The sequence below is a fragment of the Cibotium barometz genome, chromosome 46, assembly GCF_041138505.1.
Source record: "Cibotium barometz isolate CiBa-2024 chromosome 46, ASM4113850v1, whole genome shotgun sequence".
Classification (NCBI taxonomy): Eukaryota; Viridiplantae; Streptophyta; class Polypodiopsida; order Cyatheales; family Cibotiaceae; genus Cibotium; species Cibotium barometz.
In genome coordinates, this window is record NC_141091.1 from 31518135 (window position 1) to 31590223 (window position 72089).

At 41.3% G+C, this 72089-nt stretch overlaps 1 pseudogene; it reads left to right on the forward strand.

Moving 5' to 3' along the window:
- Positions 1-28314: 28314 nt before the first annotated feature.
- On the forward strand, positions 28315-28972 carry LOC147612125 (translationally-controlled tumor protein homolog; annotated as a pseudogene).
- Positions 28973-72089: the final 43117 nt, after the last annotated feature.

The following is a 72089-nucleotide window of genomic DNA, read 5'->3' on the forward strand; positions in this document are numbered from 1 at the left end:
AAGCCGCAATGAAGATGACGTCGAACATGCCATTGAAGATGTTGTGATCGATGATCAAGAAATAAGAGATGATCGTGATAATGAGGATGAGCATGCCATTTCTCATGATCATGAGAATGACCCTACCATTGAGGATGATGGTGATGTTGATGAGGATGATCAGGACATCGATACCATTATCAATGGAGTACAGAATATCGATAGTGGAATAAATTTAATCGTAGCCTTACCAATTGATCAAATGGATATTGATGTTGATCGTTTGGCAAGGATGGATCTTATTGAAGATGAGATCGAACCCTAACCAATCCGTCACTGTATGTTCTAAATTGATGACATTTCCATCATCTCATATGCAATATGATTTATTTTTGAATATATTTCATTGTTGTAAATGCATGTAGTGGGATTGTGTAATGATGTATACTGTAATGTACTATGAGATGGTTTAAGGAAAATAGTTTTTAATTTTGTAAAGGAATTCAGTTTTTTTTCAGTTTTTCTCTGCCATGCGTGTATTAATCCGTGTATAGTAGCGTGTATTTATCCGTGTATAATAGCGAGTATTATCCCGTGAATATTATCGTGTATAGATGCGTGTATTACTGCGTGTATATAGACGCGTTTATACACGCGTTGATTAATGCAAACATACACGCGAATTTAAATGCAAAAATACACGCGCCCGATTCTATTCAAATACAAGCGCGACCATACACGCGTTCGTAATTTATCGCGTGTATGAAACGCGTGTATGGCAGCATTGTCTTGTAGTGTTCCCATGTTATCCACAAGGCTAAATGTTTCATCATAATCCAAACCACGTGTCTGTGCATATCCCTTCGCATGACCATCCATTCTTTGTGCCTTTATATTGATCCATCTGACTTACATTTCACTTTATACACCCATTTGCAACCAATGACATTATTTCCACTTGGTAATGCAACCAAGTCCCATGTATCATTGTGTACCAAGGCATACATTTCTTCGGCCATTACTTTCTCCCATACATGCTTTCCAATAGCTTCTCCAAAACATGATGGTTCCACATGCTTTATCATTGATGTCATGTATGCATAATGTATTGCATACCCATTATGTCAATCTCTCCATTGGATACCCAATCCTTTGTGACCTTCTCAAAATCTGTGGATCACTTTGTACACCCTGTGCTCTAGCATGTGGAGGAACATATCTCTCTTACCTTACACCTAGAGTATGTAATTCTGAGATACCAAGTTCTTCTTCTAAGCTTTCCGAGCTAGATGACTCATAACCTATTATGCCAATTCCTTCAACCTTCTTTTTTTCTTTGTCAACAATACCTCCAATTGTGCTCACACTACCAGGTCTCAACCTTCCTGACCATGGACTTACATTATTAGTTCCACTTGATGTTTTACCTGGCCCACATAATGAAGTAGTGCTCTCTTTTGGCAAGTTCATATGCACATCAGCATCTGTGTCATCCACCATAACATCATCTTTGCTTTTATACCAACTTGACAACTCATGAGACACCACATCTCTAGAAATGAGAACCTTTTTAGTTTCTAGATTGTAACATTTATAAGCCTTTCTATCTTATGCGTAACCAATGAATATGCACTTCTCAGTCTTTGGGTCCAATTTCCTTCTCTTCTCATCTGGCACATGTACATAGGCAATACATCCACAAACTTTGAGATGTCCAATATTTGGCATAAAACATAACATTCTCATCTCAGGGAGTACTCTCATGTATTACAGCTCTGTAGAAGTCTTATTCAAAATGTACACCATTGTGGCACATGCTTCTTCCCATGAATACAAAGGCATACTCTTATCATTCATCAATGCTCTTGCTACTTCACCTATCTCACAATTCTTTCTCTCAATAACTCCATTTTGCTAAGGAGTATACCTACATGTAAGCTACCTTCTAATATCATGGTCTCTCAAGAATGCATCAAATGCATGTGAAATGTACTCACCGCCACCATTTGTCCTCAAACATTTGATCCAATGGCCATATTTCTTTTCCACAAGTGCTTTGAATTCTTTGAACTTGCCCAAGTGCTTTGAACTTGCCCAAGTGCTTTGAATTCTTTGAACTTGCCCAAGGCTTCACTCTTGTCTTTCAGAAAATAAATCCATGTCATCTTGGTGAAATCATAAATAAATGTTATGTAATACTTTCTCCCATCTATTGATTGGGTTTGCGTGGGACCCCATATATCACTACGCACAACCTCAAGTGGACTTATACTCTTTTGACTATCCCTAGGAAATGGTAACCTTGCTTATTTTCCAAATTGGTATGCATCACAAACATGTGTACTCCCATCATATTTGAATCTAGGTATACCACCAACAATGCCTCAAACCACTCTCCATGACATGTCATGTGGTTTGATGCACTTGAATCCATATACCACGTGTTATCACTCTCTTTGCAAGATGTCATAGTACCCATCACATGCTTCATGGAAAATAAATGATCTATATGTCCATTGCTAGATGATGTCATAGTACCCATCACATGCTTCATGGAAAATAAATGATCTATATGTCCTTCATTGCTAGATGATGCATAGTTTCCATGTGGTACTCTACCACCACGAACATCATTTTTATTTTTGTAGCAAAATCTAGCCATATGTCCAAGTTTACCACAATAATAACACTCAATGCCATGCATATTTTGCTGCTGTGGGTGCCAACAAGACCTCTACCACACGAGATCCAAACCTCCCTCTAGCAGGAGGGAGACAACCTCTACCACCACACATGCACCAAATGATGGTTGTGAATCCTACCGTTGTGGTGGCCTATCATGCCAACCACGCTCACCTGTACATCCTCTCAAACTAGATCTCCCCCTACCTCTATCAATGAGTGTATAATTCTTAGTTCCTTGTATGCTCACACTTGTACTAGATGAAGCACCAAATCCAGGTTTCATCGCCTCCGGGTTGTTGCAAGATCAGGGTGTCCAATTTTGTCTAGTTCATGCTGGACTGGGATAATGCTAGGAGAGTAAATTTGGGGGGGCAAGGTACTTCAAATGAGATCAATAAACTTAAAGAAAATACACATGCACTCAAATTAACCCAATATAACTTAAATTAATATAAATTAGTCAAGATTAATAAAAAAATATGATGAAATGATTTAAAAAATGATCTTTTCATACTTAGAGTGATCTAAATTTTTTTCCATAGATGCACTATTACAAGTACACTAGTCCCTATAGGTTTTAGATGATTTACATCAAAAATGTAATTTTACTAAATAGATTATTAATATTTACATCCTTCTGATAGCTGGTAGTTATTGTCGGTAGTACCAAAAGTTGCATATATTATAACACTTTAAAGACCTTACAATATTTAAAGAAATTAGACAAATAGCTTAAAATTTTCTCAAAAAATAAAGTTAAGCTCTATATTATGTGAAGATATAAGGTCCAAAGTGGAAATCTCATATGAGTTTATATGTAAAAGATATTAGCATCTTATGGACTCAGTCCAAATTTGGGACACGGTGTATACATTGACTTTGTACCTAAGAAAATGAGGACTTTTGACTATCTAATGCTTAATCAAATAATGCAACTATATCCCCAACTTTGCATGTGATGTTCTAACAAAAGAACTTGACAAGAAATTCCTTCTTTAGCTAGGAGAGATTAGCCACTAAAGGTAAACAAATGCCTATTTTTTATTGTTTACAGGGTGCCTAAGTGGACAAAACTGGGGCACCTTGATCTTGCAACCACCCCTCCACAGTAAGTATAAAGAGATCAACTCATCAAAATCTGGGGAGCTCTAACCCTAATAGAGGTTTTAAATGCTTTGTTGTCCTTGCCCAAATCATTTAATGTAATGGTAACCAAATCATCATCTTTCATGGGAGCACTAATAGATGAAAGTGCATCAACACATCCTTTAATCTCTTGCACATGATGATTTATTTATGCTCTTGTTGCATCAAGTCACACTATCTATCTTTTTCTTCCATTGCATCTTCTTTGGTTGTGTAGTTATATCATACAGCTTCACCAATGTATCCCATGCATCCTTGGGATTATGTGGGTCCTGAATATGGCATAACATGGTATTTGTCACTTAAGTTGAGAAATAATGTAACACTTTGAAATCCCTCTCTATCCAATTCCTATGTGTTGTAAGTTGGGCTGGTGTTACATTCACTGGGGGAACCCTTGGTTGGCTCTGTCACCAAAGAAAGTTTGTCATGCAGTACTTCCAAATCCAAAAGTTGTCTATTATTAAGTCTTTTCCCAACAAGATTGTCAATCATTTTTCTATGCACAATAGTATTGCAAATAATCAACTCAAACACACCTACATACACGTACTTCATCACCAATGTTGTCCGCACATTCCACAATTTTTATGGGCGATAGAATCCAAGACTTAAAACCACTATTTGTATAAGGTAAAAATAACTTGGCGCCACTCACAAAATCTGAGAAACACATCCAAAATAGTCCTCCACTTTTCAAAACACTCCAATGAAACTCACACTTTGCATACAAGTTCACCCAAGTAGTATTTGAGCTTGACTATATATGAACAGTCCACTATATGCCCAGTTATGACAGGATTTGCCGAGCCTTCAAATTATTCAAATGGTTATGAATTGATCCAAATATATGTGGTACATATGCAACTACAAACATGCCAACAAGCTCCATATAGCATATCAAGCCCATCCGAGATGTGCACATACCATAAACATTAAAAATGTTGCTGTCTGTTTTATTTGAACAGGGCTATACACCTGATAATCCTCTTCTATTTTCTTCAAATATGGTCCAAATATTGGTTGCAGGAACTCATTAGCTCCATAACTCCATCACCCTATAAAAGGAATTTAACCAATTTTGAGTAATGTGAGAGTAATTGCTTAATTAGTGATGCCTTGTTTCACTAATTACAATATACAACCCTATTAATCTTACTTAATCTAGCTCCTTTTTTATGTTTCTAGCTCCTAGATTCTCTAGGAAGATTCTCCACACTCACATACACATGTTTGCAAAAATTTGTACTGCATTTGGTCGTATAGCTCAAATGAGCTGCTCAAATGAGCTCCAAGATAATGAAAAATGTCAAAAAATTGTTATGGCACAGCTCCTATGGGATTTTGGGTGCTTATTAATCATCAATGATTACATGAAAGCCATAGAAATTGACCTATGAATTCTCCCAACACATCAATGCTTTCAATTTTTGCAATAACCACCTCCAATGACTGCGATTTTGAGTATATTTTCCCTAGTTTTTGAGCAGTTCCAAAATAGTGAATAATCTTCTCCAACACTTCAGAGATTTGCTTTACATCAATGCTAATGCAAGATTCCAGGTTTCTCATACATCCAACATTGCCACATACATTTTCTCCTTTAAGATTTGTAAATACATGAGCACCTTTTGTTTCACAGCTTCAATGGCAACCTCAATCTATTTCTTGCTTCAGCAACCACCTCTTTGCTCAAATCTCATGAAATCACTTGCAATCCACTCAAGAGTGCTTATCTTTGCTTACCCGTGGTCCTTAGCTTTCATACCTGTTGAGTAGATGTATGCTGGACAGCTTCTTCTTTGCTCCAAGCTCCAATGGCTTTCTTCTTCATAGATTCTTTTCCCTCTTCTTCACTCACTCACAAAACCCTAATAGAGGGCACCAGGCTCTGATGCCATGAAAAGGGAGACGAAATAGACTCCAGGGTTGAGAGAAAAACCCTAATTAGCTCTCATTATCTCAAACCATTAACACATACATGATAGAGAAGCTCCATAGCTTTCCGGTTCTAGTAATGTATTCATAAATTGTTTCTCCCTTCTCTTACTTGAGGTTATGAATCTATATAATAGGTCTCCATCTAGCTCCACTCAGTGAGAGTCCCACCATGAATGCGTTTCAAGGCCATGTTAAATGCTTACCTTCTCAAGTGGAGATCAAAAAACTAATGGCATGCTTTGTCTTCAAGGAAACGTCTGAATGAATAGATCTTGGTGGGATCATCATCATTCCCATAGCCTCACAAATTTGATCAAACTTCTTTAGGTAGTGAATGGGACCTCTAGTTCCATAAAATTTGGTCATCATCCTTGATATGTGGATTGGATTAGTTTTACCCAAATTTGTGTCTCTAGGTTGCCTCCCTTCCCATTTCAAATGCCATGCTATGCATGTCTTCAGTCTTGAGATTTTTTTCTTTCTATAACACCCCTTCCCATTTCAGATGCCATCCTAATAATATCTTTGGCATATTCACGTAGCAAGAACATAAAGGAGTGGTTGTACAAAACATTCTATTTAAAGGATTAGGATCTTTTACCCCATGGGGTTGGTGGATTATATAGTTTCTAATGGTACTTATGCTAGGCTAGCCTGGATTTGAGGTTGTAGAGTCATTGTGGTTGACGACACATTACATGAATACCCTTGTTGATCGCTTTGGTTTGAGATAGTCCTAGACATTGGCTCTTTACCCTTCCCTATGTTTCATGTTCTTTTTCCAAATAGATGAGCTCTAGAACTTATTTTCATGGTGAATAAGTTTCTATAGCAAGCTCATTTTGAGAAGGTGAGACCCTTGCTTGTATTTTGTGTGCTTGTTATTGGGTGTTTCGAGAAATACTTATCCGTAATGTTATAGTAAAAGAGAGACGTCCAGATTATCATAATTCTTGCTATGAGTTGCTTGGTCATGGTTAGCTTAGGATAAACCTAGCCCAAGGTATCAACATTAAATTATGGCACATCTGACATGGTTGACCACTTCGTAAGGGATCAAATCTTGAGGTTCTTGGTCCTTCTCCCACTCCTTGATTAAATCGTCTCCCTTCACTAGATCTTCACCTAAAAATAGGGTAGTTTCAATTCATTTTCATGAATTTCATGGTGCTCTTTATGGATCCAATTCGTGAATCTAGATCTTAGAGGACTGACGGCTCCTATTTCTATGTGCTCCATTGTTCCACTATTCACATTTACATTTCATTGGCTTATTTCTTCCCAAAGATCCTTACTTAAGGTGGATCTAAAGAAGTTTTGTCTTCTTAATAGAAAACGATCTGTTAAGTGTTGGTCATTTATTAGGACCAAAGGTTAGGTAGGTTTGAGGAAGTGTGGTCTTATGTTCTCTACATTTAGCTATATTATCAATTCCAACAATGAATCCAAACTGTAAAAGTCTTTCATGCTTGTGAAGTAAGCTTGAAACTAATTTCAGATGCATCTACTCTTCTCAAGATATTATTATTATTATGTATTTTTTGAATCTTTATTATTATTATTATTTTCTAGGATCATATTGCTTGGTTCACACTGCTAGACTCAGGTTTATTGACTCACATCTATTAACTTATGCCTTTAGACACTCATCTTTAAGTTGACACATGTTTACTCATATATGTTGACTTATGGAACTATAGGTTCACACCCTTTTTATATTAACTAGGCTAACGTAATTTTGTTTTTTTGAAATAGGTACGCTTGTGGGCACATAGTGCAATGTCCTTGCCTACTACCAATGTCTGGCAAGCCATCCACCTTCTGGTCCTTGGAAAGCTCGCCCCGCAACGCGTCCACATTCATGTGCCAGAGTGAAAATGCCACAAATGACCAAACTAAGTACCTATAAGAGAAGAGAGTGTATAAATCCCGTTGTTCACTCCGCCTTCCCAAACAACTTGGCTTATTCCTTTGTCCTGGATAGGAACTGAATGCTCATCAAACTCCACCCACATGCCATTCTTGCAAACCTCATGCACTGACAAAAGATGAAAGCCAAGATATGGGACATAAAGAACCCGAGAGTAATAATTCCCCCCTCTGCCATTGAGAATGATCTCCAACCTTCCCTCACTATGAATTGGGATAGTGGACTTGTCATCAATAAAGATGTGACTTTTTTGCCTCCAAAGGTCCTGTAACAACTCTCAGGAAGGCGTCATGTGCCTAGAAGCACCACTATCTAGAATCCACTCCCGAGACCACAGCTCCAAGAAGATGAAGCTTCAGTTTCCATAATCTCCAAGTGCACAAAAGTTGGAGTCTTCGCAGCAGCTGGAATTGAGAAATCTACACCTTTCTCGGTGCTCTGTCGAGGAAATTTCCTCGAGTAGTGACCCTTCTGGCCACAATGGTTATATAAGTCCACTCCGTCTCATTAGGGGGCATTTGAACTTAAAAAGGGCCCTGTAAGGATCCCTAATTTTAAGGAATTAAGACTAATTTTATTGAGGCTTAAGGAGACAAACCTCATAATGATGCCTACTTTTGGCCCTAAAAGTAGGGGATCTCTCTAGTTTTCCCTCTCTAGGATTCTCTTTCTAGCCACTAAAACTCGAAACATCATCAATCTTGTCCATATAGGGACCCCAAAAATATTTTTTATCACAATTCAAAATAATAACTTTCAATCACATTTAATGCACTTTCATTGTGTTTCTGAAGTTCCCTATAAATTTCATATCAACAGTCATTAAAAGACAATCTCGTTTAATACACTTTCATTCTGTTTTTGAACTTCCCACAAATTCTAAATCAAGTCATTAAAAGACAAGGAAAACTTATGTTTTTTTATTTAAAAGTTTAATTTAAATTTAAATTTTTCAATAGGCTAGCAATTTAAAATTTATATTTTTTAGCAAACCCACCTAAAAACCATTTTCTTCATTGATTACTATCACATCTCCTCTCTGTCCAACGACTCAACAACTAAAAGATTCTCTCTCTCTCTCTCTCTCTCTCTCTCTCTCTCTCCCAAGCCCTTCTCTCATTGCAGTAGGTCTCTCTTTCAAGCTTCTCTTTAGGATCCAAGCTATCTACCATCTTCCATTGTGTCTACTATGGCACTCACAGAAATAACAAACACCTCAAATTCATCACCTGTGATGAGGAAGGTAGAATTGCATATTCGCATCTTGAATGAATATGCACCTATCAAAAAAGAACGTCTAAACGCACATGAGAAGCAAGAAAGAAGACAGCAGGGTCATTGGGTTGATGTGGGTATTTATATCCTAATGATCCTTCTTCAAATTTCTCTCCACCTTTCACCAGTCATTCATTCATTTTTTTGGAGAGGGTGAGAATGGGCTCCTTGGATACTGCAAACGCTTAAGTATATGTGATGCATGGAAGGTTCAATTTCTAAACTCACAAATTCATAGCTTGCAAGTCACTTTGAGTAGTGTGCAACAGGCTCTCGAAATTGCACAAAATAATATTTTATAGCTACAGAGAGAGGGCAAAGAGAAAGATGACCACATCCTCAAGCTATAGGATACAATCTCGCGTATGAAGAGCACACCCATGAGAGCCAGAGAGCGAAAGAGGACAATGAACAACATTCAGACACTTGCAATTTTGGTGGTGGTGCTCTCAAGCGAAGAATTCATGCAGCAAGGTTTGTTTGATTTTTGGTTATAAGTTATTCTTATTAGAGTGTATCTATTGTTTGATTTTTTTCATTAATTGTTAATTCATTATATAATATTGCTGCTATAAGTAATCTTTGTTAGTTGAGGACCTTTCTTAAAGATGCATGTGGTGATAATGGTCCTCAAGATATTGGAGATATGTTACATAGCTGTGTGAGAAAACATGACATTCTTTCCATAGTTCGAGATCCAAGCTACAAGAAGGTACAACATATACTTGCAAATGAGATAATTAAAGATATAACTAACATTTTAGGCATTGAGGAATGCATGCAATGAAGTGGGCATAAGCACAAAAGGATACCAGGCTCTCCATCAATTACTGCAAAGATACACTTCGCAAACAAGGCATCACACGAAATATTTTTCCTGCCCCAAGAAGATTAAGATTAGCAAAGAGGACATGCAATGAAGATGTGCAATGTAAGATTGGAGAGTACCACAGATCATAACTTTCTGAAGACGTTGTAGATCTTGAACTCATTGTAAGGAACCACAATACCTAATAATTGTAAGTAACTTTTATGTCTTGCAAAGTAGTTGAAAAGTCTATGAAAAATCAAAGCTTATTTAATTTTGTTTGTCATGCAAGGTGACAAAGTTAGCTTTGTGTTGAAAATGGATGATTGTCAGATTATGAAAGGAAAGAGGATAGAGCGAATGAGTATCACACTCATGAATGAGGCTATGGCATATGCAAAAAGTTTAGAGTTATCATCTTTTCTCAGTGAAGACACATTTGAGGGGAATACTGAGATCAACCAAACTCCTGATAGGGAGAGGATTTGCAAGATAGACCTTCCCTCATATAGTGTCCAATCTGAGAAAGAGGTATGGTGGCTTGGGGCATTTCAAGTACCAAAAGAGACACATGAAGTTCTCGCTTGGATGTTTGATAGGATACCCTAGATTACCACTGTCATCAAAGCACAAATTCAGGGAGAAAAACTTGAGGTAGAGGGCAAGGGCACTTATACAATTGGGGGGTGACCTCAAGACAATAAAGTGCTTGCTTGGGTATCCATAAGGTAGATTGGCATTTGGGGGGTGACCTGAAGACAATAAAGTGCTTGCTTGGGTATCCATAAGGTGCCAACACCCCAAATCCTTGTCTGTGTGGTGCATGATAATGGTGAGGGAAAACAAACAAAAGTCGGGAAAGAAGAGGATGCTTGAGAATCAAGATATTGAGCACGACCCCATGGACGATGTTGCTGGTAACTGGGTTGGAGGTGTCTTGTCTGCCAACATGCTAGCTGTGCCAAATAGGCATTTGAGAGACCTAGAATGGAATCCTATAATTCCATTTGACCTGAAGAATGTCCACTTTTGTACACTGCATGCATTCATGCTTGTGTTTGACGGTTTGCTCAAGTGTCACATAGATTATGCATTTACCATGGAAGGCAAAGAGTGACAAGAAGAAGCTTTTCATAAAGTAGAGCAACTACTCAACTCAATTGGGTGCCATGGTGGCAATGTGTAGATTATTGTTAACAAAAAGACCTCTGGAACACCATATTCGTGAGTTTGGGAATCTCCCAAGTCCCATTTTTGTAATACTAAAAAGGTGGGACCCGATTAACATGTCTATAAGTTTCTTGAGCAAAACATTATCATGTGACCTATCATTGGAAAGCACTTGAAAAGAGGGATCTATTAAGCTTTAAAGCGCACAATTTGGAGTAATAGTGTTCAAGTTATGGCAAATCCAAAGTTTTGACCATGTGTCCCAAACTTATGGGAAATTCCCATATTCCCCAATATGGTGTTTCTGGCATGAATCATGAGGTTGCACAACAAGTGTCCATGAGTGGAAATAAAGCAAGAAGTTTTTTGGAGAAGCCAGAAAATGCCAAGGACTCAACCAAGCCTTGGAACTTGTGGAAGGATTTATGCAAATGTACAACATTTGACTCCACCAATTCAAGCCTTGTAGTTCTACGTGAGAAGGTTTGGTCAGACTTCAATAAGATGGTGAAACTTTTGACCAAAAGTAGGACAACCACAAAGGAGCAACAAAAATTTCAAGACGAGCTTTCTAATTTTACGAAGTCCATGGTTGATACATGGGGCGAAACCAACACTACGCAGTACATGGTAAACATATTTGCTGTTTCCTACTGGATATTAAGAAACGAGTATGAATAACTACTAACTCTCTTAATTTTTTTGCAGCACATTCTTTATGCTCATGGTGCATACTTCATAAATGAGTATGGTTCTTTGGACATGTAGAGCACACAAGGAATAGAGAAATCTCACTATCAAGCTAGAGGAGTATATTTTAAAAACACCCGACATGGAGGAGGGAAGACTTGTACAAATTACCTTAAAGAGATGTTTAACTGGTTTTACAGATACACTTTTGGGCAAAAATTATCCATGGAAAGGGCCCGTATGAGTAATCTAAATAATGCCAAACATAGAAGATCACTAAAGTGGAAAGCTGGCATAGGGCCAGCACGTCATGCAGCACGAAGACGTATAAGAAGAATTTGGAAGTAGAAATAGCACTTTGAAATTGAAAGTATCTGGAATAAAGTTGAAAGACGTATAAGAAGAACTTGGAAGTAGAAATAGCACTTTGAAATTGAAAGTATCTGGAATAAAGTTGTTAACATTTTTTGTTGAGATATCGAGCTCTAGTGAGGCGGTGGACACTGATGACCCGCCTGGGGGATAGGCCCCACACTTACACCACTGGCATGGTTGGTGAGATCTTGGGTGATATGCGGCCAGTGGGATGACAGGCTGTGTGACAGCCACTCTAGAGACTGGCATAGTTATAGCGCCAGCTCATTTAGTCGGGTTCACACTATAGAGAACCCGTGTATGTATTTGGTTGAGTACCTTTCATATTGTGTGTACTCTTATTCTTGTATATGGTGTGTTGAGTGTTGAGTAGAGGAGAAGAATATTTTCAGCCTCTCACCTTGTGTGTTCTCTATTAGGGTTTGTGAGTGTGTGTGTGTGCTTGCAAGAGCTCAAGCTCTCTTCCCCCCTGCATCTTTTCATGGTATCAGAGCCTGGTTCGTGCTAAGGGCTGAGCTGCAAGCAAGAGAACCACAGGAAGCAGTACGAGGGTAAGAGCTTCAACTACTCTTCCCTATTGTGTTGGTGACTACACCCTTGTCGGGAGCTCTACGGGAGGCACCGGCAAACGATCTCCGATTGAGGAGCTTTCTTCGCGGGAGTGAAGCTACAGGGCAACTGTATAGTCCTTCGGACTGAAATTTCCGGGCCGAAAACGCGTTTCGGGCGCGTCTGGACCTCCGTTTTTCAGAAAGCAGGCGAATTCGAGCACTGCGGGTAAGTCATCGATTCTCTGCAGAACTCTGTTTAAAGAACTGCAGGAAGACAGATTGACTGTGCAGACACTGTGGGTGCTGCAAAGAGGTCTACAGTTGCCATTGGGTGTATGTATGCACATTGAAGTCACTGGTTGTGACAGTTGAGTACTACAGTACCGCTGTGCAGAAAATACTGCAGGTTGTGCAGAAAAAAAAACCAGAGTACAGTTTCTGGTAAAATTGTGTGTTTGGCAAGATGTCTAATGATGGCATAACACAGATTGTGGCTGAGAAGCTGGACAAGAATAACTTCCATGCTTGGAGGTTCAGGTTGACGAATTTCCTGATGGGAAAAGGTTATTGGGACTACATAGAAGGTGAGCATGAAGAGGCACCGGAGATACCGGATATAAATCCGACTGCTGCAGATGTGAAAGAGTTTAAAGACTGGAACCAGGGAGCCAGGAAGGTTATGTATTGGCTTTCCATTAGTATACAGGACACCATGATTGGGCACATTCAGGATGCCAAGTCCCCCAAGGAGGCGTGGGACACCTTGGTAAAGCTCTATGAAACAAATACCAAGGCACGTAAGATACAGTTGAAGAACGAACTTCATACTGTGGAAAAAAAGAGCATGTCTGTGAATGACTATGCGTTGAAGATAAAGGGTATTGTGGAATCCCTTGCATCTATTGGTGTGTCAGTAGATGATGATGACAAGGTGGAAGTCTGTCTACGTGGTCTCGGGCCACAATATAAGGCGTTCAAGACGTCTATTCAGACTCGGGAAAACATTCCCAACTTTACAGATTTGGTGTCTATGCTGATTATCGAAGAGAAGAACTTGGGTGAAGACCAACAGTCTTCACAAAGTAAAAACAGTTCAGAGCAACAGGCTTTCTACACGAGTTCAGGAAGAGGACGAGGTAGAGGAGGCCGTGGACGCGGTCAAGGAGGTGGCCGAACAGGTAATCAGAATTATGGCCAGCAGCAGCAGCAACAACAACAGTCCCAGAATCAACAACAACAACAACACGCAGGTGGAAGAGGCAAATTCAGAGGCAGGGGGAGTCAAAGAGGCCGTGGAAATTGGCAAAGGCAATACAATGATGCACGTGAATGCTACTATTGTGGTAAGCCAGGACATGTGCAGTTAGAATGTTATAAGAAGCAGGCTGACATGCAAAATGGGAAAGTGCAGCAAAACAACTATGCATCCTCAAGCAGAAATAATGAGGATAATGAAAGGTTGTTTGTTATGCAGCATGTTGTGAATGCCATGTCTGAAAATGTTGATGCAGCACAAAAGGATAATGTATGGTATGTGGATTCAGGCGCTTCGAACCACATGACGAGTCATGGAGAGTGGTTCAAGGAGATGAAAAACCCGGAAAGACCAGGTTTTGTGGAAACAGGGGATGACACTGCTCATCCAATTGCTCACGTTGGAGATGTTCCATTGTCTATGCAGGATGGCAAAGTGAAGTACCTTGCAGATGTACTTCATGTACCGAACATAACAAAGAATCTTGTTTCAGTTGGCCAGATGATTGAGCAGGGTTTGCAGGTTCGGTTTAACCCTGATGGATGTTATGTTGAAGATTTTAAAGACAAGTGCAGGTTGGTTGCAAAAGGCAACAGAGTGGGCAGAATGTTTACGTTGGATGTAGACATGCCTGAAATGAGTGCTGCAATGTTTCCAAATGGTTCAGGAGTTGTTGCAGACACAGACATATGGCATAAAAGGATTGGTCATGTGAATGTGCAGAGATTGAAGTCTATGCAGACAAAAGGAATTGTGACAGGGCTGCCAAAATTTAAAGTGGAAGGTATGCAGAAAATCTGTGAAGCATGCCAATTTGGGAAGCAAACAAAGCATGTGTTTCCACGTAACAGATATGTGAGCAGAAATGCACTAGATGTTGTGCATTCAGATGTATGGGGTCCTACGAAGACTGTGTCTATGGGAGGCTACAGGTACTATGTCACTTTCATTGATGACCACACAAGAAAAGTGTGGGTATATTTCATGAAGGAGAAGAGTGAGGTGTTCACTCACTTTCAGAATTTCAGGTTTTTGGTTGAAAAGCAAACAGGAAAATATGTAAAGTGCCTAAGGTCAGATGGAGGGGGAGAGTACTTCTCCAATGAGTTCTCTGAATTCTTGAAGAAGAATGGTATTCGGAGACAGTTTACCTGCAGATACACTCCGCAGCAAAATGGAGTTGCTGAGCGGAAAAACAGGCACATTGCAGAGATTGCGCGAGCATTGATGGAAGAGAAGAATATGCCGCATTGCTATTGGGCTGAGGCTGTCTCTACAGCAGTATACATCATGAACAGGACTCCAACTGCAGCCATACATGATGTAACTCCAGAGGAGAAGTTTACTGGCAGAAAACCAGATTTGTCTCATCTGAAAGTCTTTGGATGCATTGCATATGTGCATGTGCCAGATGAGCTGAGAACTAAGCTGGATCCAAAAGCAGAAAAATGTGTGTTTATTGGATATTCCCTTGAGCAAAAGGGATACAGGTGTTATAACCCTGCTACACGTGAGTTGAGGGTAAGCAGGGATGTTGTCTTTGATGAGATGAGCAGCTGGTATGCTGCTGGGAAAGAAGCTATTGGGGCTGATGTGAGTGGAAGTGTGGTTGCACAAAATGCAGGTCAGCAATCACAGTCTTTGAGTGGACCAGGAGAGTCCTCATCTAGTGGGTCTGTTGATAGACCATGGAGTGGCAGGCTGCGTCATAATACCAGTCCTGCAAATGTGATTACTACATCACGAAAAGGAAAAGAGAAAGTGGTTGAGCCCCTTGGTATGCCTGACATTTCTGCAGGGCATTCGCATGTTGATGGAGAGTCTAGTGGCTCAGATATGAGCCTTGATGAGGAGCTTGGGATCCCAGCTATGAGAACACCTGGTGTAAAGAAGGCTATGGAAGCCATGAATGAAAAGCTACGAAGATCAGGGAGAGTGAAGAACCCTGTGCAGAGATTTACATATGATGGTTATGTGGCACATCACTATGCATATATGGCAAAGGTTGTGCAGGTCGTTGAGCCCACATGCATTGATGAGGCTGTTGGAAATGTGAATTGGGAGAAAGCTATGGATGAGGAGATGGATGCACTATATGGAAATGAAACTTGGGATTTAGTGCAATTGCCTGAAGGCAAGAAAGCCATTGGATGCAAGTGGGTGTACAAAGTTAAACATAACAGTGATGGAAGCATAAACAGGTACAAGGCTAGATTAGTAGCCAAAGGATATGCGCAGACATATGGGATTGATTATGAGGAAACTTTCAGCCCAGTTGCCAAGATGGCAACGGTGAGAGTTGTGATAGCAGTGGCTGCATCAAAGCAATGGTCTTTACATCAGATGGATGTAAAGAATGCATTCTTGCATGGGGATTTGCAAGAAGAGGTGTATATGTTGCAGCCACCTGGTTATGAGGATGTGGGTCACCCCGAGCATGTTTGCAGGTTGAAGAAAGCCTTGTATGGCTTAAAGCAAGCACCAAGAGCATGGTCTGACAAGATTTCTGAATATCTTGTCACTATTGGCTTTCATGTAGCCAATGCAGATTTCTCATTGTATGTGAGACATGGTGATAGAGGGGTTGTGCTTGTTGTCATCTATGTAGATGACTTGATCATTACGGGGGACCATGATGCAGAGATCTTTGAAGTAAAGATCTTGCTTAGACAGAAGTTCGAGATGAAGGATCTGGGGGAGCTCAGATATTTCTTGGGCATTGAGGTGATTAGGTCACCACATGGCATTGGATTACTGCAGAGACAGTATGGCTTGGACATGTTGTCCAAGTATGGTATGACAGGCTGTAAGCCTATTTCTGTGCCATTGGATCAGAATGGCAAATTGAGTGCAGACTCAGGAGAGATCTTGGAGGATCCTACTATGTATAGGAGCATAGTAGGAAGTTTGATCTACATGACGATCACCAGACCAGATTTGAGCTATGCTGTTGGGTTGGTGAGTCAGTTTATGTAGGTTCCACGGAAACCGCATTTGGATGCAGTGAGACGCATACTGAGGTATGTCTACTTTGCATTGTGGACTATTCTATGAGACTGGGAAAGAGATATGTGTACATGGGTACACAGATGCTGATTGGGCTGGTAGTATCTCAGATAGAAGATCTACCAGTGGATTCATGTTTTCTTTGGGGAGTGCTGCTGTGACTTGGAGCAGCAAGAAGCAACCTACGGTTGCTCTATCGAGTACAGAGGCCGAGTACAGAGGAGCTGCTATGGCAGCATGTGAGGTAGCTTGGTTGAGGAAGCTACTTGGAGATTTGGGTCTATCAGTGGATAGACAAGTTGTCATTTTCTGTGACAACATTAGTAGTATACAGTTAGCCAGGAACCCAGTCTTTCATGCTCGTACAAAGCACATAGAGGTCCACTACCACTTCGTGAGAGAGAAGGTCTTGGCAGGAGACCTTGATCTTGTTTATGTCAGCACAGAGGATCAGGTAGCTGACATCTTCACCAAAGCATTGGGTACAGAGAAGCTCCGCAGATTCAGGGCTTCGCTTGGTGTACATGAGATGGAGTTGAGCTCGAGGGGGAGTGTTGAGATATCGAGCTCTAGTGAGGCGGTGGACACTGATGACCCGCCTGGGGGATAGGCCCCACACTTACACCACTGGCATGGTTGGTGAGATCTTGGGTGATATGCGGCCAGTGGGATGACAGGCTGTGTGACAGCCACTCTAGAGACTGGCATAGTTATAGCGCCAGCTCATTTAGTCGGGTTCACACTATAGAGAACCCGTGTATGTATTTGGTTGAGTACCTTTCATATTGTGTGTACTCTTATTCTTGTATATGGTGTGTTGAGTGTTGAGTAGAGGAGAAGAAGATTTTCAGCCTCTCACCTTGTGTGTTCTCTATTAGGGTTTGTGAGTGTGTGTGTGTGCTTGCAAGAGCTCAAGCTCTCTTCCCCCCTGCATCTTTTCATTTTTGACTTAGGAAGTAAACATTTAGAAGAAAGTTGTAAAGCTTTTTGACTTGAAAATAAAAAATAATTGCACCATTCCATTATATTGAAGATTTACAGTGAAAATATTTACAACGAGAAGAGCTAATTGCTCTTGAGTCTCTTCTCTTCTTGCTCCCCCTCTTTGGTAGGCATTTTCTCTCTATAACGCAAAAACCTCTTATGACTATCGCCCTTGAGTGACTTTACATCCTCCATTCCTGCACTTAGAACATAGCTTGAATAACATAGAAAATAACCTGCTCCAGAAGGCCAAAAACCAGGGCCGTATCTCCAAAGATATGGATGGCAACACACTTCTCTATAAGCATGACTTTATGTATATTATAAGGTCTAAATGCATACCTTGTATACCTAGATAGGGCTTTCATTGTAAGGAGTGGAATCTCTGCATCCGTGGAGGAGTACTTGCTATGATATATAACAAATATATTTTTGTCAATAGAAGAGACGTAGTGTGCAAGAGTGGCATCTTGCCCAACTCTTGCACGACTAGCACCACCTTGTCCAAGAAATCCATCGGCGTCGTCAAGCTCTATCTGCATTGACGACGAAGAACCAGAAGGGAACAAACTAAAGTAAAAAATAATTCAAACAGACTGAAGCAATAAGAATTAAACCAAACAAACTAAAGAAATAATTAACTCAGGTAACAGAAGCAATAATTTACCTTCTGGTTCTCATTCTTCTCCAACTTCGCTGCATCCCAAAGGTTGATGGAGCCCTCTTTATTTTCTTGGTCAAGGTCGGGAACAGGTTCTTTACCAAACTCAAAAATGCCCACATCCTGCTGAAGGGCTTGAAATTCTTCCTATGAAGGAAGAGAAGCTTCATTCTCCTTGGCTTTTTAAAAGCACAAGGACATTTCTTCTAGGGCCTCTAAGAAGTTTTCTATCACTTCTGTGTCCAATGCGAGAAACTCATCCTTATGCTCATTCTCTACATCAAGAAAATTGGACGCAGCTTCACAACTGTCTGCTATTATAGCAAGACAGTAATCCTCCCTAAAATTATAGAGTTTTTGAATGTGGGAGAGGAGGAGGTAATACTTCCCATTAATTAGGAAGGACGGTAGCCCAAGAATGACAAAATTGGATGTCAATCGCTCCCCATGGACGGATGACGTTCCTTCATCAATCATGGTGGAGGCCTTAAACTCTGCCACATCAAAATTTGTGCTGAGAAGTTCCTCCTCCTTCTTGGACACAAGGTCAAGGACCTCTTCTACAGACTGAGCACTTGAAATAAAGGACTGTTCTGATTTATCAGTCCTTCCTTTGAGCTCCTCTTTTGTGTAATCCTCCTTATCAGCATGAAGAAAGACATAGGCAACAAACCCAAAATGATATTCTAGCAACGTGCATTTCCTGCCATGCACTGGGCACATGTCAACACAAATTTTGATACATTGATCATTTGAGTAAGTGTCCCACCTCTTCAACATGATTGAATTCTGAGATGAGGTGACTGTGAGGCTTGACATGTGGACATACGTAATGGACCCATAAGAGACGGTCCCTCCGTCGACCAACTTGCAATAGTCTGTCCACTCTCCCTCTAGGGATGTCCTGGCCATGTCCTTGATAATCTCCTCCAGACTAAAAGGAACGTTAAACATAGGCTCTACATGGCAAAGGGATTTCTCCTGCCCAGCCCTCCTAAGCAGATCAAAAAGATGCTTTGTGGTGCTAGGCTTGTCCTTAATCTCCTCCAGCAAAATAAATCATCCACATCATCTGCAGCATTGTACAAAGAAGAACCCTTGAACTCCATCGCTTCTCCGATCCGGGTGGAATCCGTTCACCATGCGAAAGGGGAAAAAATGACGCAGGAATGCACCTATCGCACCGTGGACGCTATGGCCGTGGAAAAAGCTAACTAGCATTGTAGAAGGTATGGAAATTGAGAAATTTTCGAGCGCAAAGAAAAGCGAAAAAAAAACTTGCACCATCTTTATATAGGTCAAATAATAGGGCTGATGTCACATGATTGAGGATCGAACGCCACGTGTCGAAGCATTTACATCATCATCGATTCACAAATTGCCACGTGTAGGGCTGACGCAGTCAACGCATGATTGCATTTTTCTCTATTAAAATATGAATGTTTTCTTTTCCACGGTTTTTTTCATGATTTTTTTGAATTGCGTTTCTCCACACTTTTCTCATGCATCTCACTGAATCCATCCATCCGAGCCCTTGTTTCAAGCGCCTGTATGTTTTTCTCTCTCTTCCCATTTTCTTTCGCTGATTTCGTTCACGGTGCGATATGGTAGTTCTCCATGTTTTCGAATCGACATATCACTCCGTGGACGGTTGAGTGAATTTTATTGATAAGTTATCTCTTCCCCTTTTCTTTCGCTGATTTCGTTCACGGTGCGATATGGCTATTCTCCATGTGAAATGGAATCGACATATTGCTCCGTGGGGACGGTTGGCTGAATTTTATTGATAAGAGATTTCGTTCATGGTGCCATATATCTATTCTCCATGTTCTTGAATTGAAATATGGCTCCGTGTGGTGGACATTTAAAAATTTTATTGATAAGTTCTTGTTTCGTTCACCATGCGATATATCTATTCTCTATGTTTTCGAATTGAAATATCGCTCCGTGGATGGGTCTGAAAATTTTATTGATAAGTTCTTGTTTCGTTCACCATGCGAAAAGAACATTGGTCTAGATTTGGATTCCCCTTATCGTGCGGTGGATGGTGGTCATGTGACTTGGCTAATTACTCTGCCTTCTCTTTTCTAGTGCTGTAAGGGCGTGCACAAAACAGACCGTTAGAAGAGTTTCAGTGCCAGAGCCAAATCCACTGCCCAATCCAGCACAAAATCCAATTTTGGTTCCAGATATTCCAGAGAAAATTCCAAAGGATGTCTTAAGTGAACCTATGCTTCCTGATGTCAAACCCAAAACTAGCAGGAACATTTCAAAGGCCAGGGTCACTTTGCAGAGACAAAGAAAAATGTTTGCAGAGACAAAGAAAAATGTTTGCAAAGATAAGGAAGGCGCAGGCGGCTGTCAATCTCCTCATCCCCAAAGATCCTTTCTTGAGGATTGTCAGATCCATAAGCGACGGAATAAAGTGGAAAGGTTACTTTAAATGGACGAGTAGCGCCATCGCATGTCTTCAAGAGTCATGCGAGGACTTGCTTATAGACTTATTAAATGATAGTAACATTTGTGCTGCCCATGCCCGGAGGGTCACACTAAAATGGACAAGGACATGACATTAGTAATAAGTAGAGTTAGGTATAGGTATGATAAGTTCATGCGACCTCTACCATTTAGGGACAGGAAGGCAGTAGAAATCCTCTCCATTCCTCCTGCTTTGAAGAGGAACAGGACTTCTGACAAGGTGGTTATTGAAGAGGTGACAACACTAGGTCCACAAGGGCTTAAGAGGCTTGTAAAGGGGGCGGATCTCAAGGGAAAGGAGACATTGTTAGAAGAGAATGTCGATAGGGATGATTTGGCAAAAAACCTTCTAAAGTTGGAGGGAGAGAATAACGACAGAATTAAGGTGGTGCCTGGTAAGATTATATGCAATGTCTTGTACAACGCCGAGCAAGAGGAGTACTATCACTCCAACAGATGTTTATATGCTCGTTGAAAAGAATAGAGAGATCAGTGATAGTATTGTGCTTACTTGTTTAAGGTGTGTACTCTTCGCCTTTTTTTGAATGCTTTCTTATTTTGATTTCTTTTTCCCTTTCCTAATGTTTTTAATTCAATATGCATGGTAGTGTTGAAAGAGCTTTTTCCAGACCAGGCAAAGCAAGTATATATTTGTGATCCTTTGGTATCAACTATCCTGATTGACGCATCGAGGTCTGACGAGGACGTTGCTCCTTATTTCCAGGGAGTTAGTCTGGGTACCTGCTTTGTTGTGCTCCCATCTATAGAGAAGTATGTATTTTCTTTGGATTTCAAGCTGTTGATGGAATTTAAGTTATTAGTTGCATGTGTTAGGTTTCTTATATTTTTTGTTTACTTTCTCAATTTCAGAGGGCACTGGTCTGCTTGTTTAATAAATGTGGTGAAATGCCAGACAATTTTTACAAATAACCTTCTGGGAATGCACGAACAGTCTAAATTGTAAGTCATTATACTTTATATCATTTCCTTCTTGCTTCCTAATTGTTGATTGTAAGTCATTCTTTATATCGTTGACCGTAGAGCATGTAAGAGAACGATTGCATTGATTGAAACTCTATGTCTTGAATTGAAAAAGGATATAGAGTGAAAATTTCTCAACCAATCCGTTCCGATGCAAAAGGATTCGCACTCTTGTGGCTGACACGTAATCGCAAATTTCTGGAAGTTCTTCCTTTCCAAGTACACTAATTTTGACAGCTGTGTAAGCTTCTTGTGTCACTGTAATATAATTTCTCTATGTTCATTTCATGAGAGATCTCACATTATTCTAATTGACTTTTATGTTGTTTTTTGTAGTCTATTCGCTGAGACGAGTTCTGGCTGAGAAGTGTGCGGGCAAAGACAATAAACATAATTTCTCTATGTTCATTTCATGAGAGATCTCACATTATTCTAATTGACTTTTATGTTGTTTTTTGTAGTCTATTCGCTGAGACGAGTTCTGGCTGAGAAGTGTGCAGGCAAAGACAATAAACATTATCCTCAATAATGCAATTACGCCTGATGACCCTGACTCACCACTTCCACTAGTTGTTGCTGGCACTAGTGCATCAAAGAAGAGAAAAAAGATGTCGTTTCATTCCCCTATTAAGCATTTCATCTTTAAACAAGGAGTCCATGAGAAGGGAAGTAAGGGCAAGGCAAAGAGGAAGCTTCTATTTGCAGGCAAGGGCAAGGACAAGGCAGGCAAGGTGCTAACAAAGGAGACAAAGGAGGAGGCCAAGGTGCCGAAGGCTGAGTCAAAGGAGGAGGAGGCCAAGGCTGAGTTAAAGGAGGAGGCCAAGGCTGAGGCTATAGAGCTCGAAACCGTTTAGAGGCATTTTATATATGTCCAGAGACAACGTTGTAAAAGATTCTATACTTTTATTGAGCTCGGCTCATATTTGTATAAACATTCTATATTTTTATTGAGCCCTACTCATTATTGTATTTTGTGAGTATTGTGCTTTGCCATAATAAAATAGATTGTTGAGAATTTTTATTCTCATAACTTATCTTTGGTTAAAACTGAATTTTAATCAAAGATAAGTTATTGTGCTTTGCCATAATAAAATAGATTGTTGAGAATTTTTATTCTCATAACTTATCTTTGGTTAAAACTGAATTTTGAAGCAAACTGACGTTTGCTTCAAAATCATTATTGTTAAAATTACAGCAATGTAATCCTTTGTTTTGGTATAATGTTTTTCAATGTAATTAAAATTCTATGTCAATGGTCCTTTCAAGATCTTAGGAGAGGCCATCGTTCACGATGCCCTTCCTCGGCATACCCTGCAATTACCACAAACCAAGAGGCCATATTCAAAACAACTTAGTGCTTTTTCATCATGCCTTAATCATCATACCTTGTAATTATAGTATAAGAAAACTAACTATTCACCTGTCAGCTACAATTATATGCATAGGGTTCACTTCACAAGATTTTACTCAAAGACATATTTCTTTTTTTTAATGTAATGTAGTGAATAAAGTGACAATGTATTGGTTGCTATTATAAATGTTCAAATTGTCGATTTGGTTGTAGCCTTGAGTAGGGAGAGGGCAGTGCATCTACAATAGTAGCACCACCTCCACCATCGACCCCGAGTATGGTGATTATCATTGACTCGACCGTTCACTTGAAAATCAACCCAACAACTAGTGCAATTGAGTATGACATACGTGGGCGAGCTTTCATAGGACATTTGTGAGATCTTGTGTCTCTCTATCTCCCACAGATCCACATTAGGTGGACGTAAGTAAGTATACATTCTTCCAAAGTTTGTACCAACTGTGATATAAAAAATCCATTTTAACATGTTTTTGTAAATTTGTAATGCCAAAAACATGATGGAATTGCCAAGAAAAGAGTGATATCTCAGTTGGAGCACAAGTTTGGAGGTGGGTGGTTGCATGAGATCATTACTAGGGAGATGCATGAGCTCATACAACATAGGTGCCACAATGCGAGGTATGATACTTTTCCACAATTGATCCATTTTACAATGCATATACTTGTCCAAAAACCAACCCATAGCTTGAAACTTCAAATTTATGTGTAATTTAAGTGCACTAAGAACTAGGCACTAAAGATGGGAATTGAGCCTTCCCGGGAATCGAACCTAGATCCTTGGATGAGAGGATCGACACTGAGCTAGAAGGCTTAGTGTCAGTGTCAGTATTCGTATTATTTTATAGAATATTTAAACCAGTTCAAAACAAAGCTTGACATTGCTGCCTCGTCAAGGTCTCCCATTCCTAATCTCTTTGCAACCCATTCACAGATTGTAGGCATCGGGGCTTGCATCCTTGCTCTTCTCCTTGCATATTGTCTTGCACGGTTTTCTTCTTCGTACTCATTTACCCACTTTGCCATACATTCCATATTGTACATTAAAATTCTCTTTATCTATTCTCGAAGTGTACGAGGAAGCCTAATTTCTTTTCCTCCACCTGCTAGAACCTCTCCTGATACCTTTTCATCTTCTTCATATGTCTATGACCTTGGTGCATTTGGATCCATTACTACCATATACTCTGTTATGTAGAAGTGTTTGGTGTAAAAGCCATCCCTCTGCCATAGAACCCTCTAGCCGTTGTCGTGCTATGGCGCGTCTATGGTGTGAAACCATGCTTATGAGGCCATCAAATGCAAATCCAGATGCATGGGATTAAGTGTCTGTGTACATATGGGATGTATGGCGTGTGGAGGGTTTTGCTTTTGAGGGCGTCGCCAGGTGTATAGGGTGGACGGTATTGGCTTTGAGCTTGTTGCAGGCCTGTCGGGTGAGGTCAGATGATGGAGAAGATGTCAGCTGCTCGGCCATTTGAATTGTGTATGCGTTCACATGGACAATGGGCACTTGGAAGGCCGCATTGAAGGTATGTGGAAGGGAGGGCAATTAATAGGTGAAGGGGCCTTTATTGCCTTTAAATTAGTGGGTGTGAAAGAGTCATGTGGCCATCACTTAGACCTTAGAGAAGAAATAAATTTTCTTCAAAATAAAATAAACAAAATGAAGATAAATATGGCCAGCTATGTGAAGGGAAGAGTAGCCGCCAGCGCATTGTTCCAGAAGCTAGCGGATCGAGAAGGGTGGGCGCAGCTAGAGGAAAGAAAAAGACGACCGTGTTGAGAGGCGGCTTGGGAACTCACGGGGAGCAGAGGCGTGGAGAGACGCCGCTCTGGTGATCAGGAGCCACAGGCGTGCAGAGAAGGGAGCCAGTGGGTTGACGGGGTGACCGGAAGGCGCAAAGAGCATGGGATTGTCCTTGTGTTGCTGAGCTACGAGAGGGCCCATGTGGAAAGGCCTTCTCAGATGCCTTGGCATGGGAAAGCTAATGTAGAAGAAGATAATGCTGAGCCTGCAAAAGATGAAGTTTCCAAGCACTAATAAGCCGGGTATCATCCTGTATGTTTCATCCTCTGGCTGGTTACAGAAAACTGGGAGTGTAGGTTGCGGCCTTGTAAAAACGACGCCTCTCTGGTGATCGTGCAGAGGTGCAGCTGCAAGATAAGCTGGGGAGCGCTGCCTGTGTGGATCCCGCTGGGAGCCGACGGGGAAGAGAGCCCAGCTGGTGTTGTGTGTGGTGGCCAGCTGTAGCTACAGGAGCACAAAGATGTGAAGGGACTGCAGTGCGAAGAGCTGGAGGTTCTGTGACGTGTGCAGCCACAGTCAGCGCAGCTTGGGTTTGAAGGAAACTAGCCACGTGTAGAAGCTGAAGAGGGTTGGCGTGTGAGAGCCGCTCAGGTGCAGCTCTGGGGAGAGCCCTAAGCCGATCGAGAGTGTGATCAATACAGAGGTGCCATGGAGTGTGCAGCAGAAGACAGGTGTAGGTCATCGCAGCCAGCTGCCCAAGGGCCTCTTTGTACAGTTAAAAGCTCACAGAAAAGCTGTCACTGCAGTACGCTGGTCTCCCACTCACGGCTCGCTTCTAGCATCTTCTGGGATGGATTGTGTTGCTCATGTTTGGAAAACATGGATTGAGGGACTGGGCATGGTGCTGCTCACTCGTTCTCTTCTCATACTACTGCTATTAAGGATGTTCAATGGTTCCCAGATGGTGCCTGTGTTTTGCCTTGAAGGCTCAATATTGTGAATATGATGTGATGGTTCATAAAGCTGAGGTCCTATGTTATGCCAATGCTGGCCGTGAATCTTGGATGTATATACCTATGAGATGTTTTCCTGGGGTTTGATGTGTTGAGTTTTATGAATCAAGCTATGTTAATGCCAGTTTTTGGCTTGGGTCATGAGGCTTGCGTTTGCTTTGACTACCCATGTATGGTTGAGTCTTTAATTTATGATGGTTCTAGCTTTTGGTGGTGAAGCCCCTTGAAGTTCAACCACTTACTCTCACAGCCGGAAGCCTCGCGCTTTCCCAGCGACACCGCCCACGTCACGACAGCTTTGGTGAACCCGACGTGAAACCGCTGGGGTGAGAGTACGTAGAGATGGCTAGCAAAATGGAGCATTTATATGCAGAGATGAAAGAGCTTGAAGAGCGGTTCAGGAAGATTGAAGAAGAAAAGCGAAATCAGGAAGCAGTGGAAATTGCGGTACAATTGGTATATGACAGGGTCAATATATTTGATGGTTACGATCCAGAAAGCTATCTAAGGTGTTACGAGACAGAGATGAAGAATCAAGGGGTTCCTGAAAACATGATGATTGCATCTTTTGCATACCTTGTAAGTCCTGATTTAAAAGATGAAGTGCTGGAACTAGCAGAGTATCACTCCAAACGATGGAGTGATTTTGCAGATGCACTTGTTTATGCGAGTTCCAGGTATAATGTGAGCTGTGATAGTGTTCCAGCAACAACAATCCGAGCCAATTTAGAAGCGGTTGTCGATGCATGTCTTATGGAGGACAATCAACTGCTATTCAAGGCTGATACAGAGATTGTGGAGGCTGTTTATGCTAAATTAGGACTGCAAAAAGCCATTAGTGAGCAACAAGGCCTTCACAGTGCCAAAAGAGATGCTTTGCTACAGCCTCATAAAGATGCAATGGGTGAACTCTGCAAGTATAATCTGTCTTCCTTGTTTGAGGGTGCAGACATACAGGATCCTATGATCATACCAAATGATGTGTGTATGCCTATGCTTGAGGAGACACTTGATTCAGAGAGCTTCAGGACAGGTGCTCAAGACCCAATACACGAGGAAGAAGACATCGCAAATAGCTTCCTCTTGGGCTGTGAAGCAATGATTGCAGAGTTTGAAGATCTAAGACAAGAAGAAGATGCTATCATTACTGCATTCTTATCTGGTTATGATGCTTATAAGCAGGATGATGTACATGAATATGCAGACGGGCCACAAGTATGTGTGATTGATTTAGAGGGGGTGAGTGATATGGGTGATTTCAACAGTGATGTTGCTTCTGAAGCTGGTTGCCAAGGTTCTTTGGATTTGGGTTATTCTGGAATGCTAACAGGGTGTTCCAACAATAAACAGGGTGATGCTATGTCATCAGTGTCAGGGTTACCTTGCAACCACATTTGTGAGCAACAATCTCGAGCTTGGAAGCCTGTTTATGATGATGATTTGGAGAGGGAAATTGAATCTGTCTTTTTGGAACATGCAGGGTTCAATGACATACAGATTCAAGGGTACTTGGGTGAGGGACCCATAATTCTAAGCCCATCTGCAGATAGGTATCAAGAAATACTGGGAGATAACATGCATGATATGCAAAGTGTGGTCACAGAGCCTCATGAGGCTGCATATGAGCAACCAAATGGATATAGCTATGGGGGAATGAATGTTCATGATAATCAACATGTGGGATTGCAAGATGATAATGGCTTCAATGCGATTGATCCTGGATTGGATGCTATCCTAGATGATGCATTGGATGATTTCATGGTATATAATAGATCCCCATCAGCTTTGGGCTCTTCTATGCTTGATGCTAGTCAACTGTTGGTTGCAAGTGAGGATGTGCAGGAGGGAAGACTCTCTGCACAGCTGCAGATATACACAAGAAAGCCGCCTCGTAGGTGAGAAGACTGGGGGCGTTGCAGATAACCAGCGGGAGTGGACGAGCCGCCTGGGTCGACAAGGTGATGAGCTGCAACTGGATATAGAGGGCAGTGTGTGAAGAAGGGGACTTCGAGAACATTGTCAAGCTGGCGCAGCTGCATGATAGAGCCTTAGGAAGAGCTGCTGGGGGCTCTGATTGATTGGCGTAGGAGAGGGCCTGGGTAAGAGTGAAAAGCTGGGGGTGCGCCAAATCCAAGAGTGGGAGGCGTTCCGAGAAGATTGAAGGGAGACAGAGGACAGGAGGTCTTGTTTCAGAGGAGGTTCCCGGCTACTGTAATCGGTGTGCCGTTCTGTGTAGCGGTCGGGTCGACTGGCGGCGGATGGCCACCATGCTGGTTTACCAGGATCTTCTGTCAGCGTTCTCGACTGTTCCGTATGCTTCGTTTCGCAGAGTGCAGCGCGTTTGATGTTGTCAATCAAAGAGCTTATTTGATAGATTTTTCAAGATTGAATAGGGCAGTTGTCATTGGGCTGCATCGCGAGCAAGTCTCCAGGCTGGAAGTTGCGGATTTCGTTGGTCGAAATAGCAGTGGATGAGATTAGAAAATAAAACAAGGAGAGTGTGGCAGCTGGGGATTTTGTCATGGTGGATTCTCTTTTATGACTCTGGGTATTAGTCGCATCATGAAAACTGCTGCTGCTGCTGTCAGTATAGTATGTAGGAGATGAGAACTCCTGTCTGACTCTTTCCCTTACAAGGAGCTTTTGAATGGGATCATTTCAGAAATAGATGGAAAGTGGGTTGTGAAAGGTGCAGTTGACGTTGATATTGGAGCTAACCCCTTTGCGGAAGGTGGAGAAGATGATGAAGGTGTGAGTGACGAAGCCATTAAGGTGGTGGACATTGTTGATACTTTCAGGCTCCAAGAACAACCGTCTTTCGATAATGAAGGATGATGCGTCTTTGGTTCTCGCCTACTACAAGGATGGGGCAACTGATCCTACCTTTCTCTACTTGCTGACTCCTTGAAAGAGATGAAATGTTGAAGGGAGCTGCTGCAGTTTTGGATCCATTTGCATCTTGTGGGTTTTGATTTTTTCTTGGATTTTGGAATCATATGATGGTTGGTTTGGTCATGTATATGAGGTGTCTATGTTGGCCTTGATTTTATAGTTTTGTTGGATGTTGAGCCTCTGATGCTCCATGATGGCCATGTGTATCTTTCATGTGAATACCATGAGGTGATGTCCCTTGAAGAGCTAACTGTTTTGTTTCCTTGCGGGATTTTGGATGTAACTCTCACAGCCAGACACCCAGTGTGTTCCCAGCGACACTGCCCACGTCATGACACCGTGCCTTTTGAAGGACCAACTATTTCATAACTTTCATAAACGACTCAAAAAAGAACATCCAACGAGAACTTACAACACTAGCTCGTGACATCTCATCGATTAAATGAATAAGACAATGAACCTAAATATCAAAAATACCCCTTGGTAGTTCCTTCTTCGAAGAATTCTCTCTTCTCTCATCCTTGGCAAAGCAACAGGATCAATTTCCTTTTGAGCCATATACCTATGTCATCTTTTCCAATTAGAAAATATATTAATTAGCATGACAAGTTTAAATGTTGTTTGAATTGTATTTCATACCAAGCAAGTGCTCCTAGTCAATAAATGATGTTACAGATAGCTAGATTTAAGAAGTTTTGGACCACAAGAGGTAAAACATGTTGACAAAACAATTTACAAAAGCTAAGCAATATGTATGTTAAGCAGCCTTGAACCACTAGAGGTAAAACATGCTGACAAAACAACTTACAAAAGTTAAGCAATATGTATGTTAAGCAGCCTTGAACCACTAGAGGTAAAACATGCTGACAAAACAACTTACAAAAATTAAGCAATAGGTATGATACTAAGAATGAACTTTATTATATGTTTTATACATGTAACATGTTATGCCAATCATGAGTCTTTAGGCCTTCTAACTTCTTTTCTTGTGAGTTAAAAAGGAGACGAAAAGATGTTCCATATACAGTCAGCGCTCGGAATTGTTTGATGCGATCCAACACCAAGCTTAGCCTTTTGTATTTTGCTGACGCCATAAATATGGTTTGATTTTTACCTCTTGAAGATCATTTTTGAGAGAAATTGTGTCCTTTGCAATTGTGAGGTGTCTCTAAAGAGAATCTGCCACATTTTTTAGGATGTGCATAGGATTTAGCAAGTGTACAAGTTTTAAATTTGCCCAGTGTTCTAATTGGTAGAAAATAGTTTTTCCAGATTTCTTTCCAATTGGCTATTCTCTTGGATTTAGTTCCCTTTGTTGTGCAAAGGACTCCCATTTAATGCCCCAATCAAGTGGTGTCAGTCATGGCTGTGGTCATCAATTCTCTATCTTATTGTCAAACTTGTGTCTTTGCATTGTTCTAAATGGGTGATCCATAGGTAAAAATCTTCTATGTGATGGTGGATACACATTCTTATACAAGCTCTTACCTACGTATAAAATTCCCCTTCTAGATTCTTGCACCTAAACTGCACTCTTTATATAAAGGGGTTAGGCACAAGTCTACACAAGGGAATAGGTGGCAAAGGAGTGGATTTCACCACCTAGAATGCACACACACACACACACACACACACACACACACACACGTTATGCTTGGTAATCCAAAAGATACCTTATGTAAGATTTAATAAAAAGTGGTTAACAATAATCTTCACTTTGTTAAAAACTAAAATATTTGAATCTTAAATTTGGAAAAGTAAAACAAAAAAACTTCTTTAAAATTTTAAACGTCGTACGAGAACATATTTTCAATCCTGGATAATCATGGATAGTCCATGTAAGGATGCCCCATAGAAGGAAGGTCAAACTCTGATTTTCTCTTGAATGATCGCGTGAACTCTATAACCTTGCCAAAGTTGTTATAGTTCCTCTATAAGGGGTGCCACCATGTACACATTTGTGTTGGATGTCTGATGCTTTCCTATAAACATTTCAAACAATTTCAAATGATCTTTGGCTAAAATATTATGCTATAAAATTTAAGTAAATGCACTTACCAAGAATTACAACACTCACTACAAGAGAATCATTGTTTTTCGATGCTTAGTTTCCACGCCTGGTCGCGTCGTCGATATGTGCGCCAAAATAGGCATCATAATATGCGTGGAAAAATGCATCGAAATAACAGTCGAAATATGCGTGGAAAAAGTCATCGAAATAAGCGTCGAAATAACAATCAAAATTTTTCTTTTTAAAAAAATTAAATTTATATATAATATTTGCCAGCTCCCATCTTGGGGTGTGTTTTAGCCTTATCTTTCTACCTCTTTGCAAGCATATGTGTCTATGAGAGAGAGAGAGAGAGAGAGAGAGAGAGAGAGAGAGAGAGAGAGAGAGAGAGAGAGAGAGAGAGAACTAGAGAGAGAGATAATCAGAGAGAAAGAGATAGATAAAGAGAGAGAGAGAGAGAGAGAGGGGGGGGGGGAGCTGAGGGAGAGAGGAGGGTATAGCTTCCATCACGCTCTTTGAAGGAGAAAAAGTGCTAGCTCCTCCTCCTCATCACTAAGGTGCAATTAAGAAAGTGCTCTATTTTACAATGAAATTAAAGTTCATCAATCAACTTGCTCGTCCTCAACGAGATCCATGGCTCCAAATAAATCTATTTCTAGAAATGTTCCATCATTGTTGTCAATTGGTGGAACCAGTTGTCTTGTAGTAGCAGAAGGTAATTCATCCATGTCGTCATCATATTCTTCTAGCTCTAGCATGAGAGCTATCGATGCATCATGATCATACTCAGCTTGAATCTCTTCTTCTTCTGGATTATCTCTAGTGTCTGTTTCTCGTTCAAGATGTATTTGCTCAATGAGTACACCTTCATTCGATCCTCATCCCGTGTGAGCCTCACCTACTTCCTCAACTAGTATGTCTTCTTCTTGTTGTTTAATAGGTGCTAGTCGTGTATGCTCAACCATCACATGATCTGGGGGGAGTTCCTCAAGCATCTGGCAAACAGTCAACTGCTATTTTCACCTCTTCAAATATTTGTTTTCCACGTGGATTTATTTGGATCACAAACAACCATTTATGATCTATCAGGTCTTCTACAAAGATGACTTGCTCACAGTGCTCTCGTAGCACAAATGTGTTCGTTTGGTCAGTCCATATTGAAGAGCGGTTCTCTCTACCGTGCAATATAGTGCTCATAGAGTAATACTGATCAACAAATGTGTTAAGAAACACAATGTCAATCCGAGGACTCAACCCGATTAGTGCATGAAGGCTTATCCCTTGCGGGAGAGCTCACATACATGAACCACCACTTGACGATTCAACCATTCAAACACCTCAATCAATCTCTCAATCCCTTAAACCCACTATACTAATCAAGAGAACAAGCAATGCATGGCAATCTCATAATCCCATTCAAACATTGATTAAATCTTAGCTTTCCCTAATGCAAGCAAACCCATAAGCGTGCATCTACTAACCCACAAGCTTAAGCAAGCATAGAATGTAACATTCACAAATCCACAAGCTCATAGAGAGAGTCTATCCATGAATAACTCATTGCCAATGAAGTGGGCAAGAGCTTGTATCAATGGAGACTACACACACACACACACTACAAGCATGCATACACAAGAGAAAGAAAGAAGCATTCAACTAATCATAGATTAATCTACTTCAATGATGCTAAAAGAGATTAAGAGAGAGAAGTGGAGCTATACTCATTGATTAATGGAGCTTGATGCTCATTAGAGTACAATAGAGAGAGTTAGAGAGTTGCCATAGCTTGAGAGCTCAAGAGCTTCACTCAATAGCTTATGAGAATGGCCAAAAACGTGCTCTTTCTTTAGCTAACATCTCTTTTATAGAGATGTCACTAACCCTAGGCCTCTTTCACACATGGGCGGACAACCCCATAAGTGAGCCTTGCTTAATACACTTAGAACTCTCATTTAGAACCCACATTGGCCTAAAATGATTTACATTGCACTTCAGCACAAAAATATGGAAAAATTATGTGCGTCTTTATGTTCCCATGGCTACAATCCCGCTCTCTCGCATTAATTGCTTCCGGCCTCCTTCCATAATCCGTGTTCCCGTGAGTGTTCCCATGGAACATTCCCCCCTTCCTAAATCACGCACGTCCTCGGGCGTGGTAGAAACAAAAGCTGCAAAACACAATGGAAGACAAGTAAAGCCTTTTATTGAAAAAAAAACAGCTGCAAAGTCAATATTAGATAAAATGGGAAAAATCCCTCAAAATGGGAATGTATTTAAAAATTTTGTTTCGGCCATAACTTGAACATGCAAACTCCAAATTTGTCGGACAAAGTGGATTTAGATTCTACTTTTCAAGCTCTTTCCAATGATATGTCACATGAATATGTTTTGATGACAAACTTTTGGATGAGTTTACCATACCCCCACTTTCTTCATGGGAATGGGATTTTTTCCACTTTATCTAATATTGACTTAGCAATGACTATCTCACACATGAGCATGCAAGTGAAAGACCGATTAGAGTTTTAAAGAGTGCTAAAAGAAGCGAGTAAAGACTAGTCAAAGTGAGACTAAGTGGTAGATAGTGCTATGCAAAGGCAAGTGTGCTTATACACCGCAAGTTATGACCGCAGTCTCAATGTCCTACAAGTGTTTAAGTTATTCCTAAGTGGCAACCCTACTCCTAAATATAAGCCATGGTGATTGGACCTTTCTTTTTTTTTTCTTTTTTTTTAAATCTTTTCTTTTTGTGTGTAAAGAGCAGAAGATTAAAGAGAATTATTATTTTTAGCTTGATAAAGAGGAAGGCTCCATCCCAATGAGAATTATTATTTTTAGCTTGATAAAGAGAAAGGTTTCATCCCAATGAGACCCAAGCAATGGCCAAGAGACCTCCGCCAAGAGAATTTGAAGGCCGCTAAGTATCTCAAGGGCGACAGATCCTTTTCTTTCTTTTTGACATAAGAAGTACCCCATGAAGATGAGGGCATCGATCTTAAGGGCCCATAATGTACCCAAGAGTCCTACCAGCATCTATCAAGGCGATAGAGTCCTTGTAGGTATTCTTCTAAATCTTTTAGACGTCAGTGTTCACCCCATGGAAACCAAGGCATCGGCCCCAAGGTAGCCCATACCTAAGAGGTAGCTACCACTAGCGATAACTAATATACTTTGAGAGCATAATAACTTGGCATATGTCTTACACCGTCTTCAAATAGAAATACCTTCTACTAAGTCCTCTAAGAATCTAGAAATCACTCACCACATAGTAACAACTAATTTAAAACTTAAACCAGCCAACTGTGTGTGAACATGCAACCAATATATGCAAAAGTGAAAAGCACATAAAGAACAAAAGATTATGATTTGAATACACCTGTTGTAGTACTCGTTGATGTTGTGCATTTGTCTTGATGCATTGCTGATGTGTAGATTGCTTCTCTTTGCTCTTTGTAGGCATTGCATGTCTCCCCCCTTCCTAATTTATGTGCACGGTAGGTGGACTGTTGGAGCGTGTTTGTATGCTCTTGTTTAGCTAATATCTCTACAAAATATCTTATTAACAAACAAGAAAAGAAAAGAAAAGAATAAAATTTGTTATTGGTGCCAATCACCGAATATAGCCGAGGGGAAAAACCCAGTGGGAGAAAAGTGCCCTGGCTTGTTGATCTTATTGTGGAGTTGATGAGCTTACCCTTGCACTGGCGGTGGATCCGTGTCCACTTCTGTTGGAAAGTTGGTATCAATCACTTCAGGATGCAAGGACAACCCTGTACAAAAGCCGACCTCTGGAGAAGGTGATAGAGGAAGGAGTGCTTTCTCGCTAAAATATGGCATTGGTTCTATGGGAAGGTTAAGCAGACAATGCCGATTTTGGAATTGCTCAATATAGTTGCTCATAGTGATCCAAAATTGACATGTTGAGGCTAGGGGAAGAAGGGCTTGCAAGATAGGTGGTTGCAAGTCATTTATGCATGTATCCCTCCATTGTTGTGCTTGAACCTCCTCAGGTAATCTATGTTGATTTGGTCCTCGGTCTGGTACTCTCACATCAAGAAGGTTATGGCATTGGGGTGTAATTCCCACAATTTGTTTCATTAAGCCTGTGCCATATCGTCAAAAGTAAGAGTGGCATAGCCAACAAATGTGTGAAGCTTCCCCTAATACGAGTCGTACACACTCTTGACAATGTGGAAATGGACGATGCTGTTGATAGAATAAAGTGACAAAGTGATGCCCACAGCAAATTTCACCTAAGGGAGCATAAAAGTACCTAGAATGAGTTTGAAAAGGAGGAGCACTATAACCCCCGCGATGTTCAGGTTGAGTACTATCAGGGTCAATGCATGGTGGACATGTATCTCCCCAAGTACCCATCAGGAGGTATCTGGGCGTAGAACAATGAAATTTAGAAACTTCAAACTTTATACACTCATATCCATCATTATAATCCCTATCAAAAACAATGTAGATAAGATCAGCTCAAAAAGAACACAATCCTGTAAAGGCAAAAGGAACCACATTAGTAAAAGTGAGACTATTCAAACAGTGATCTCCAAAGAGCTTCAATTGTAGTGCTAATGCCTTATCTTTGGTTTCAGGTATGTCCTTCTTAAGAGGTGGGAAGGATAGAAATTGTCGAGGAATTTGAGCAAGATAAGAGGATTTAGGCAGTGAAGTGCTAGAATCTATGCTCAAAGGAGACTCATGTAAAGTTGGATTTGTCTTTGGTACACAAGTTGATGGTGGAAGTGTGTAACAAGGAGAAGTTAGGACAACTGGTGATTCAATACATGTTTGGGGAAGGTCAACACAAGGAGATTTGTAGGTGCTATCACAACCACCTATCCTATCTTAAAGAGGTTGTGTTGATTTCCTTTGCACCCACTGATATGAAAAACCAAGAGTGGCTTTTGGAATATCTTCACCTGAGAAGCTTGGTAAGTCAATAGGAATGTGCACAAGTGTTGGTTGTCCCAAGGCTACCCATGTGTCAAATGAGAGAACATTATAATCTGCACCAGAGTCAATTAAGGCAGAGACAAAGTAGGTAGTCTCATGAAGATGAAGACACACGTGAATATTGAAAGGATCGACATATTGTTGATCAGTAGCCAACTGTAAGGTCAACACAGAAGTCTTGCGATGCTCCTTGGCTTTTGCAACTCTAGCTTTAGCTTCTTCTTGAGCCTGACGTTTAAGTAGGTCATGTGCTTCTTTCCGTGTGTAGGCAGCATGCATTTGTTGAAGCATGGCTTCAGTTATTAATGGTTCATTATATTTCTTAAGACGACTTCCATTAATGAAGTTAGGCATTTGCTCACCTTCTAGTGTCTCTAAACGGACTGCACCACTAGGAGTAAACTCATTAATCACAAACGGTCCTAGGCCATGTTTCTTGAGCTTTCGCTTATGCTTCTTAAGTGTGTACAAGAGCACAAGGTCCCCTTTTTGGAATCGGCCAGTTGTTACATTTCGATCATACCATTTCTCTTGTCTCCTCTTCTCGGCATACATCCCCATTACCGCCAACAATAAGCGGGTCTCATCAGGCTTTTCCAATTCATCAATGCGTTGAGAAAGCTCATGACCAGTCTAGTCCAATTGTTTAGCAACTCGTAGAGTAGGTACAAGAAATTCAATGGGAAGAATTGCATCTAGCCCAAAAGCAAGCTCAAATGGGGTTGTGCCCATAGATGTTTTATATGCTGTTCTATATGCCCAAAGAACTGAGTGCAACTTTTTCTCCCAATCAATCCTATGTCCCTCAACGATCTTTGTGAGTGCTGTGCAGAGAATCTTGTTAGTACTCTCAGCTTGACCATTGCTTTGGGGATGATAGGGTGCAGAACGCTTGTGAATTACCATAAATTCTTGAAGTAAAAACTCTATGACCTCATTCACAAAGTGCACACCTTGATCACTAACGATTTCAATAGGTAAGCCATAGCGTGTAAACACGTACTCATATAAGAACTTGGCTGTGGTTCTGGCATCATTTTTTACTGTAGCCTTTGCCTCTACCCATTTGGTCAAATACTCAGTTGCAACTATAATATATTCGGCATGCGTGTGACGAGCTGGAGGTTTAATGGGACCGACAAAATCAATACCCCATTTGGCAAAAGCACGTGTGCTTAACATAGGCCGCAATGGCATATTGTCCTTTGTGATGGGAGGTTTGGTCCTTTGACAATCGTCACAACGTTTCACATATTCTTCGGCATCCATTTGTAAGGTTGGCCACCAAAGCCCAGACCACCTAATCAACTTAGCTGTGGTATTGCCCGAAAAGTGTCCACCCCCAACACCTGCATGTGCATGAGTCAAGATTTTCAAGTAGTCAGCTTCACATACACACATGCGCAAGTTGCCATCCTTGCCCCTCTTGTAGAGTTGGCCCTCTATCACCATATAGTTGGCCGCTTCAACTTCAATAGCATGCTTTCGATATTTAGGAATTGTTCGATCAGGGTGACCATGCTGAAGATAGTCCACAATATACTTACTCCAACTTGGTGTAGTTGAAATTTGGAATAATGTGACATTATGAATTGGTTGTTGAATTTGACATGAAGCACAGTTATGAACAAATTTTCCACCATCCGCATGCATGGTAGGCCACCATTGCCCATCCTGAGTTATACGTCGCAGACAAGCAATAGCTGCTGATGCATGGATTCCACCAATACCCTCATGTGCCCATTCCAAGATCTCCTCATATTGGTCATGGTTAGGTATAAGCCGCAACACTCCATCATTACCCTGACGATATAATCTCCTTGAGATTAACTTGAATGTCCACATTAGGACCCACTAGTTGTATCTGCCCACTTGTCAAAATTTCTAAGATGGGTTCAGACCATTTAGGAGTTGTCTCTACAAAGAAAAGTGTTGAATCTAACATATCATCATCCACACCCACAGGAGCTTCTCTAGAGGTGATTCGAGACAAATGATGTGCCCTAAGATGAGTTAACTCAAATTTAGGAATTTTGGGAAATATGCACAATTTTGGGACAATTCTTTGTTAGATCCAATACAATGTTTACTGTGCGATATGCAAGATTTATTATTGGATGTTCTCAACAAGCATTCTTTGTTGTTAGATCCAATACAATGTTTACTATACGATATGCAAGATTTATTATTGGATGTTCTCAACAAGCATTTGAATAATGCGATATGATTTATATACTATTGTACATTTGTAACAAGTGTATATGATGTTGGTGGTGGGATGTAAATTTGCCTGCACACACACACACACATGCACACCAGGAATTAAGCTTGTTATATCACATAGCCTCCAGCAGTTGACCATCAAACACAGAAACTTTAACAAAGAAAGGATATTCAATGTAACTTTAAGTTGTAAGAAAGTCTAGGTGATAGAATTAAAAAGATCACCATCTGTATTGAATCAAAATTCTTGAACAATGGGTGAACCATAAATCTAAAAGCTTAAGAAAGCCTTACAATCTGAATAATGATCGAACTATGAGTTTGGTAGCTTCATACAACATTGCTAAAAGATTACGAAGCTAGTTGCCCATATGCTAACAAATCATTCTTGCTCAACTGCACTGACATGTTGATTCAATTGATTCTGTTTGGCCTTCAGTATTATAGCCTTTGGAATCTTGATTTTCTCTGGAAGTCGTCCACCCTTGGGCTTCCATGCCCAAATGATGCAGCTAGTATCTTCCCAGCGCTGAGGATCATTTCTGTTCTCTTGCCAATACTTGTTCCAGCAATCCTTATAAACCTCCACATCACTTGCATTCTTCTTCTTTGAAATTGGTGCCCAATATTGTATCTGAACTTGTAGGTAGTTTATCGAGTTGTTGTTTTGATCAACATCACTTGTTGTCACTCCCAACCATATTGGGTAATTTGCATCACAAGGTTGTACAAGTGCAAAATCTCCTTTAGACACATCAAGAGTCGGGTTGAACTCTTCAGCAGGTTTGTTGCGCATTGGACCACAATAATGGTCCTCATTTACATCAAACCCTTCATCTACATTATCCTCCACTTGAAGGTTAAGAGGCTCAGCTTTTTTGCATTCACTCCTTGGCCAAAAGTCATAAAATCCAATGTCTTCCCTTGCACTAGGGGTTTGCATGTTTAGCATAAGATTCTCCCAATAGGCAAGGACCGGATTGATCCACTTAGCATAATCACTTTGGTCTCCTTTCTCTTGCAAGTGCTCTTTCCACCAATTGACATGTTTTTTTAAGCCCTCCACAACCTTCTCATTTTCCTTAACATACTCAAAGGGTGGCAATACTTTTGGAAAACCTTCAGGAAGCTTGGGTCCTCCCTCGTCATTTCTCTTCCATAACTCTATACCACTTTCTGGTAACCAATCAACATTTTTGGGATGTACTTTGTATTGCATCAAAGGTATTCCATCACTCATATAAAACCTGAATTGCAATGGCTTTGAATGTCCAATCAAGCTATCGGCTCCATCATGTAAGCATCCCTTGACAAAGCCTTTGAAGTCTGCCACCTTTTGTAGGAGAAAGGGTGCTGGATGCATGCTAACACACTCATTAAAGATCTTCATCAAATGTGGAAATGTGAAAATGGTTTGTTTCCTTAACTTCTCAGAGAAGCGACTGAACAATGCATCAATATCTTCATGAGTATGACCAACCATAAGAAAACCAAGCTGCACCATGTCAAACACTCCTCGTGCAACCAATAGGGATAGATAGGCAAATACATAACGGTTCTTATTTTCAGAACCACAATTGTCAAGTTGCAACAACAACGTCCTTGGCAATCTCTTAAAAAATGTCCTTGAATTTGATGGCATTAAACTTGACGCATTTCCATTGCCCCTATCTTGCACATGTGTGTTAGTATGAAAGACTGACTGCATATGTGAAGAACAATTTTCCTCTATATCCACATTTGTTTCTGTCTCTGCATCTGCATCCTCAATGCTCTGCTTGCAATATGCATTTCTCTCCTTCAGTACTTCCATATGCTGATACAGGGCCATAGTAGACAAAACACAATCAAAAAGATCTGTTCGTGGTTCAGCATCTGAGTTTTGTGAGCTCAAGTCACCATACATGTGTTGCTCTCCTCTTTCTAAGTTTCTTAAACATTTTGAGAGAGATGAAATTGTGAAGTTGGGATCACTTGGCCATAACCCCAAGGCAAAGTGACCATAAGCTGTTTGTCCATGTCCATGAGTGAGCATTCCTGTTAAGGATACTGGAAGCCTCTCAACCCCATTGAGAGATTTAGGAACTGGTTTAATTTGTGGTATGGCAGTCTTGCTCTGGTCCATCTTATCATGTATAATACACAAATACCTGTTTGGGTTCATTTCGGAAGAGCTCCTCCAAGCATAGTATAGATTTCTACAACTCATTTGTTTCAACATGTGTGCCCTTCTTTGTGCCATGTATCTGGCACGCTCCTCTTGATTTTTTGTTGATTCCAACTTGACCTTGATTGCCGTACAAATGTCGCATTTTGAGAAGGTGCTGGTTTTTGATAAACTAACTGTCTTGAACTCTGTGTTCCACAATCTTGAGAATGATGGTTGTGACAGTGGCCGGTATTCGAACGAGACAAGTGTGTCATTCACTTCACGCAATATGTCCACCTGTTTGTACATTGTTGGTAGAACACGTTGGGTCTCGCGGGCTCCATGCATAGTTGTCCTTGACCTATGTGGCATTTGATCGGCATTATTATCTATGAAGCCCTGTATGATTGATTTTGCCATCTCAACATGTGTCATGCCCTTCCGTATTATCCCACTGTTGCCATGACTGACATTACATGCACCATTCAAGAACTTCTTTCTGAGCCTATAGAACGTTGACTTACCGATGCCATGCATTACATACCATGCTTTACTACAAACCTTCTTCCCATCAAATGTGAACTCAAAGCACTCGTCATCTTGACCTTGTCTATAGGCCATGCCCATGCAATCTAGTACAAATGTGTATCGTGTACTATAGCTCTGTTCCCAAAAGTGTACCCTAGCTTGCATGATTTTGGATCTATCTCCAATTTGACAACATCGGTTCTCGCAACAATCAATGGTTGCGACGTTGTGAATGTTTGCAACATCACATTTTTTGCCAGCTCCATGGGTTTTATCGTAATTTTTCATTACCCTTACCCTATGGACATAGCTCCTTTTCTTATTTGTCCCTTCAATGATATCATAGTCAGTGATCATGGCATCATGGTGTTTGTCATCAGAACTATCGCCATCATTGTCCTCTACATCATCATCCTCTTTTTCATCACTTGAATTGTTTAGGCTGTCAATATTTTTTTGCATGAAGTGATCTTGAATACCCTCATCAATAGAAGAAGATTCTGTGTCCTTCACTAATGGTTCACCATTCTCAAATGTGAGTTGCCTGATCGGCCAACTAACCAAATTCAAACCTGAAACACAAGTTGAACTTGGATGCAAAGATCCTTCTACAATGACACCCAAGCTACTCTCCCCTAGTTCTCTACAATTTATAGCCTCGTATGGGTGGACCAGCAATACTACTCCATTGCCAAGTTTTGTAGATCTGTTGTCATCCCAGAGGATGACACTTTTCTCTTTCCAGCTCTCCCTATCTATAAAGTGATCTTCTTGATCAACAAGAAGTTTCGCAAAATTATCCTCTTTGGTATTAGTAATGTCTCTGTCCATAACAAGGTTGACCAATGGCCATTTGATGATGCTTCCAACTGCTTGAGACATTGTTCTTGCATCCATTGTGGCAAATGGAATGAGAAATGTGTCATCAAAGCTTTGTTGAACATGTATTGCTGCACATGTCTCACCAATGAATTGAAAACCACATCTTTGAGATGCATCAATAGAATGAATAACACCGCGTGCCTTCCTTGCAGAACCATCAATGAGAAACACTGAAGCACCTTGTTTTAGACCCTCCAATCCCTGAAAAAATCAAAATCTCAATAAGAAAGACTGAAGCGATGTTTTTGCGGTAGTACACAAAACTATAAATGTAATTCAATCTCAACATGAGTTCAGGCTCCAACCAAAGTTTGAATCTCACCTATCAATGCTAATTTGCTAAGAGGGAAGCTAGGATAATCCAATAGAACAAGTGGGGTGTGGGTGAAGATGGGTATATAACCAAAAGTGAAAGTAACTATAATCAAAAGACCTGGGACCTGGGCCTGTGGGCTTGGGCTTGGGGAATGAGCCATTGTGCATTATATAGATTTTAGTTGAATTTTTAATCGCATAGTTTATAAGTATATTTGGGTGTATGAGAAAAATAGGAAAGAAAATAAAAAATCTCAAGTTCAAGGTCAAGTTCAAGGCTCGAACTTGAGTTGGAGCCTTGTCTATTACACAAGTAAGTAAGAATAGAGAGGGAAGCTAGGATAATCCAATAGAACAAGTGGGGTGTGGGTGAAGATGGGTATATAACCAAAAGTGAAAGTAACTATACTCATGGGACCTGGGACCTGGGCTTGGGGAATGAGCCATTGTGCATTATATAGATTTTAGTTGAATTTTTAATTGCATAGTTTATAAGTATATTTGGGTGTATGAGAAAAATAGGAAAGAAAACAAAAAATCTCAAGGTCAAGGTCAAGTTCAAGGCTCGAACTTGAGTTGGAGCCTTGTCTATTACACAAGTAAGTAAGAATAGAGAGGGAAGCTAGGATAATCCAATAGAACAAGTGGGGTGTGGGTGAAGATGGGTAACTAACCAAAAGTGAAAGTAAATATAATCAAAAGACCTGGGACCTGGGCTTGGGCTTGGGCTTGGGGAATGAGCCATTGTGCATTATATAGATTTTAGTTGAATTTTTAATCGCATAGTTTATAAGTATATTTGGGTGTATGAGAAAAATAGGAAAGAAAACAAAAAATCTCAAGGTCAAGGTCAAGTTCAAGGCTCGAACTTGAGTTGGAGCCTTGTCTATTACACATGTAAGTAAGAATAGAGAGGGAAGCTAAGATAATCCAATAGAACAAGTGGGGTGTGGGTGAAGATGGGTATATAACCAAAAGTGAAAGTAACTATAATCAAAAGACCTGGGACCTGGGCCTGGGCTTGGGCTTGGGGAATGAGCCATTGTGCATTATATAGATTTTAGTTGAATTTTTAATCGCATAGTTTATAAGTATATTTGGGTGTATGAGAAAAATAGGAAAGAAAACAAAAAATCTCAAGTTCAAGGTCAAGTTCAAGGCTCGAACTTGAGTTGGAGCCTTGTCTATTACACAAGTAAGTAAGAATAGAGAGGGAAGCTAGAATAATCCAATAGAATAAGTGGGGTGTATGGGAAAAATAGGGAAGAAAACAAGAAATCTCAAGCTCAAGGCTCGAACTTGAGTTGGAGCCTTGTCTATTACACAAGCAAGTAGGAATAGAGAGGGAAACTAGCCTAATCCCATAGAGCAAGTGGGGTGTGGATGAAGATGAGTATATAACCAAAAGTGATAGTGACTATTATCAAAAGACCTGGGACCTGGGGCCTGGGCCTGGGCTTGGGCTTGGGCTTGGGCTTGGGCAATGAAACCGAAACCGAAACACCTTTTCTGCCGAGCCGTCCCGGCGCTCCTCCGTCAACGTCCTCCTCCTCCCCCCTTCCGCGTCGGCCCTCCTCCTCTCTCGTCGGCGCACAGGCCCACGGCCCCCCGGCGCAGCTCCCCCCTTCCGCGTCGGCGCACAGGCCCGCCCACGGCCCCCCGGCGCAGCCCCGCCCCCCCCCTTCCTCCGGCGCGCAGGCCCGCCGCCCACGGCCCCCCTCCTCCTCTCCCGGCGTCGGCGCAGCCCCGCCCCCCCTTCCTCCGGCGCCCACGGCCCCTCCTCCTCCTCTCCCGGCGCAGCCCCGCCCCCCCTTCCTCCGGCACGCAGGCCCGCCGCCCACGGCCCCCCTTCCTCCGGCGCCCACGGCCCCTCCTCCTCCTCTCCCGGCGCCCACGGCCCCCCCTTCCTCCTCTCCCGACGTCGGCGCACGGCCCCGCCCCCCCTTCCTCCGGCGCGCGCACCAGCCCCCGCGCCGCCCAAATTCAAAATTCAAAGTTTCCCCCCACGACCGCCGAATTCAAATTCAAAACCGCCGAATTCGAATTCGAAAATTCCCCCCAAATTCAAATTCGAAATTCCCCCCAACGGATTTCCGCCCGCACCCCGAAATTCCCTGCCGACCCCTAAACTTTTTTCGCCTTCTCTCTCCGAAAAACTTTTTCGCCTTCTCGCAGAATCGACCGACCTCGCAAACTAAACCTGCGCACCCGCCTTCGCTCGTCGCACAGAAAGGAAAACCGGCCGACCTCGCGTTTCGCCCATACAAAAAACCTGCGCACCCTCGACCAAATCTCTCGCAGCAATACTCTCCGCTCCTTCTGTCTCTGCAGCGCTGCGTTTCAAGCGCGCCCTCTGCAGCCCTGCGTTTCAAGCGCACCTTGGAGCAGATCCAGCCCTGCGTTTCAAGCGCACCCCGGAGCAGACCTCTCGCAGCAATAATCTCTGCAGCCCTGAGTTTCTAGCGGTTTCTTTTCCACGGATACCTCAAGCATCCGTCAAGATCAAGACTGTGCAACATCGGAGACTTCAGCAAGTAAGTCCTTCTTTAATTGATTGTCTACACTAATATAAACGCTTACTTGATTGCACGCTAAGTGTGTCATTTGTCGATCGTTGCTCGTCGTAGATGGTTTCCACCTCTTGCTGCTCTCTTTTGTATCTTCACATATGTCAAGAACCTGTAAAACTGATCCAAGATAGACTCCACAACTTGGATATAGACTCCACCTTAAGTTCGAGCCTCCTCTACATAGAACTTATGTGTTAATGCTCGACCTAGATTGAGACTTTGTTCTCCATACTAGTGCACCGGCCTTAAGGCTCGAACTTGAGTTGGAGCCTTGGCTCTCGCCAGCCTTAAGGCTCGAACTTGAGTTGGAGCCTTGGCTCTCCCCAGCCTTAAGGCTCGAACTTGAGTTGGAGCCTTGGCTCTCGATGCTAGTGTACACCGGCCTTAAGGCTCGAACTTGAGTTGGAGCCTTGGCTCTCGATGCTAGTGTACACCGGCCTTAAGGCTTGAACTTGAGTTGGAGCCTTGGCTCTCGATGCTAGTGTACACTGGCCTTAAGGCTCGAACTTGAGTTGGAGCCTTGGCTCTCCCCAGCCTTAAGGCTCGAACTTGAGTTGGAGCCTTGGCTCTCCCCAGCCTTAAGGCTCGAACTTGAGTTCGAGCCTTGGCTCTCGATGCTAGTGTACACCGGCCTTAAGGCTCGAACTTGAGTTGGAGCCTTGGCTCTCCCCAGCCTTAAGGCTCGAACTTGAGTTGGAGCCTTGGCTCTCCCCAGCCTTAAGGCTCGAACTTGAGTTCGAGCCTTGGCTCTCGATGCTAGTGTACACCGGCCTTAAGGCTCGAACTTGAGTTGGAGCCTTGGCTCTCCCCAGCCTTAAGGCTCGAACTTGAGTTCGAGCCTTGGCTCTCGATGCTAGTGTACACCGGCCTTAAGGCTCGAACTTGAGTTGGAGCCTTGGCTCTCCCCAGCCTTAAGGCTCGAACTTGAGTTGGAGCCTTGGCTCTCGATGCTAGTGTACACCGGCCTTAAGGCTCGAACTTGAGTTGGAGCCTTGGCTCTCGATGCTAGTGTACACCGGCCTTAAGGCTCGAACTTGAGTTGGAGCCTTGGCTTTGAGTTGGAGCCTTGGCTCTCGATGCTAGTGTACACCGGCCTTAAGGCTTGAACTTGAGTTGGAGCCTTGGCTCTCGATGCTAGTGTACACTGGCCTTAAGGCTCGAACTTGAGTTGGAGCCTTGGCTCTCCCCAGCCTTAAGGCTCGAACTTGAGTTGGAGCCTTGGCTCTCCCCAGCCTTAAGGCTCGAACTTGAGTTCGAGCCTTGGCTCTCGATGCTACTGTACACCGGCCTTAAGGCTCGAACTTGAGTTGGAGCCTTGGCTCTCCCCAGCCTTAAGGCTCGAACTTGAGTTGGAGCCTTGGCTCTCCCCAGCCTTAAGGCTCGAACTTGAGTTGGAGCCTTGGCTCTCGATGCTAGTGTACACCGGCCTTAAGGCTCGAACTTGAGTTGGAGCCTTGGCTCTCGATGCTAGTGTACACCGGCCTTAAGGCTCGAACTTGAGTTGGAGCCTTGGCTTTGAGTTGGAGCCTTGGCTCTCGATGCTAGTGTACACCGGCCTTAAGGCTTGAACTTGAGTTGGAGCCTTGGCTCTCGATGCTAGTGTACACTGGCCTTAAGGCTCGAACTTGAGTTGGAGCCTTGGCTCTCCCCAGCCTTAAGGCTCGAACTTAAGTTGGAGCCTTGGCTCTCCCCAGCCTTAAGGCTCGAACTTGAGTTCGAGCCTTGGCTCTCGATGCTAGTGTACACCGGCCTTAAGGCTCGAACTTGAGTTGGAGCCTTGGCTCTCCCCAGCCTTAAGGCTCAAACTTGAGTTGGAGCCTTGGCTCTCCCCAGCCTTAAGGCTCGAACTTGAGTTCGAGCCTTGGCTCTCGATGCTAGTGTACACCGGCCTTAAGGCTCGAACTTGAGTTGGAGCCTTGGCTCTCGATGCTAGTGTACACCGGCCTTAAGGCTCGAACTTGAGTTGGAGCCTTGGCTTTGAGTTGGAGCCTTGGCTCTCGATGCTAGTGTACACCGGCCTTAAGGCTTGAACTTGAGTTGGAGCCTTGGCTCTCGATGCTAGTGTACACTGGCCTTAAGGCTCGAACTTGAGTTGGAGCCTTGGCTCTCCCCAGCCTTAAGGCTCGAACTTGAGTTGGAGCCTTGGCTCTCCCCAACCTTAAGGCTCGAACTTGAGTTCGAGCCTTGGCTCTCGATGCTACTGTACACCGGCCTTAAGGCTCGAACTTGAGTTGGAGCCTTGGCTCTCCCCAGCCTTAAGGCTCGAACTTGAGTTGGAGCCTTGGCTCTCCCCAGCCTTAAGGCTCGAACTTGAGTTGGAGCCTTGGCTCTCGATGCTAGTGTACACCGGCCTTAAGGCTCGAACTTGAGTTGGAGCCTTGGCTCTCGATGCTAGTGTACACCGGCCTTAAGGCTCGAACTTGAGTTGGAGCCTTGGCTTTGAGTTGGAGCCTTGGCTCTCGATGCTAGTGTACACCGGCCTTAAGGCTTGAACTTGAGTTGGAGCCTTGGCTCTCGATGCTAGTGTACACTGGCCTTAAGGCTCGAACTTGAGTTGGAGCCTTGGCTCTCCCCAGCCTTAAGGCTCGAACTTGAGTTGGAGCCTTGGCTCTCCCCAACCTTAAGGCTCGAACTTGAGTTCGAGCCTTGGCTCTCGATGCTAGTGTACACCGGCCTTAAGGCTCGAACTTGAGTTGGAGCCTTGGCTCTCCCCAGCCTTAAGGCTCGAACTTGAGTTGGAGCCTTGGCTCTCCCCAGCCTTAAGGCTCGAACTTGAGTTCGAGCCTTGGCTCTCGATGCTAGTGTACACCGGCCTTAAGGCTCGAACTTGAGTTGGAGCCTTGGATCTCCCCAGCCTTAAGGCTCGAACTTGAGTTGGAGCCTTGGCTCTCGATGCTAGTGTACACCGGCCTTAAGGCTCGAACTTGAGTTGGAGCCTTGGCTCTCGCCAGCCTTAAGGCTCGAACTTGAGTTGGAGCCTTGGCTCTCGATGCTAGTGTACACCGGCCTTAAGGCTCGAACTTGAGTTGGAGACTTGGCTCTCCCCAGCCTTAAGGCTCGAACTTGAGTTGGAGCCTTGGCTCTCGCCAGCCTTAAGGCTCGAACTTGAGTTGGAGCCTTGGCTCTCGATGCTAGTGTACACGGGCCTTAAGGCTCGAACTTGAGTTGGATCCTTGGCTCTCGATGCTAGTGTACACTTGGCCTTAAGCCTCGAACTTCAAATTGAGCCTTTGTTCTCCATGCTAGTGTACTTTGGCTTTAAGGCTCGAACTTGAGTTTGAGCCTTTGCTCTCCATGCTAGTGCACCCCGGCCCCTTAAGGCTCGAACTTCAGATTGAGCCTTTGTTCTCCATGCTAGTGTACTCTGGCTTTAAGGCTCGAACTTGAGTTTGAGTCTTTGCTCTTCATGCTAGTGCACCTCGGCTCCTTAAGGCTCGAACTTCAGATTGAGCCTTTGCTCTCCATGCTAGTGCATCCCGGTCCCTTAAGGCTTGAACTCCAGTTTGAGCCTTTGCTCTCCATGCTAGTGCATCCCGGTCCCTTAAGGCTCGAACTTCAGATTGAGCCTTTGATCTCCATGCTAGTGCACCGCGGCTCCTTAAGGCTCGAACTTCAGATTGAGCCTTTGCTCTCCATGCTAATGCACCCCGGCCCCTTAAGGCTTGAACTTAAGTTTGAGCCTTTGCTCTCCATGCTAGTGCACCTCGGCCTTAAGGCTCGAACTTGAGTTGGAGCCTTTGTTCTCCATGCTAGTGTACACCGGCTTTAAGGCTCGAACTAGAGTTGGAGCCTTGGCTCTCGATGCTAGTGTACACTGGCCTTAAGGCTCGAACTTCAGATTGAGCCTTTGTTCTCCATGCTACTGTACTCTGGCCTCTTAAGACTCCAACTTAAGTTCAAGTCTCCCATACATGGAACTTCGCCTTAAGGCTCAAACTTGAGTTTGAGCCTTGTCTCTCTATGCTAGCGTACCCCTAGCATATGAGTACACAACTTGGATCTAGGCTCCAAGTCGAGCTTCTGTATAGATTAAGTAAATGCAAGTGAGGCTCTTGCTATTCAAGATAACTTTTTGTAGCATGCATTAAGTTTTTTAAGTTTGATAGGTTTTGATTTGATATGTAGCATTTAAATCCATTTTTTTCTAAGGTTTTGAAACTTTTTTTTTTGCTTCACAGGAATGGAAGCTAGCAGAGCGCCCGCTACCTCGCAACCACATGGTGCACCAATCTTTACTCTGGATGCTCTCGAAACAACAACTCAAGCTAAAAGTGTCACTCCTAGAATTAAGGTGGATAAAACCTTCGAATTGAGTAACAAAGAAGGAGTAAAATGGTTTGTGGATAGCTACGATGCTAGTGCAAACTTCAAAGGAGTCCTCCATTTGTTTTTGTCTCAAGGTGATACATCATATGGAGATATGGGGATTGTGGTAGGCGCTAAGGATGATGTGGATGCAAGAGCAAATCCATGCTTCACATGCACTGTATTGCCAGAAGGAGAAACTACAAAAGCAAATAAGTTTTGCTTATCATTGGAAACTTTTCACCCAGCAGACATGACTGGCAGTAAACTAGGAAAGGACAATTGTATTGTAAAGTTAGGATTGAAGATCATTGACTTTTCCAATCAAGAAGACTCAGGGGTGGATAATGTGGAGGACCTGGTGAAAGCAGTGAGGCATGCAAAGAAGGCTTTGGATTCACGAAAAAAGTCCATACCTGAAAAGGAGACAACAACCACTCAAGTTAGGAAAATTGTGGAGAAAAAAGGCAGGGCCATAGTGAAGAGTGCACTTGAAGCATCTACAAATGCTGGTGCAACTTCTTCAAAACATAAAAAGGAGGGTGACAAAATAAAAGTCCTTGATGTAAGCACAATAGCAGCTGAAGACATGGCAGGCTCTCAGGTGCAAGAAGAGGAGCAAGCCCTTGCAAAGAAGAGAAAGGCAAAGCACTCCACAAAGGTTCAGGAAATCTCTTTAAAGAGGCAAAGGACAAAACCAGCAAGTGGTTCAAAGGAGATAGATGCGTCCGAGGACGAGCTAATGGAGGTTGAGACTCTAAACAAGGGCAGCAATGCAATTATCTCATTAGAAATAAAGAAGGGATATTATCCCTTTGGTCTAAATGAGGTCTTCAGCATTGATGTGATGAAATGTTATCCTGCTCCTTCAAACTATGTGTATAGAAGGTTAAATAAGGATTGGGTTCGTATTTTGACCCAAGACTTTATTGAGGACCCAAAGCAAGAGGAGATACTTGCAATTTTGATGCCCTGTAATCGTGCTACAAAACAACCCCTTGATAAACTCGCAAAAGAAGATATTCATAAAGTTGAATATTGGATTATCTCTGGTCAACACTCCATTAGTGCTGCAAAAAGCTTGCAAGCTCTAAATATGGCTAAAGTGACCCCTCCACTGCGTCAGCAATTCAGGTTCAGGAGATGTAAGATAATTGTAAATTGCCCGCCCAAGATTTCTCGTGACATTTCCAAGGATGCGAATTTATCTGTTGCAAAGTCAATGCAAAAGGAGCCATTCCTCGATCAACTTCTACAAGCTCGAGCACAATGGCATGCAAACGGTCGTCCTAGTAAACCTTTGCCTGGTGTCAATCAACCCAAGATGGACGAGTCTTGGAAGGTACTCTTTTGATTCTTTGCTATATCTTGGTAAATCATAGACCTACATTACTTCTTCTTTACTTCTTCATAGATCTATAGTTTTAAGTATAGCAGTAGCATAAGAAAGATGCATGTAAGGCTTCTTCTCAAACTACATAAACTTAATAGTTTGGTTTGAAATTGAACTTCAAGCCTCACCTCTCTGTGATGGTGTAGCACTTGCATATCTAATTATGGCTCGAACTTAAGTTGGAGCCTCACTTTCAAGTGCTAGATTTGCATACGGAGGTGATGCTCAAACCTAAGATCGAGCATCACGATTATATACTAGTTTAGCACTGCAAGTGAGGCTCAAACTCAAGTTTGAGCATAAGCTCCAAATGATTGAAAACCCATAGATGCATAATTCCTCCTAATATTTTGTGATATCTATAGTGAGGGGGCTAACTTCTTACTTTGCAACTTTGCAGGCCTTTGTGGAGACCACGGAGCACACATTACATAAGAACTTTGTCAAAAATGATTTACACTTGCTTCTATGTGATGATGATGTATGGCAGAACTGGGTTAAGATCATGAGGCTTTATGCAAAAGGCTTGCTACCAAATACAAAGGGCGAAACTCCAACTAAAGGTCTTGATCAAAATCCCAGACTTCCAACTTTGAAGAGTGGGCAAATTCAGCAGGCACCAGGAACAGTCCAACTAGGCCCAACGCTGTTTAGGTGCATTTTAGGCCTTCAGAAGAGTGAAGTTTTGGACATTCAAACATCACTTCTTGACAAGAGAATACTGCTTAAAAAGGGAAAGCAAACCCATCAAAGAATGGATATGGAGGAGATGGCTTGGAAGCTAAAAACAGATCGAGTTCTCAAAGATGCAATAACCGCCTTCTATTTTGATCTGACAAGGGAAAAGATGACTTGGGAACAGGTGTGTGAGACATATAAGCTAGGGGAGTATGAGTATAATCAATTGAGGAGCTACAGCCAGTCCTTTGTTAGGGATGCTCTCAATCCTTCAAAAAAAAATCCTTCACTTTCAAAAAGTGTAGTAACTTTACTGAATCACCTATATAGAGCATCTATGGGTATTGTATCTCAACAAGAGTCTATTCCTTGGAAAATTAGGGGGGTGGGTTTTGATATGACAAAGATTATAGCCTTCTGTAGTGAAGAGCATGTACCATTTCAGCTGGCAATCATGGACCTACATGGTACAAAGGAGCAGCTCTCGTCAGAATTTTTCTCCAAGTTGGCACTTGCTTTGAACACACTAAACTCACAATATGAATATATTCTTGTGTGTTTTGTTGATTTCATCACCATTGGAATGCTTATCGAAGGGATTTCTAGCCAGTCAACAAAGGTGCACTATGAATTTGGTGTGATCCACACACAAAAAGATGATGCCTGGACATCTGGAACAGTTGAGATTGCAACTGTTATTCTTTTCATCAGCAAGGTTGACAAGTTTGAGGCCATTGATAAGGTTCTCACAAAAAAGGTATTCATCTCAGGATCTAGTGGCCAAAATAGAGAATTCATCGACAAAGGCTTTATTGATGGTCTCATCACAGGGTTTTGTCCTGAACAGAGCTATGTTGTAGAGATATATTGTGGTGGAGTTGTGCTAGAGGAGAGCTTGCTAAAGAAGAGACGATGTATTGCTTTATGCAAAGATGATTTGGAAGCGATGGCATTAGAATCAAAGTGCTCTGCTCTTTTAGATGGTCACCCGTCCTTGCAAGAGTGGTGTGGTGCAAGTGGCGGCACAAAAAAGCAAACACTAGATGATGCAGAAAAAGAGAACCTTCAAAATCTTCACATTGATGACCCACCAAGTACAGAGGACGAAGAGGAAGGTGATGATATTGACAACAAAAATGACACAGATGATGATAAAGAAGTTGGGGATGCTATAGACTTTGAAGATGCAAGGCAAAGGAATGAAGAGGACCAAGGGAATGATGCTCTATTCAATGAGGATGCCGAAGACAATTTTGAAGATATTGGAAGGCATGAAAATGATGATGAAGGTGGGAATGGTGATGATATATTGGATTCTACAAAAGCCATGGAAGCTACAAATGTTGGGGTTGCTATGGCCGTTGAGAAGATTGGGGATACAGATGTCAACAAGGCTTTCCATGCTCATAGCCCATCAAGCTCTCAACCAAAGAAAGGTAGAAAAGTGCATTGATAGTGCTTATTATGAATGTACAACGAATCATTGAAAGGAGCTTATCAACAACTAATATTAGCAAAGGTTTTGTTCAAAGTGTGGATTTGTTGAAATAATAATTTATCTTTTGATTAATACATTGGCTTTTTTGGATTCACTTTTAACATTTTTCTATTAAAGTGAATATTTCTATTCTATTTATCCTTTATTTCATGCCAACGTCTAGTACAAATGATGATGCACACTTACTATTAAGAAATTTCTCCATATCCTAGTGTAGCAGTGAGGCTCAAAATTAAGTTTGAGCCTAATACAAATGATGACGCACACTTACTATTAAGAAATTACACTTACTCCATATCCTAGTGTAGCGGTGAGTCTCAAACTTAAGTTTCAACCGTACCTCCACTTATGTCCAACCTTGGGGATGTCTTCCAACACAAGGCACAATCTCAAGTTGAGCAATCTTTACGTTGCCCTTGTAAGTGAGGCTCAAACTCAAGTTTGACTCTTATGTTATGGTTCCTAATTCATTATGGTACATCAGTCGAAGTTTAGTAATCTAAGTTTGGATACAAAGTATATGTGTAGATATAAAAATGACTAGTATTGTATTAGCCTTGTTGTATTATTTAAATCCTAAAAGTAATAGCATTTTATTTTAATCTTACAGATATATACAAAGAAGGGAAAGACGAAGATAACATTGCTCAACTAGAACATCATCATGAAAGCCCTACTAGAGAGATCAACTCTCATGATTTAAATGCTAGAAATAATGAAGACAACATGGTGGAGGTAGATCACATCAATGATTCAGCTTTGCAAACATCTTCAAGGCCTTCAAGTGATAGGACTAAAGAGACTAAGGACATTCCTAATTTGAAAGTTAATGTTGAGGTTAGTGAGAATAAAGATAAAGTCAATGAAGAGCTTCAAGACACTTCTGCAACCAAGGAGAGACAAGAAGAGATTGTTGAACAAATGGATGAGGCTACATATGCTACAAATAAAGGGAAAATAGTTGAAATCAAGGACTCTGTGGTGGCAGAGGGTGTTGAAGAAATTGATGAGGCTACATATGCTACGAATAAAGAGAGAATAGTTGAAATCAAGGACTCTGTGGTGGCAGAGGGTGCCAAGAAAACTAAAGGTATATCTTTTTCAATAGGATGTTATTTAAGATGATTTATTCAGCAATTTTGTGTGTTAAAAAGTATGTTTCTCAGCGAGAGTTGTTTTTGCAGGTATAGCTGCTTCTAACAATCACAAGTTAAGTACGCAAGAAATAGAGCAACGTGTTGAGGAGCTACGTTCCGATACACAAAAGAGTAGGCCTCTAGGAAGTTTATATTCTTTTGAGAGAGATGGAGATAGATTAGTATTTCAATCTTCACCAATCAATAGGGAAATGCAATCACGTCTAGGAGCCATCGTCATAGATGAATATGGGAGCATGAAATGAAAGTAAACTTGTGGATGTTTTGTTGTAATTAGCTCTCATTGATAATATAGGATCACTTGTTTTAATATTGTTAAGTATGTAAACACATTAAAGTGTTATCATTCTTCTGTATTGTATGCAGAAAATATTCCTCGTGCAATCACCATAAAGAAACATGCACTTATACTTGATCTTAATGGAGTTTTACTCAACAAGGAAGAGAAGAGGCATCCACAAACAAATTGTATTCGAATTGATATTGGTCGCACCACAGTTGTTATTCGCCCCGGGTGTTTTGAATTTTTGGATGAGATTTGCCAGTACTTTCATGTTGGTATTTGGTCCACCATGCTACACAAGAATGTTTGTGCCTATGTAAACACTCTTGAATAGTATGCACATAAGAAATATCATTTCTTTATGGTGTGGGGACAAGAAGAATGTTATATCCATAATCTTCGAAAAGTGTATAGGCCAGATAAGCCTACTGTTGAGGCTATGTTTAAACCTTTACTCAAGGTTTGGAATCAGTTCCAAGATATTTGCAATAAGAAGAATACATTGCTTATTGATGATAGCCCTTTCAAGGGATGTGTTAATCCAAAAGACAACTGTCTCTTCCCTGAAAGTTTTCAAGGAGGGCACGACTACGTACTGTGCAATGACCTTCTACCCTACCTTTTAAATCTAAATAATACAAATGACATTACGTCTATTATTTTGCTTAATCGGCTAGGTCAATCTCCTATCACACATGGCCATAATTTATTTATCAATTTTCAAGATGTACTGGAAGAATGGCTTCAATTCACCTCCCTATTTTTGCGAGAAGAAGTGGAAAACTCATCTTCTGCATCTTCACACTTACCATTATATGGTGATAAGCTAAAGTATGTCCAATCAAGAGGGGAAAAAAGAGAAGTAGAATCTATAAGCAAGGATCTAGCAATGTTGGCATCCAAAGCTGGAGTACCATTACTATCCAAAGACCAGCTAAGCTTGTTAAAAGTGTGTTACAAAAGAAGGATTTTGAGTGATCAACACGCTATTGCTTATGCTACTCGCTTGGGATATGATCGTGGTCATCTCATAAGTGGAGTTGCAGCAAAAGCATACATATCAAGGCTACAAAAGGCTTACTTGAGCTTATGGGTAGGATAATGTCTGGTTTCATTAAACATTGAGTGACAGTATAATCAGATTCCAACCTAACCCAAACTAGTTATTGCTGTGCAGGTCGAAGGAAACCATTTCTGAGGTCTAAACGTGCAGTTTGAAGTATGAGATCTGTACAAATATCAAGACTTGTTGGGTGCAGAATGTTTGGAGCCATTTTGTACCTAAAAGCCCATAAGATAGACTTAAGCTTTGGCCAAAACAATGTACTTAGATAGGTTTAATTTTTGGATTGTACGAGCCAAATCTTTACACTATTGTATCAAGAAATCAAATGCCTTCAAACTTACTGTCATTTGATTATCTCTTTTGTCAATATTTGCAATTCGATTGCAATAAAGATGTGTTTGTTTTTTATTGAATATATTGCCTTGTCAAGGTGTAAGGCTATGAATATCATAATAATTTAATTTGGATAGACTCAATTATCTCAATAGTGAAAATTTTTTATACATCATATTCAATAAATTTGATGATATTTAGCATTGACAATATACTCGCTCTTTTATTTTTTTGGTTGAACTAATGAGGTATTGGAGCATTTGCCTATGAAGGTTTAAGACCATCCATATCATGGATGAATTTATGTTGTTGGCACATAATATATTTATTCAAAATTTTGAATGTACATTAACCAAACATTTTGTTTTCAACAGGATATGTTGAAGCATATAGCTTTGATTTCAAGTGTACAGAAAACTTACTATTGAGGTGGCACCAATCATTGGTGACTTATGTACCTAGAGGCAAAAGAGTTCCACCACCCCCAGATACAATAAGGAAACAAAGAAGAGTATTGATACTTGAACTCAATGGTGTTTTACTTAAGACCATTGAGATGCAACATGGTGATGTATGTCCAGACTGGGCCAAACATATGCATCTTGTGGAAGAGAATACAAGTGTTTGGCATTTGATTCGCAAAGATGCATTCACTTTCCTTGATTTTTGTATGCAATGGTTTGAGGTATGGATCTGGAGTACTAATAGACTACAAAGGACTCGACACATTCTTGAGTTGTGCTTTCCTCGGCACCATCAAAAGTTTAAGGTCGTAGCAGGGCATGCAGCATGTCAAAAGACGGATCTTCTTATTGGATATCGATTTGTATACCACAAAAACTTAGATGTAGCATGGAGAATTTTTCATGACCTGGATGGAAATAACACACTAATTTTTGATGATACCCTCTACAATGTAATGTAGAATATGCCCGGAACCTACTTGATTTTTCCAAAGATGTGGAATCAAAATATAGAGGAGCTTCAAAGTTTTTTGGAGACAACAATCAGCGCATGGTTACTTGGTTGGATTTATGCAAAGAACAAACGGGAGTATACTTGCAACACTTTAGTAAATGAAGCAGCTTATGATAGAGAAACTTTGTATGTATTGGAGCAATACATGAGAAAACGCTATGTTTGAGATACAATTTGTACTCAATTATTATCTTGACGAAGGATTTTTGTCTTCGGATAAATTGTAAACTTGAATGTAACAATCTCATTGAATGTAACAAGTGTTCTTTGGCATTATCATCCCATGTTTTTACTTCAATGTCCCTCAAATTTGAGCATATATATCATGATTTATAATCTTGATATAGTGTCTAAGATGGGTTTTTATCTGTGGATCAATCGTAAACTTAGCATATTGTTACTGTCACTGAGATTTACTTTTTGTTTTGTTGTTTCTAACACCACACCCTTTAGAGATCTCTCATTTTTAAGGTTCCTTTTTATAATGATATTTAGAATTCTTTTGGCAAATTAAATAAACCCCATGTTTTTACTTCAATGTCTCAAAGTGGAGATAGTATTTAACATTATCTTCTTCATATGAAAGGTGTTGTATAATCTCAATTAAGTTTAGTGTCACGTATGTATCTATACAACTACAAACAAATACGCCAAATAGTTGTGTCAAGATATAATCTATTGGCACAAAGAGTGCACCAACAAATAGATGTTAGCTCAAACTACACAAAAATACCGAGTTTCCAACCAATCCTATAAGAAATGGGACTTGAATAATTCCCAAAATTCCTAAATTTGTCTTAGTTGTTCCTTTTCGGACTGCCACTTCAAAATCAAACTTAAGAAGGATGACAAACCACCTCACAATCCTTCCAGTTGCACAAGGCTTAGTCACCAAATATAGCAGTGCTTGATGGTCCACAAAAAAAAAAAATGTTTACCAAAAGGTAATGGCGGAACTTTTTCACTGCATATATCATGGACAAACCTTCTCTTTCTGTTGTGGTATAATTCTTCTCAGCATTGTTCAACTGTCAATTAGCATATGAGATTGGGAAATCCTTATTATGTTCTCCCGATTAACCCAAAATACATCTAATTGCAAAGTTTGAAGCGTCAATATGGACATGAAAGATTTGGTTCCAATCTGGTGCCCGTAAGATGGGTGCAGACACTAATTCTTTCTTTAACTTTTCAAAGGGTTCCTCACACTCGTCAGTCCAATTAAACTCTACAAGAAGAGCATATAATGGTCTGGCTAGGACAGCGTACATGTAGATGAATCGACGATAATAGCCACAATGTCCCAAGAATATTTGTACCCCTTTAGGGTTGACAGGCCGAGGTAATGAGATAATGACATCAATTTTATCCATATCTGTTGAAATACCATTGCGAGAAACAATATGGCCCAAAATCTTCCCTTGTCTTACCATGAATTTGCACTTGTCAGGATTCAAGCATATACGATAAACTTGACACTTTTGAAACACAAGTCTGAGGTGTTCTATATGATCATCACGCTCTTGTGAGTGAACACATAAATCATCCATGAAGATCTCAAGAAATAACCTAAGGTACTCCTTGAATACATGACACATTAACTGCTGAAAGGTTACAGGTGCATTTGTCACCAAATGGCATAACACGATAGGCAAAGATGCCATCTTCAGTAGCAAAGGCTGACTTGTGTTGATCCTTTGGATCAATTGACACTTGATTGTAACCGAAGAATCCATCCAAGAAACTATATGCCTTTTTCCCTGCAACACGTTCCAAAACATGATCCGTGAGATTGGAAGTGGATAATGATCACGTATAGTAGCTGCATTTACCTTCTTGAGGTTTACACATACTCGAAGTTTTCCATTTTTCTTGGGCACCACTACAATAGGGGAGACCCATTTAGTGTGTTCAATCTCATAGATAAATTTTGCCTCTAAGAGCTTGTCTATTTCTTCTTTTATCTTTCGTGCAAAATTCTCATTGTAAGTATAAGGACATTGCTTGGAAGGCTTTGCATCCTCTCGCAATGGAATTGTATGCTAACATATGCTTGGATCAACTCCTTTGAGGTCTTTATAACTCCAAGCAAAAACATCGCGATACTCCTTTATTGTTTGAATTAATAACTTCTCCTCATCTAAGGACAAGTCTGTGGCAATCCACACATAGCGAGGCTCTTCTCCTAGCTCAACGATATCAATTTTTTTTTGCATCTTTTGGACCATCATATGAAATCCTTGGCATGCTTGGCTTTTGTCCCATGGGCTGTTAAAGAACAATCTTCCGATCTTGAAGAGTGTACTGTATGAAGTTGTTGGGGGGAACATTCAGACCTTGTTCTTGTCCACTTGAGTCATCACTAATTGAAGACCATGCGGTTTTGAGCTCTCTTTTGCAATCTTGCATCGCAATCTTGCATCAGAGTTTTTCGTTCAACCTTTATCTTTGCACTTCCGACACTCTCTTTTGAATCTGTTTGAGACTTGAGTTTTTGTTTTGGTCTCTTTTTTTATTTGCAATTTTTGCTAACAGTTTTTAGCTTTTCTCCTAGTTGGAATCCATCTGATCGTTTTACTTGGTCTTTGATACTATCTTGTGCTTGGACATAGTATAGATATCCATTCTTTCCTAAAAAGTGAGGTGGTGGTCGAGAGTGTTCATTCATAAACTCTTCGTTTTCTTTTTGTCTTCTCTCACATCGTTCCCTCTCATCTTGTTTACGGATTCTCTTATGGCTCTTACAGCATTTACGTTTGGGTCGGCTTCGAGGGATCTCTATTTTAACCTCCCTTCCTCTCAAGAGTATGCGTGCCTTTCCTAACTCTTCCTCGGGGATTATCACATCATCATCAAAATCAGAGTCCCATCCATCTTCCTTATCAGCATCATTAGCAGATTCGAGTGTTAAATCCTCCACTGAGACTTCCTCTACATGCAGTGCTATGGATGCATCCCCATAGTACAAATCAAGCAGACCAAAGCTTTATCAAATCAAGCAAAGGTAAGGTACAAGCCACTAGTGCTGACAAAATAGCTTGCACGATACCCATATCCATCTCCTTTGTCAACCTTCTATGCATGGAGGGCATCCTCAAGGTTTGAGAACAGTTCTCATATTCTCCCAAATAAGATGGTAAGGTTTTCATTGTATGCTTACTTCTAGGAGAAACAATTGTTTGAACTTCCTCCTGGATGCTTGGGCATCTAAAGTTGTTTACTGTGCCCCTGGTAAAATACACTTCAGAGAATGGAGGTGAAATAATAGAGGACATATTCTCATTAACTTTCTCATGAACTGCTACCCACATCTCATTTGCCATGTCCTCGTTAGCATCAATAACTTCATCATTGCATGGGAAGGCAAGACTAGGTGGTGGTAGAATGCCTTCTTTCAATGGGGTGTCAATTGGTGTAGACTTCTCGCTATGAGCTTGTGAGATCAGCTCACTTTTCATTTCCCAACTTGATGACACTTCTAGTATGGTTTCTAATGTTGGCTTAAGAGAGGTGGGGCCCCGAGGGATAGGTGGAGATGGGCCCTCAAGTACTGATTGAGCTTCCCTAATGAGTTGCTGATGTACAGCTAGATTGATCTTCTCCTCACATGAGGGTTTGGGTATTCTTGAAGCTTCTTGGGTAGCTTAGATAAAGCTACAATGCGACTTCTATGAGCATCAATGATGGCATCTAGAGTCTCGTTCACCTTATCCACAAAAACAGAACCCCCTCAACTATCCTCGGTTGTAATATCCTCATCTTGTTTAGCGCTAGGCCCAAGTTGAGGTTGATACTCCTCATGCACTTCTTGGGATGTAAAAGCTTGATTCTTCATGTTTTGTTTAGAGACTTCTTGAGAACTAGTGGATGCACTCTTAGTTTGCTTGTTGCGGTTCTTTTTCCTCCTAGTGGTCCTTTTTCTATTGGAATGTAGGGTCTTGTCCACTAGATTTGCCTTTGCATCCCTAGTTCAAGGTGTCTCATCAGTCAGCATTTCAGCAATTTCGTGTCTGTGATCTAGTCATGACTCTAAGTGGCACGACATCCTCATTCTCTGATGAAGGTGGCGATGGAAATGCCTCTACAAAGTTGAGTGAGACCTTTGGTTGAGAGGTGCCTTCCTCATGTGGTTTCAGCAAACAATCCTTTGGAAAGTGTTTTACACAACACCCTAGACAATATCTTTCAATTGGTGGAAACTGTGGTACTGTTGTATTGGATCGAGCTGCTTGCCTTTGGCGATGTGGAGAATCACGAGCCCAATGGGCTTCTCCGCACTCATATAACAGGGGCCCATTAGTTTGGCTTCTACTTTCCTTTGCTGTCATTGACCTGAGAGGCCTGGAGTCCTAGGTTGGTAGCCGCCTAGAAACATCAAAGAATTTTGTTCCCCCAGTTGAGGCTTCAGTGTGCTTGGCTTGGATATGCGGGACTTCCAGAGAGATTTTCCTTGGATGAATATGATGCATATTCCTCCTCCACATAGCTTGCGTTTACCAAGTCTCTACACATATTTGAATTGTCATAGTCAACAAACCTCACAGGAGAGCAGTCCTAGGAGGAGCAGGAGGTTGAGCTCCAAGTACAGGTCATGCTTGCTCTTGTGCCATCGGTGGCTTACATTCAAAATTAGTACACTGTTGATGCATTTGTGGAGCCACTACACCCCTTTGGTGCTCACGCTCCTGTCTCATTCTTGCAATGCGAGTACATTCCTGTGTGGGTATAATTCCAAGCACAGGCCTGGCACCACTTCTTTGTGGGTTGGTTTGTGACGAGAGAAAAAGGTAATACATTCTTCGGTTTTATGGTTATCGCCATATGCTCCACAAAGATGAGGACCTATAGGTAGTACACTCCTCATTCGCTCTGCTGCTACTGTTGTTATGGCTACATTGGTGAGCAATAGGTTTGTCCCAATCTCCTTAGCACTAGGTTAGCTATCTGGTCTAGATTTACTAGTGCGCTAGACCCTAAACTTTGGTCATCACCCCACTGATCTCTAGGTTGCACCTCAGGGCCAGTACCATCTTGGAATTTGAAGTTATCTCTGACATCCATAGCATCATGGCAATACTGATTGAAATTTGTATGCTTCTTTGCATACAGATGTGTGTGCAGTGTTGAATTTTTGAGTCCTTTTAAGAAGAGAGAAATTAATCAACTCTGGGTAGCTTCTCATCTTCTGGGCAACGATTAATGTACTGCTTCATCCTATTTACACAGTCTCTAACACTCTCAGTCATGCCTTGCTTGAAAGAGTAGATGTTTGCTACTGTGTTATGCTGAATCCCCATCAAGGAAAAAGCAGCAATGAATCTCTCTTCCGAAACTCGTAATAAAGAAGATTTGTCTGAAGCCTCTAGTGCCTGAAACCAAGCAAGGGCCTTTCCCTCAAGAGTGAGCCCAAATCCTTCAATTTGTGTATGCTTGTCAGTCACTTGCTCAGCTCGAACTGCTTGCCTAAATGCTGCTACATGGTCATATGGATCTCCCGACCCTTCGTACTTCTTTACCAGTTTCTGAAGAGTCGATGGCCTTACTCATCTTGAATACTCATCATCAGGCCTACAGTGCTCTATCAAGCTCTGAGAAAAAGTCTGCAATCTTAACAAGATACCGTTGTTGTGGATCCCTAAAGATCTCAGCTCCTTGAGCATCCGTGTAGACATATTGAAGTCTCACATTGAGTGGTAACCCCATGATGTCAGCTTCAAATGGATTAAAAGATCTTGTGGGTGTCCTATTTGGGGCTAAGGGATGACTATTTGACGGCCCTAGATTGTCCATAGACAATGAGCTAGTTGTCCTCGAAAAAGGGTATCACATTGGGATTCAGAAAAGGTTTCAGCAATATCTACCAAATTTCCTACCGATTGGGTCCCACTTTCTTGAGTAGGTACTCTAGAAGGTGCCCTAGACCCTATGGCAGTGTCTATATGACGTCCCGAACCGCAAGTGCATAAGGTCAAATTTTAAGGTTGGTTTTTTTTTCTTTTTATTTATTTCTTTTTTCAAAAAAATCCAAAAATTTTCAAGTTGGCTCTAACTTTGCCAGAACCCATTTTGAACCCCCTCGAACACATTAGGCCAAAAAATAGCGTATTTTTCAGGATAAAAAATCACCTAAAATTTACCAGTTTCCCATACTGAACTCACTATGGGAAAATGATTCCGGGACCAAAATTTCGACGATGGGTGTTTTCTAACTCCTCTTGAAAAGTTAGAAAACCTCCCAATTTTTTTTATTTTTTTTGCACCCCTTTATCCGGTGCGGTGGCGGTCTTTATGGTGCGGTGTGTGGGTCTCTCCGCGCGGTGCACTATTCACGCACAGGCGCCTTCTTTTTTCTTTTTTTTTTGAAGTGTGTGCTCAATGCGTGTGCAAGGAAATCAATGTGTGTGCAGCTGTGAGATTTGCAGCGAATTCAATGCGTGTGGCAGGGAACTCAATGCGTGTGCAGCTGTGAGATTTGCAGCGAATTCAATGCGTGTGGCAGGGAACTCAATGCGTGTGCAGCTGTGAGATTTGCAGGGAATTCGAAATGTTCAATCTTCATGTGTGTGTACAGATTTCAGTTTCTCTGCAGGTGCAGGTTTAAAAGAGAACTAAAATGCACAAAATTAAAGATGTAGAAAACTAAGCTAAGAACAGAAATTAAAACGAACATGCAGAAAATTGAAACTATAAAAATTAAGCTCAGACAGCAAAAATTATCCTCAAACAGAATGACAGAAATGCAAATCAAGCCTCTCTCTTTTGCGCACAAATTGAAATTGACAAGTTTAGCGCCTACCTCCAATCCTTCCCGTGTGTTGAATCCTTGTCCTAGCGTTAAGGGAGAGGCGTAGCTAGCCAATCGCACTCAAATTGCAAGATAATAAAGAGAATTTAACAACAAATTAGTCTTAAATAAGTACCAAAAATAGTCCCAAAGCCTGCTCTCCTATCCAACAGTTTTGCAACCGCGATTGGAGCTTAACAAGGAGTGGTAGCACTATATGTATGGTGCTCAACTAATGTAGGCACTCGCTCCCCGGCAGCGGTGCCATTGAAGAGCGGTTCTCTCTACCGTGCAATATAGTGCTCATAGAGTACTACCGATCAACAAATGTGTTGAGAAACACAATGTCAATCCGGAGGACTCGACCCGATTAGTGCATGAAGGCTTATCCCTTGTGGGAGAGCTCACATACACGAACCACCACTTGACGATTCAACCATTCAAACACCTCAATCAATCTCTCAATCCCTTAAACCCACTACACAAATCAAGAGAACAAGCAATGCATGGCAATCTCATAATCCCATTCAAACGTTGATTAAATCTTAGCTTTCCCTAATGCAAGCAAACCCATAAGCGTGCATCTACTAACCCAAAAGCTTAAGCAAGCATAGAATGTAACATTCACAAACCCACAAGCTCATAGAGATAGTCTATCCATGAATAACTCATTGCCAATGAAGTGGGCAAGAGCTTGCATCAATGGAGACTACACACACAAACACTACAAGCATGCATACACAAGAGAAAGAAAGAAGCATTCAACTAATCATAGATTAATCTACTTCAATGATGCTAAAAGAGATTAAGAGAGAGAAGTGGAGCTATACTCATTGATTAATGGAGCTTGATGCTCATTAGAGTACAATAGAGAGAGTTAGAGAGTTGCCATAGCTTGAGAGCTCAAGAGCCTCACTCAATAGCTTATGAGAATGGCCAAAAACGTGCTCTTTCTTTAGCTAACATCTCTTTTATAGAGATGTCACTAACCCTAGGCCTCTTTCACACATGGGCGGACAACCCCATAAGTGAGCCTTGCTTAATACACTTAGAACTCTCATTTAGAACCCACATTGGCCTAAAATGATTTACATTGCACTTCGGCACAAAAATATAGAAAAATTATGTGCGTCTTTATGTTCCCATGGCTACAATCCCGCTCGAGCATTAATTTCTTCCAGCCTCCTTCCATAATCCGTGTTCTCGTGAGTGTTCCCGTGGAACACATATCTTTGTGCGTAGTCTACTTGAAGAAATCCACACTTGTCTTTGCGTACAATTACTTGCGCCCCTTGAGTTACCAACTTGAACCATTTCACATCAAAAATGAACATATCAAACTTTTTGAATCCAACCTTGATAATATCTTGGATTGTTCCACAATAATCTAGCATGCCTACTTCAGTATTGCCATCACTTGCACTTGAACGACTATCTTGCATGAAATTAGCCTTCACACAACAATCAAAGGTTGTCCTCTTTTTATCTATTCCTTCTACTTGAAAGTGACATCCGTGTGACCGAATTGCCCCAAACTTGTGATACTGCAAGCACAATAAATAAGTACTTTTATTATATAAATTCACGAAAGCACAACATAAAAGATAATGCGTAGATATCTCTAACTCACATACATGGAAATCACAACCATATGCAAGCTCCTCCTCATCACTTATTGATTTACCATTACGTTTAGCTTGTAGTATGGTTTGCTCGAGCCATTTATTAGAAGGAAAGTCTAGAAGAAGTGCAAGTTCTATTGGGTACGGTAGTGTGCGGGTTGTTCGATTCCTAAAACTCAGACGTGCTTGGTCCCTTTCAGCCTTCACCAAGTTATATCTCTCGATCAATTCTCCATAGCATGTGAGTTTAAGATGCAAAATTTATTGATGCTACATCCATTATTCTCACAAGGCCTTTCCCTTCTGGTTCTTCCCCAACTAGTCAATCATCTTCTTCTTGTGTCCATAATCTTAGCATATCGGGATTAGGTGTACTGAGAAATTCAGCTATATATACAAGTGATTCTTGAACAAGCCATCCCGCTGCCATACTACCTTCAGGAGGACGAGCTCTTTGACGAACAAATCCTTTAAGTGTATAAATCTCTCCAAGAAAAACATCCATCGGCTATGGACAACCCTAGCCACAACAACAAGTTCATCAACCACATGAACTAGCAAGTGCAATTGAGTGGTTAAAATACTTGTTGTTGGAAAGTATTTCTCAGCCATTGTTACAGCCTTGATGAAGTTTAATCGTGTTGCTTCCAATGCGTCTCTACTAATCTCTTTCCTTGATATCCAACGTACCACTACACCAATTTTATAAATTGTTACTCTAATGTCATCGTTAAAGCAATCCTTGATGGCTATAGGAAGCATGAATTGCAAGAATTTGTGCCAATCATAACTCTTCTCAAGACACTAAGCTCATCGTCCTTTGTAAATGCTCCCTTTAAGAAATGCATGCATCTTGTAGGGGTACAAAACTCACTAATGCACTTATTTACACGTTGTTGCTCATCCCTTGTCATGACTGAAGCTGCTTCTGGTAGCTTCACCTTTCCATCTGCTCTATTTCGGGCCCATAAGTGGTGCATGTGTTGAACCTCTTGTAAATCATCTCATTGTGCCTTGCTCTCCTTTTCTCCTATGATGGTTTTCTAAAGCACCTTGTCTATATTCTTGAAAATGTGCTTTGGGTCAAGAAGATGGTTTACTAGAAGGTCATTCCAGTATGGAAGTTGATGGAAAATGGACAGACACTTCATTCCTGGAGGTGTACAGGTTGGATCTAGCTCCCATAAGGTCCTCCAATATTCACTACTCTTCCATATGCGAGGATATCTCCCTAAAAATCCCTCACGCAAAGAATGGTCCACTCAGAGATACTTCTTGCGGCCCTCGTATACTATCTTCTTCATAGACTTTGAGTATTGAGCCTCAAGTTGCGGCCCACATAACGGACATCCATTATACCCTGACACTAAAGCCCTGTAGAACATCAAAAAAGATTATAGCAGGTAAGTTTGGATGACAATCATGACTTAACATAATATGTTAACAAGCTACAGTATTACCTGAGCACTCTCCATAGTCAGGCCAATCATGCATAGTCCACATAATTATTCCTCTCAATGTTAGCGCACGTTGTCCAAACCTCTTGGAAATATCATGAACTTCAATGCCCTCCCATAGAACATGAAGCTTCTCAACTAAAGGGGCTAAATACACATCCATGTTCTTCACCTTGTACTTTCTAGAAACTATCAAAGATAATAAAAGATGTCCTTTTTTTTATCGCTAGCCATGGTGAAAGATTATAGTTAACTAGACAAACAGGCCATGTACTCCATGATGAACTTCGTAGACCAAATGGATTCACTCCATCCATCACTAGTCCGAGTCGAATATGGTGAGCCTCCTTCTGAAGGGCTACCTACTTCTCTTCAATGTGCTAACACCATCCGTGGACCTAGTGTTACGGTGCCAAATCATCAATCCTGCAATGGATTTGCACTTGAACATTGTTTTAATGTGAGGGATGATGGGAAAGTGTCGTAAAACTTTTACTGGTACCCTTTCTCCTTGCACATCTTGTCTATATCTTAATGTACCACAATGCAGACATTGTACTGCGTTGTTATATTCTTGTCGATAAAGAATACAATCATTTGGACAAGCATGGTGTGTGTTGTAGTCCATGCCAATCGAGTGCAACATTACTTTTTCTTGACTCGGTCCACTGGCATCTCATTATCTTCTAGCAATATTTGATGTTTCAATAAGCTGTTACACAAAATAGTCAGGCTAAGAAAATGCATATAAAGGTACATAATTCACTAATTGCATATGATATCATCACTTACGCAAAAAGTTTTGATACGCTCATATCAGACCATCCAAAAACCGATTTACAAGTTCAATATTGATAGGCAAGCGCGTAAAACAGACACATGTGCTCCACGATATAGTGGAAGACGAGCAAGACTGCGTAGCTGTTTCTCTTCTTGGGAAGCGTATTCCACACGTCGTGTGTTTTCTTCTACCCCTTCGTGTTCCAAACCTTGATCTTCTATTCCATCGTGTAAGGCATTTATCATGTCATCCATGTCATGTTCTAGTATTTGTTCCGAATCTGCCTCAAGTTCCTCGGGTTGTTGGATCACCTCGTTTGTGTGGCTACTCTTTTTGGTTATTTCAGGCTGGATATCCACTGGTTTATCATTGTTAAAGCGCGCATTGCCACTAATTAGATGTTCCAATCGCTCCATCGAAAATATTTTCCATTTTCTATAAGATCATTGCAAATTTGTCGACGTCAAGCCACTTTGCAAATGAGTACATGTGCAAAGTGTCTTCTCCTCTAAATCAACAAAATTTGAGGGTGTGGCATCGTCCATGGTTTCCATATTGATTTGCAAAATGGGAACGAATGCTTATTTTTGGAGGGGAATCCTGCCTTAAGTATTTGTGGAGGGTGGTAGTCTCAGTGATAGGTAATTTGAAATGTCGGCGGGGGTGCGCAAGATCTAGAAAGATTTTGAATTTGAATGAAAAGTAGCGATTGTCGAAATAAGCATCGAAAAGAACGTCGAAATAGCCGTTGAAAACAGCGTGGAAATTTTATTTTTTTGACTTATTTCCACGTTGTTTTCCACATACTTTTCGACATATATACCGACGACGTAGGTTTTTACAGTAAAATAGAATCTCTCTTTTTTCTGTAATTTTTTTCGTGTGCATGTGTTTTGCTTCCTCACGAGGTATGCCTCCTTTTCCCTCACTCCCATCTCCTCTCCTCTCCTCTTGGTTGTTAAATTGGTGTGTGTGTGTGTGTATCCATGCTATTCACACTTTTAGGGTTTTGTATTACTAATTCTTTTCTCAACTTTTTGTTTTGTTTTGTAGGTCTTCTAATCCTCTCTTTCAACTCCACCAAAAAGAGGTAAATTCCTATCTCTCTTTCCTTTATTTTTATCACCAAAAAGAGGGGTTTTGTTTTGTAGGTCCTCTATGCATAGAGCCTAATGCACATGCATAGAGCTCTAATCATAGAGTTTAATTTATGCATTAATCTCTATTCGTATAGCTAAATTCATAGATTAAGCTCTATGCATGCATTCATAATGCATAGAGATATATGTATCGATTAAGCTCTATGCATAGAGCTTAATCTATGCATGCATTTAGCTCTATCTATGCATGCATTAAGCTCTATGCATAGAGCTTAATCTATGCATGCATTAAGCTCTATGAATGCATGCTTAATGCATAGTGCCAAGATACGGTTTAGTTTAGGATAGTGTGGCTTGCAAAGTGCTTTATGCAAAGCCTCATGCATAATGCTTTATTCATAAGCTTTATGTATAAGGCCTCTATGCATAGAGCTTAATGCACATGCATAGAGGTTTTGTTTTGTAGGTCCTCTATGCATAGAGCTTAATGCACATGCATAGAGCTCTAATCATAGAGCTTAATCTATGCATTAAGCTCTATTTGTATAGCTTAATGCATAGATTAAGCTCTATGCATGCATTCATAATGCATAGAGATATATGCATAGATTAAGCTCTATGCATGTAAGCTCTATGCATAGAGCTTAATGCATGCATAGAGCTTAATCTATGCATGCATTAAGCTGTATGCATGCATGCTTATTAATGTATAGTGCCGAGATACTGTTTAGTTTGGGATAGCATGGCTTGCATAGTGCTTCATGCAAAAGCCTCATGCATAATGCTTTATGCATAAGCTTTATGTATAAGGCCTCTCTATGCATAGAGCTTAATGTACATGCGTAGAGGTTTTGTTTTGTAGGTCCTCTATGCATAGAACTTAATGCACATGCATAGAGCTCTAATCATAGAGCTTAATCTATGAATTAAGCTCTATTCGTATAGCTTAATGCATAGATTAAGATCTATGCATGAATTCATAATGCATAGAGATATATGCATAGATTAAGCTCTATGCATTAAGCTCTATGCATAGAGATTAATGCATGCATAGAGCTCTATGCATGCATTCAGCTCTATCTATGCATGCATTAAGCTCTATGTATAGAGCTTAATGCATGCATAGAGCTTAATCTATGCATGCATGCTTAATGCATAGTGCCGAGATACGGTTTAGTTTAGGATAGCGTGGCTTGCATAGTGCTTTATGCAAAAGCCTCATGCATAATGATTTATGTATAAGGCCTCATGCATAAGCTTTTATATGTATGCATTACTAATCCTTTCCTCACCCTTTTGTTGGTTTTGTAGGTCCTCTATTCCTCTCTTTCAACATCATGAAAAAGAGGTAAGTGCTTTTCTATCTTTCCTCTCTTTCCTCTATTATTATTGCACCCTAGGTGCTAGGGATTTATTTTGTAGATTTGCACATAAGCATTATGCATAATGCTTTATGCATAAGCGTCATGCATAGCTTTATGCATAAGGCCTCATTCATAAGCTTTATGCATAGTGCTTTATACATAAGGCCTTATGCATAGTGCTTTATGCATAATGCTTTATGCATAAGCCTCATGCATAGCTTAATGCATAAGCTTTATGCATAATGCTTTATGCATAATGAATGTTGAGGGATAGTTCATGTGTATACTCTTATTAAAGTGTCCAGGTGGGCTTTGTTATGTGTGTGTAGAAACATGTCTCGCACTCTAGATGAGACACTGGCGTACTTCTCTCCATATGCCATGTCTCTTGACCAGTTCATGGGTTGTTTATTTAGCACAAGCCACAATAATATTTTGGGAGAGGATCTGGCACTTCGGCCACACCATCGGGCACCACCACCGCTAACCCTAGTTCACCTATAGTATTAACCCCACATAGAGCTGCTAGAACCCCTCCCTCAGGTCGCTCGTCCACTCGTAGAGCACAACGCTCGAGTAGTGGAGGTGGAGGCGGTTGTTGTCCAAGTGGGAGCACGGATGGGTCTATGCTCCCACATGAGCATCCTTCCCCATCTAGCGCACCAGAAGCACTCCACTCGCGATCATTGCCCGCGACGTTTCGACACACAACTCACACCCGCCGATGGAGAAAAAATTTACACAATTGTCAATGGCAATGTGGTTTTGGATAATGTCGGGCAAGAGATGAAGAGCCACATCCCCGAGCTTTGCCACATTGTCTTTGCAAATGACTTTATGAATTTATGGCCAAAGTTAGATAAAGACAAGAAAGATAGAGTCATAAATCAAATCAAGGATGAGTACAAGCCGACTAGTGGTAGTGATGTCGTCCCCATAAGGTGAATAAAGGACCACATGGTGGACGTCATGAAACATTGACGAGGAGATGTGAGTAGGAGAGTGAAGGCAGGGGGTGAGAAGCCTTGGTACATGAGCACCGAGGATTGGAATGAGGAGAGGCAAAAGCATGCTCAAAATCACCAACGCTACAAGCAACAAGAGGATGCGACCAAAGCCCGAATGGAGAGCGTAGGAAGCTATCACCTTGGAAGCGGCGGTTGGGATGCATTCCATGTCTACTTTATAAGTATCAACATTTATCTTGTATGTTTCATTTGATGTTATGTCTACTTTGTAAAAGTATCAACGCTTATCTTGTTGTTTTGGTACTTTTAGAATCAAGTGATTGGTCGGCCGGTAACAGAAGAAGAGGAGGCCATTGCTCGCGGCCATAACACATACTTTCTTTTTTTGGAGAAGCTTTAGCGAGAAGGTGCCAACCTAAATTGGGGGTGCATTGTAGATATGGTAAGTGCGACAAGCCTTAACCTTATGATTTTTATACTTGCTTTGCCTTGTCATGTTAGATATGGTAAGTGCAGCAAGCCTTAATCTTATGATTTGTATACTTACTTTGCCTTGTCATGTTAGATCATTGTTTTGGTATAACAAAAAAAGCGTGCCTGATCCTGAGTGAGGGCTCCACATAGAGTGGCCTTGCCCATGTCTTTCCCCTTGTACATACACATTTTGGTCAGCTCACATCTTTGTTTAAGCTGGTATAGATTGTATGCAAATTTTGGCTTATCTCGTTAGAGCTTAATATGTAAATTTCAATTTTGGCTTATCTCGTCAGAGCTTGATATGTAAATTTCACATCTTGCAATATAATTTTGCCATTGTTTACACTTGTGTGAATTGTGTACCTACTTTGTAATGTCGCAAACATTATGGCACTCTCTCTAACTTTTTCAACAAATTCGCTCCGTTCTCCACATCAGAGTACAGTTGCCTTTGGTACTCTATAAATTTGGCATATTGGTGCATCCAGCTACAAGACTGCAGTTGGATGCACCATTATGCCAAAGACAATTTAATACCTGTGTGAGATCCCTGTTCCCACCGCGCAACGGATTCGGGGTACTAGCAGCAGAAGTAGCACTTCTTGCGCGAGGCAGGGTCCCACACTCGGGGCCTCGTCCACGGATATCCGGACAAAAGACTAATCCGTCGGTTTTTCCAAAACCAGACCCGGAAAAACTTCCCTTATCCGGAAAGCACGGGCGATTCCACCAGGATAAGTTTTACTCTAACGTAGTCAAAACTCTTACTGATCAAACAGATCCGACTGCATCTATAAAGATACTTGGTCAGATCAAGGAAGAAACTTGCACTTGGATCATTGGGATCAACGCTTTTTTCCCCACCAAGGAGGCACAGCCGTTGATTCCTATCCATAGAACAATTACTATCCGGGATTTACTTTATCTATCGTAATAACAGAAATTGAGGCTCAATTTACGGATCCATCAGTCCAGCCTAACCCCATCCGATCCCATGGGTTAGCCAACCGCCCAACCACTGTAGTGATGGGATCCAATTTGGAATTTGGTTAGGTTTTGTCCCGGGTACCAAGGAAAAGAGTTCCAAGGCCCCCTAGCCGGAATTTCATGCAAACATAAAACTAGCCACACCACTTACACACCCAATATGAAAATTGCCTTTTTCTTAGCATCAGCTAACTTTAAAACAATCCTTTAATGAAACCATAGTACCACTGATCACAATCTCCCAAATTATCCAGTTGATTCATAATTTCCCATCATTCC